We start from the raw sequence: 72,089 nt of genomic DNA, 5'->3' as shown, positions 1-72,089 counted from the left end.
ATAAAAGGTTTCCTTGCGTACAGGAAACTATTTGGCTTGTCACTCAGTGTAGAGTCAACCACAGGCAGAAGGAAGAGGAAAGATGGAAGGAACGAAAGACAGAAGAGGGAGTGTAAAGTCACCTGAAGGCAGAAGGACGAGGAAAGAGAGACAGAAGAGGATGGAAGGAAAGAAGGATGGAGGAAAGAAAAGGGCAGATATTCGAGAGCAGCACTACATCAAGTGAGTGGATGGTGAACGCCCACACCTACCATTATATATATATATATATATATATATATATATATATATATATATATATATATATATATATATATATATATATATATATATATATATACACACACTAGCAGGGATACCTGACCTTGTCAGGCCAAAAAGGCGAACACTTTAAACCTATTTGTTCTATTTCAATCTTTCCTTCTGAATTTATATATATATATATATATATATATATATATATAAATATATATATATATATATATATATATATATATATATATATATTTATACCTAGGCTGCTTCCCCCAAGGAAAGGGAGGTAGCCGAGACAGGACGACACACTCCCCATTTACTCATCCATTCAAACACATTCATTTGCAACTGGGACTGAAAAGAGAAGGAAGGAAATACCTGTACGAGATAGAAATGGTAATTTGATGACTAAAGATTTGGATATAAAAGGAAGATGGAAAGAGCACTTTGAATCTGTTCTAAATAGACCAATCCCACCTGAAGAGGACATTTTGCCAGCCGAGAGAGATTTGCAGATAGAAACAGGGGATATAACTTTGGAAGAGGTAGCAAAATCTATAAAGGAGTTAAAGAATTTTAAGGCTCCGGGTGAGGATGGAATATTCCCTGAAATGCTTAAGGTGGAAAATGACGAGTTGATGAATGCGCTTTTGAAACTTTTTAATGTGGCTTGGGATAATGGTGGAATTCCAGAAGAGTGGAAAAATGGAGTGATTATAAAAATACCAAAAAAGAGAGATTTAAGTGTGTGTGGCAATTGGAGGGGGATAACTTTGACACCTGTAGTTGCAAAAGTCTTTTCCAAAATCTTGTTGAACAGAATAGAGCCAGTAATTGATAAAATTTTAAGAGAAGAACAAGCGGGATTTAGAAAGGGTTGAGGTTGTAATGATCAGATTTTTATTGTAAGGCATCTAATGCAACAAGCTAATGAGATGAAAATGCCACTTAACATGTGTTTTGTGGATTTTGAAAAGGCGTTTAATAGTGTTTCACGTGGAGCTATGTTGAAAATTATGAGATTCTATGGTATACCAGAAAAGTTTGTAAATATTATTAGAAGCCTGCATGAAGGTACTTTTTGTAAGGTAATGGTGGGTGGTTCTTTGAGTGATTCATTTCAAGTTAGGTCAGGAGTGATTCAAGGAGGAGTTCTTTCGCCATTGTTGTTTGTTTTGGTTATGGATTATGTTATGAAAAAGGTTGTAAGGAGAACAGGTGCAGGAATTAACTGGAAAGAAAATAAGAAGCTGATGGATTTGGACTATGCTGATGATATTGTACTGATTTGCGGAAGTATTTACGAGATGCAGAGGGTGCTCGATTGTCTGGTGGAGGAAGGAGAAAAAGTGGGATTGGTAATAAATTGTGGAAAGACTGAAATTATTAATATGAACGTGGAGAACCAAATCGATTGTGTAATTGGGAATAATGTGGTGAAGAATGTAGAAAACTTTAAATATCTGGGAACGATTGTATCATCTAATGGATCATTAAACAATGAAATTGAGGAGAGGATTAGACAGGCTTGGCGAGCTGTTGGAATGTTGAAATCTGTTTGGAATAATAATATGCTTTCGGTACATACTAAAGTGAAAATTTACAAGTCCATGGTTAGACCAATTTTAATTTACGGGCATGAGTCATGGTACAGTACAATTGCAACAGATCAGAAAGTATTAGGATTTGAGAATAAAATACTGAGAAGGATTCTTGGGGTAAAGTGGCAAGACAGAGTTACAAATGAAAGAGTAAGGGATATTACGAGAGTGGAACCAGTTAATGAATATGTGAGACTGTCTCGCTGGAAGTGGCTGGGGCACATATACAGAAAAGAAGGTTGTTTAATACAGGATGTGCCAGAGTGGATTGCTAGAGGAAGAAGAGGAGGTAGGCCGAGGGAAACCTGGTTGAGGACAATGAAAAAAGAAGCAGGAGAGGAGTGTTGGTGGGACCTGAAGGAGATGGCAAGAGACAAATATTGGTGGAAAGAGTTCATTGAGGCCCTGTGCATCCCGTGGGGTGCCACAGGAAATGATTGATTGATTGATATATATATAAATATATATATATATATATATATATATATATATATATATATATATATATATATATATATATATATATATATATATATATATATATATATATATATATACCTAGTGGCGGACCTCTGGGGGGAGGCGTGGCTGGGGTTCCACCGGCATAGATTGAGGGTCCGGGGTGAGATGGGGCTCGGGCCTGTGCTAGAGGGTACAGGGCATTGCGGTTCCCAGGCTGCCGCTTCCGCCCAATAGAGAGGGGCCCGAACCTGGGAGTAGTGCCCCAGGAGGCTGCCCTATCAGTAGGTGTATAATGGCGGGATAGTTGCAGTGCCAAGGCGCATTTGGAGGGTGTCCCTGCAGCTGTCCTGGCAGGGTGCCCTGAGGCCACTACCACAGCCACTGGTAAGCTGGTGGGCTATTGGTCCCAGATCCATTGCCTGGACCTGGGACTGTGCAGTGAGTGGGACCTGTGCTATGTCTGTCCCCTTTATTAATACTGAAGATGACAAAATAAGTTTCAAAGCAAGCCTGAGGACCACAAATCACCCATGGGGATGATGGTGGGTTCATGGAATGTGGGAAGTTTGAGGGGAAGAGCGGGGGAAGTCGTTGAGGCATTCAGTAGGAGGTGGGTGGATGTGACGTGTTTGCAGGAAGTCCGGTACAGGGGTGGATCAGCCAGAAAGATTGTTGGGAAGGACTGTTGCTATAAGTTGTTTTGGCAAGGGGGGACAGACGGATATGGAGGTGTTGGTGTGATGGTTGCGGAGAATGGGTGGAATATGTTATGAATGTTTTGAGAGTAAGCGATAGGATATTGGTAGTGAAAATTCTGTTGGGTAGAAAGATAGCTGCGATTATATCGGCATATGCTCCACAGGCAGGATTGGATGAAGCAGAGAAAGATAGATTTTGGGATGATTTAATACGTGTAGTGGGTGGTATGCGGGATGATGAGATAGTGATTTTGGGAGGGGACTTAAATGGTCATGTAGGTGAAGCAGCACAAGGTTATGAAGGAGTGCATGGGGGATGTGCGTATAGTCTAAGGAATGCAGAAGGGGAAAAGATACTCGAGCTTGGGGAGGCAACGGACATGATTGTGTGCAACACATATTTTAGGAAAAGAGACAGTAGGTTAATTACGTATGAGTCTGGGGGAATTAGCAGTCAGATAGATTATTTTCTGGTTAGGAGGGCCGATAGGAGGTTAGTGAGGGATGTTAAAGTTATAGGAAGTGAGGAGTGTGTGCAGCAGCACAAACTATTAATTTGTGATATGGTGTTTAAAGAACAAGTGATGAAAAAGAGGACTTATGTACCTAGGAGGAAAATATGGAAGCTGAAAAACCAAGAAGTAAGGGATGCCTTCTATAGCGAGTTGAGGAGAGTGGTGGCTGAACAGGGAGCTGTAGACAGAAGCGTTAATGAACAGTACAGAGCCCTCAATAACAATTTCTTGAGAGTTACTGATGTAACATGCGGTTGGACAAGAGGACCACCAAGACATAAAGTAACTTGGTGCTGGGATGAGGGTGTAGAAGCTGCAGTTAAGGAGAAAAGAAGGCTTTTCCGGGAATGGAAGAAGGGTGGTAGCAAAGAGGAATATTTGGCTGCCGAGCATAGGGCTAGAAGAGAGGTATACAGGGCAAAGTCTGAGTCACAGAGACTATTACTTAATAACCTAAATCATGGGGAAAGGAAAAATATGATATTTAGGGTGGCAGGTCAAGTGAAGAGGGATAATCGGGATATTATAGGTGAGCAGTGTGTGAAGAATGATGCAGGAAGGGTAGTGGTGAACAGTGAGGATATTAAAGATGCATGGAGAGAGCATTATAACCGGTTGTTGAATGAGGAGTTTGACTGAGACAGGGAAGGTTTGGAACCAGCAGATCCAGTGTCTGGCCCTTGGCCTTTGATTGATGCTGCCACTGTGAGTGAGGCAATAGGCAGGATGAGGGTGGGGAAGGCAGCAGGTGTGTCTGGGTTGACTGCCGAAATGTTGAAGGCCTCAGGCGATATAGGGGTGAGTTTAGTCACTGACCTGATAAATAGGATTATTTATGAGTGTGTTGTCCCAGATGATTGGGTGAAGAGTGTAATTGTAAATGTGTATAAAGGGAAGGGTGATGCCTGGAAAGAGGAAATTATAGAGGTATAAACCTTTTAGATCAGATAATGAAGGTAAGAGAGAGAGTTTTAGAAGGTATGATTAAAGAAAGAGTGAATATTGATGATATGCAGTTTGGGTTTATGCCAGGTAGGGGGACCACTGATGCTATATTCATTGTTCGACAGCTTCAGGAAAAATATATTGGTAGGAGAAGGGATCTTTTTTTGTTTTTGTAGATTTGGAAATGGCCTTTGACAGAGTCTGTAGAGAGGTGGTGAAGTGGGCAATGAGAAAGCTTGGCTTGGAGGAGTGGCTGCTTAGGGTGGTTATGGCTATGTATGTGGGTGCTCACACCCAGGTAAGAGTGAATGGAGATTTGAGTGATGAGTTTTCCGTGAGTGTTGGTGTGCATCAGGGGTCAGTCTTGAGTCCCATGTTGTTTATCATGGTACTTGAAGCCCTTTTCCGTGACTTTAGAAACGGACTCCCATGGGAGTTGTTGTATGCTGATAATTTGGTGTTGATTGCAGAGAACGAAAGGGAGGTGGAGGAAAGATTTAGGAAGTGGAGAGATAGTATGGGGCACAAGGGTTTAAGGGTAAATGCAGATAAAACAAAAGTGATGATATCTAGGGTTGGTGGCGGTACTGTCAAAGACGAGGGAGAGTGGCCATGTGCAATTTGCCACAAGGGCGTGGGAAGTAATTCCATCTTGTGCGGTGTGTGTGATAAATGGGTGCATAAGAGATGTAGTGGTATCAGAGGTAGACTGAGAGATAATGCTGATTTTATGTGTACGGCGTGTCGAGGTGAGCAGGTGGAGATTGTCAGGCGTGAAAGGATTGAACTTGTTGGTGAATCTCTTGAGTGTGTGGAAGAGTTTTGTTATTTGGGAGACATGTTGTGTGCTGGAGGTGTGTGTGTGTGTGTGTGTGTGTGTGTGTGTGTGTGTGTGTGTGTGTGTGTGTGTGTGTGTGTGTGTGTGTGACCGGATAAAATGGACAGGTGTTAGTTAATATGACATGAAAGCCGTCTCCAGGATAACGATGAATATAATGATGATGGAGTTGATGATATATATATATATATATATATATATATATATATATATATATATATATATATATATATATATATATATATATATATGTATATATATATATTTTTTTAAGGTGGAGAAAATGTCGGTTCGTGATGTGATGATTGGTCGGAGTATATGCTTTTACCTCGGCTAACTCCTTTTCTTGATCTATTTTTCCAGTTTTTGTTGTTGTCTAAGTTTTGTTTGGTTTCTAGTTTGCTTGCAATTCTCTTATACTTTTCTCCCTTCTTCTCCACATACTATATAAGATTTCCTTCTTCTCTACCAAGTTCTCTTCACTGAACAAGATTTTCCTATTACTGCTGTCGCTTCTCCGTTGTTATATTGATGTTGTTCACGAGCTCTTCTTCTTCCATTATCAGTCAGGAAATATTACCATAAAGTGCTTTAGGTCTTCATTTCCATATCCCACAACTGACAGGCCACTTCTCCATTTGTATGTATTTTCACATCGTTTAGTGGTAGAGTTCCACTTCTGGCTTTGTACAGTATACTTGATGATGGGCGATTGTCTTATATGTTCGCTTCTTTAATATACACCTTCCACCTTTTATATATATCCAAACTGGACTTACTATTAACTTCTCTCCAAGTATCTGCATCCCATTTCCTTGTCTTTTCTCTAATTTCCTTTTTGTTTAGTCTGAGGAAGTCCATTTTTCTCAAGCCTGTCTTACACATGTATGCTTTTGCTATTTTCATCCAATTATTCTTATCATCCTCGTATGTTACATTTGTTATTTCCTTTAGTAATTCATCCTTACCTTTTTCTATTGCTTTCATATAATGTAATCTTCCATTCATAATTCTTGTTTTCATTAATGAAGCTCCTATTTCACCTCTAAGTGTGCATATTGGTGCTTTCTTTGATGCTCCAAGTATCTGTGTATAAACTCTATTCTCTACTCTCTGTGAGGCATTTATATCTGTTTCTGTCATATTAATTATATTACTTCCGTACAATATTGATGGCAACACTACAATTTTCCAATTTATTTTCTAGATAAAGACCCAGATATTTTTCTTATCAGTCACTTTTATTCCTTCTATCTCTTCAGGCTGTTGTTTCATGTTCCATATTATGGTGTTACTTTTTCCTTTGTTGATTTCCAAACCACATCTCCCACCATTATCCATTAATATTTTTATATTCTTTTTTAGCGTATTCTATATTTTCAACCAACAATAATCCATCATCAGCATAGAAGGGCACCCTCAAATTAAACTTATCGTTATTGAATCCATTTCCTTTTTCTTCAGTCTCTTTGATTATTACATATGTAATAAGTTTAAAAAGTGTACTTGATCCAGTGCACCCTTGCCGTATTCCACCTGTTACCTCAATGTCTTCCTCAACATCTTCACTTAGTTGTATGGTTGTCTTATCTCCATCATAAATATTAGCCACAGTGTCTATTATCTTCGGATGAACTTCAGATCTTTGAAGGTATTGAATAATATGTCTCTCCTTACAGAGTCGTAAGCCTTACTAAAGTCGATGGATGTCACTATTAGTGTTTTTTTTTTTTCCTCTTAAAACAATCTTCATTCCAATATTGTAGGATGAATAAATTATCTTCTACTCTAATTACATCGTTTCTCCACAGGTGGTTCTCTATTTCTCCTTTCATTAGACTCATAAATAATTTATAAGAAATATTTGTTAATGCAATGGGCCTGAAATCCTTCGCTGTTGGATTTTTTGTTTTCGGTACCATTTTTGTTTCTGAGACTTTCCATTCTTCTGGCTTATCCTCTTTATCTAACACTGTCCTAAAGCATTCAGTTATCCTTTCAACACAGACATCGCTCTGTGCCATTGCTTTATACAGCTCAGGTTTTATTTTATCAGGGCCAGCTGCTTTTCCATTCTTTAATTTTTTCATACATTCTTTGACCTTTCCTGATTTTATTATTGGATATTCTTTCAGTGTACATTACCATGTCAAAATGTTTTTGGACCGTTACTTGACATCAGAGTTCTTCGTTTCCTACTAAATTAGCATTCGTCATTTTGTTTATTATATAAACTTCTTTCTCATTAGTGTTCCGGACTTCATGAATGCCATTTGGGTGCCTCTGATAAATCTTCTCCCAAAAGTTTATCAAATACTTTCTGGACTCATTTTCATTTAATACCTTTCCTTCATTATCATACAGCCTAACTGTGACTATTTTCTTTATCTCTCTTCCTCTCAACTTGTCTAGATTTTCCCAAAGATGTTTGCTTTTATTTTTGCTGCTCCTAATGTCTATAGGTATTTTAGTTTCAAGTTTTAGCATATCCTCTCTTATCTTAGCTTGAAATTTTTCTTTTTGTTCTCTGTAGCATACATTCAGCCTTTCTCTTTCCCTCTCATTTTTCTCATTTCTTTTCTTTCTATTAAAACCTTTCATTTTCTTTATTTCCTTTCTAATTTCATCATTCATCCATAAAGGTTCTTTCTGTTTATTTCCATTATTAATTACTTTTCTTTTGTATTTCCTTTTTAATGTTAACTCTGCAATCTTACTTATTTCCTTGTTTAATTCTTCTTTAGTTCCCACCTCTTCTGTTCTCAGTTTCTCCTCCATCCTTTCTATAAACATCTTTAATGATTCTTGATTTAACAATACATATGATTTTTTTTTTTTTTCATGCGCAGATAATATCGAGTGATTCTTGTTTGTTGGTGACGATATGATTTTTTTTTTTTTTTTTTTTTTCAGTGAAGGTAATGCCGAGTGGATATGGTATGCTGGTGATGAAGAGATTTCATTTAGGTGGAGATGATGTCCAGTGGTTATGGTGTGTTGGTGATATATTTATTTTTAGATACAGATAGTGGTGGATGGGGGCTCCCATCATCCAGTCACTCAATGTAGGGCTACTCCAGGGTGACTCTTTATTGAATGACAAGCCAAATGATTTCCTATAAGCCTGGAAATCATTTAATACGCTGGGTGCTGAGTGAGTGGATGGCGGCGCTCATCATCTACTCACTCAGTGTAGGGATGCCTTATGGTTTCTACACTGAGTGACAAGTCAAATGGTTTTCTGTACCCAGGAAACCATTTTCTGCGCTGGGTGGTAACCATATAACCGGGGCCTTTGACCGGGTTGTCTCCCAGATTCCTCTATCAAAAATCACTTAATCATAGTAAACGTTTCGGAGAGCCTCGGAGGGCCGAGTACCTGCCCAGGGCCCCAACAGAATGGGCAGATTAGCATGGCTATGTGGAATGTGAATGGTGTGAATGAGGAAAGCAAGAGGGTGGATATGGTAAATGTGTTCAAGAGTGCGAGATATGCCGTGATGACATTGTGTGAAACAAAGATGAAAGGGTGTGAAGTGGAGGAGTGGGAGGGTGTGAAATGTGTAAGATCGGGCATGATTGGGCGGGGAAGATGCAAGGAAGGAGTTGCTTTATTGATGAATGAGGTGTGGCAGAGTGAAATGAGTGATTTCAAATGTGTATGTATGTCGAGTTCAAGTTTGATTAGGTGAAAGTGGCTGTGATTGTAGCATATGCACTAGGTGATAACAGGAGTGAGGGAGAGAGAGAGAAAGACAAGTTTTGGGATCAGCTGGATGAAGCAGTGGGAGAAATGTCCAGGAGCTATAAAGTGATCGTAATGGGCGATATGAATGGAAGAGTCGGCACTGGTCCTGAGGATAACATAATGGGTTGTAATGGAGTAGCAAGAGGAAAATTATAATGGGAAGCGACTGGAGGATATGTGTCAGGAAAGGAAGTTGTGCATTTGTAATCGTATCTAAACATGGAGATGCTCATAAATATACATGGTAAAGAGGGAACGGGGATCGTGTTGAAAGATGCCTGATTGATTACGTGCTCGTAGAGAGGTCAATGCTGGGAATGGTTACTGATACGATGGCCGTGAGAGTACGATGTGGAGGTCTGTCAGATCATATGACTGTGGTATGCAAGATCAAGCTGAGAGGAATGATGTGGACCAAAAGAAACAGGAGCAGTCAGGGAGAAAGACTGAAAGTCGAGAAGCTGAGGATCAAAGAAATGGCAGTTGAATACAGGACCAAAGTAGGGGAGGACTTAGAATCAGTGAATTGAAATTAAATGGATCTGGACAGCCTGTGGAATGTATATAGGTATTGCATAGTTAGGAATGCTAAAGCGGTGTGTGGTGTGGCAAGAGTAACAACAAAGAAGAAAGGTACAGCATCGTGGGACGTAGAGGTTAAGAGAGCAGTGGAGGAAAAGAGGAAGAAGAGGCTAGAGTGGTTACAGGACAGGGGTTCACTTGAAAAAAGAACTAATTACACTGAGAGCAAGAAGCACGTAAAGAGACTAGTGGAGAAGAAAAAGGAGGTAAATGATGATCTGGGAAGAAAAATGAATGCAAACTACTCTGAAAATAGGAAGTTATTCTGGAAAGAGGTGCGGAAATGAAGAAGTCACTCCTCAAAGAAATGTAATGGTGTGAAGGATGTAGGTGGTAGAATATTAATGCATGGATATGAAGTAAGGACCATATGGAATAATATTTTGAAAGCCTGATGAATGGGAACAGAGAAAGCAGAGCCGCTGTAAACGTGATTGGTTTTGCGGGTGTGCAGGGAAGGAATGCAGTGCCAGGAAACGTGACACTAGCACAGATGAAGAACGCTGTGAAACGGCTGAAAAATTGGAAAGCAGTTGGGGTTGATGAGGTGTATGGAGAGATGAATAAATGTGGTGGAAAGAGTGGAATGAAGTGCTTGTTGGAGACATGTAAGAAGTCATGGACAAGTGAAACTGTGCCAGCAGACTGGATAAAGGCTGTGATTGTATCCTCGTACAAAAATAAAGGTGAGCAACGTGAGTGCAAGAGTTATCGTGGCATAAGTTTATTGAGTATGGTAGGGAAGGTATATGGAAGATTTACTACAGAGAAAGTAAGAGAGATATCAGAAGTCCTAATGAGTGATGAACAGGGAGGATATAGGAGTGGCAGAGGATGTGTGGATCAGATATTTGCGGTAAAACAGATAGTGGAGAAGGCTTGTGAGAAGAACTATAAGGTGTTTATGGTATTCATGGATCTAGGAAAAGCATGCGAGAAAGAAGACAGAGAAGGACTGTGAAAGGTTTTGCGCATGTACGGTGTAGACGGTAAGCTGCTAGGTGCCGTCAAGAGTTTTTATGATGGTTGTGAAGCACGTGTATGGATAAATGGTTATAAAAGAGAATGGTTCACGATCAGTGTGGGCGTGAGATAAGGTTGTGTGATGTCCGCATGGTTGTTCAATACATATATGGACGGGGTGATGTGAGAAGTAAAAACACGAGTACCGGTACTGGAGAGGGGGATGGCGTTGGTAATGAATAGTGATGGATGGAATATCTCAAATTTGTTGTATGCTGATGAGCAGTACTACTTGCATATACCGGACAAGAACCTGTCAGGCTAGTTCAGAGTTTTGCAGATGTCTGTGAGCGTCCTGCTTTGAGAGTAAATGTAGAAAAGAGTGAAGTGATGGTTATTGAGAGAGAAGGTGACTCCCAACGTGATGTTACAGTGAATGAAGAGAGACTGGAATTGGTGAGAGAGTTCATATACCTGGATACGGTGATAGAAAAGAGAGGAAAATGTGCAAAAGAAGTGACACAAGGAAGGAAATTAGCTGGTGCAATGAAGGCCTTGATAAGAAACACAGGCTTGAGTGTTGCAACTGCACGAGTTTTACGTGAAGAAGTGTTAAGCCAACTTTAACATATGGGTATGAGACTTTGGTGTGGTATGAATATGAAAAGTCAGGAGTGAGATCAGTGGAGATGGGGATGCTGAGGAATATACGTGCAGTACAGAGAGTGGATAGGATACGAAATAATGTGATTCGCGAAAGGTGTGGAGTGGGAAAGTTTGTTGACACCAGAATCGAAGACAGTGTACTGAGGTGGTATGGTCATCTGGAGAGAATGAATAACAATAGAGTGGTGCAAAAGGTATATATGAGCAAATTTGAAGGAGCAAGGAGGCGAGGTTGGCCAAGAAGAAGGTGGAGGGATATGGTGGATTAGTGTTTGAGGAAGATAGGTTTGGAAGTTGGTGAGGCTAGGGGACTGACAAGAGATTGAGCTGGCTCGATGAATAATGTGAGAAGAGCATGATCAGGGATTTGACACCAGTTTTTAACGTGACAGTTTCAGGATTGACTCTATCGGGTATGTTTTTGTGAAGCTACGGAACGTGGTGAATGTTTTTGGCGTATCAGATAGAGTCAGGATTCCGGAGGTTTGAATGGTGAATGAATGGAGGCATGGCCTATTGGACTGGGCAAATTTGGGCTGTATGGACGGTGCTACTCCTCACCCTCGGGTGGGAAAGGAGGTCCGGATGATGATGATGATGATGATGATGGTAGCCATATAACCAACCCATACGTGTTCACTACGTGTCAACAAGTGGGATGACGGAGGATTAGTACTCCTTTCCCGAAAACAACCTACTAAAATGACAAAACGCCTCGGACCCGGACGGACCTACAGGTGACGACCAAGTACCGGACAAAGGACACGATAAGGATGACAACATGGAATGTGAAGGCCACATATGATGAGGTGAGAGAGATTATCCAGGTGCTTGAGGATGCAAAAGTGGAAATATGTGAATTGAGACAAAACTGTGAAGTGAGAGTATGAAAGAATGGAATTATGATTTGGGTATAAGCTCGGGTGTAGGTGAGAAAGAGAGGGCAAAGGAGGTTGTATGTATTGTTGTGTACAAGTAATGGCAAGAGAATAATTATAAGAGAGTATGGATAAGTTTGTTCACGAATTGTGTGGGTAAGACTGAAAGTAGGAATACAAGAATATGCGACTGTGTGTGTATTTGCGCCGACAGAAGACCGAACAAGCAGAAAAGACGAGTTCTGTGCAAATGTGGAAGCATACATGGAAAAGTTTGTGAGGAGTGAGAGTTTTTGGCGGGAGTTCTGAATGGAAAAGTAGGGAATGTGAAGGTGGATGGAGTAGATGGTGAGTGGGGTGAGCCTGCAAGTGGATGTGAACGGTAGTGCTCTGGTGGACATTTGTATGGGGAGGGGATTGGTGATACCCAGTACCCTCTATAGGCACAATACAATCCGCGGGTTTACTGGCGAGTGATGAGAAGGGTGGGTGGTGAACTGAGTGATCGGAAAGCAATGATTGTGTGTGAATGAGAGAATGAGATGTGGGCTGGATACAAGAGCATACAGAAATTGTGGATGTGGACACTATGACCATCACTTGGTGGTGCTGAGAGTCAAGGTAACAATTTGCTGGATGAATAAGAGGAGAGATGGACAGAAGGAAGAAGTCCATACAACGAGGTTAGAAAGGATGAAGGAAGATGAAAAAAAAGCCAGAATACAAGAGAAAAAGGGAGGAGCGATTGGATAGATATGATTTGCAGCAAATGGGTGAGGTGGAAGGTGTGTACAAGGTATTCGCAGAAAAAAAAAAAAAAAAACTGTGTGTGCAGCATGTGAGGTGGTGTATGGGGTGAAGCAAAAAAGAAAGGGGGTGCAAGGATCAGCGTGGTGGAATTAGGACGTGAGACAAGCTGTGGCACAAAAGAATGCATATAGTGGGATGGGAAGCAGAGGCATGGAGGAAGTTGAGAAATTTAATAGAGACTGATAGGAAGAGAAGAGGAGAGTTAGAAGAGAGTGGATGAGAAGTTTGGAAGAAATCGAGTGTAAAGTGGAGGGAATGTAAGAAAATTTTCTGGGAGGAATGTGTGGTGAAATGCTGAAGTATGCGGGAGAGATAGTAGTAGAATGGATATGGAAGATGTGCAGATCGGCCTGGGAAGAAGGTAGAGTCCCGGAGGATTGGAAGTCAGATATAATTATTCCCCTGTACAGAGGGAAAGGGGGAAAAGAACTGTGTGGTAATCATAGGGGCACTTGTCTTTTTAGTGTAATAGGATGAGGTACGATACTTATTGGCAGAGTTAGAGAAATAACAAAGGAATTAGTATGAGAAGAACAGGGAGGTTTTAGGAAAGGAAGAGGTTGTGTAGATCAAATATTCATTCTTAAGTATACAGTGAAAAAATTTCTAGAGACGGAAAAGAAGTTGAATGGAGCCTTCATGGACTTGGAGAAAGCATATGAAAGGGTAGATAGACAAGGAATGTAGAAAATATTAAGAATATATGGAGGAAATGGGAAGTTGTTGAATGCCGTGAAGAGTATGTATGAGGGGGCTAAGGCAGCAGTTCATGTGGAAAGTAAATTAAGTGAATTTCTCTCTTGGAATGTTGGACTGAAACAGGGATATGTTATGTCTCCATGGTTGTTCAGTCTGTATATGGATGAGGTTATAAAGGAGATACAAGGTAGGGGAGTGGATGTTGGAGTGGCCCGAGTGAGAGAGGGCAGTGTTTGGAAACTCACTGTACTGTTGTTTGCAGATGATACTGTATTGTTTGGTGAAGACGAAGGTGAACTTCAAGTCTTGATGAATGGGTTTGGGAGAGTGTTTAAGAAACGGAATGTAAAGGTGAATGTACAGTAAGGAAAAGTAAAGTTATGGTCTTCGAGAGATATGAAGTCACTTGATGTACAGTGATGTTGGATAATGAGGAAATGGAAAATGTGAGTGCATGTAAATACTTGGGTGGTGTGATGAGTAAGGATGGAAGATTGGGGGTGAAATGCTTGAAATGGTACAACAGGGAAGAAAGGTTGCTGGTTCTTTGATAGCAGTGATAAGAAACAAGTCGCTGCATGACAGATTTGTGATACGTTCTCTGACGTATGAGAGCAAAGCTTGGACCTTGTTGGAAAGGGACAAGTCAAGAGTTAGAGCAGTGGAAATGGGTTATTTAAGTGGAGCATGTGGAGTTACGTGGAGAAACAGACTGACTAATAAGGAATTGAAGGAGCATTGTGGTGTGGATGTGGATGTGATAAAATGCTTTAGGAGAAATACAGTGAGGTGGTTTGGCCATGTGGAGGGGATGGAGAAAGAGAGAGAGACTGACGAGACGAGTGTATGCTAGTAAGATGGAGTGGGGGAGAGGGAGGAGGACGCCAAGGATAAGATGGAGAGATGGAGTGGAGAGGAATATGAGAGGGGTGTGTGAGCTGGAAGCAGGGCAGTGGAATGGCGGGGGACCAGATGACGTGCAGGCGATTTATTTGTGGCCACCCCTTACGGGATTAAGTTGTCTGGCAATAGATAGATAGAACAGAGGTTAAAAGAGTAAGAGAGAGTTTTAAAAGAGGTAGAAAGGGAATGAAAGATAAATATGGCAGATTGTCTGTGGAAAAGAGAGAAAAAGTGAGCAGAGGGGTGAGAAAGGAGAAAGAGATCAATAGGATGGAAATAGTGGAAGGAATGGAGAAAGTCGAAATGGGGAAAGCCTCAGGATTGATGGAGTGTGTTGTGAAACAGTAGTAGAATGGAAATGGAAGATGTTAAAACTGGCCTGGGATGAAGGTAGAGTCCCGGAGTATTGGACTAGGTATAACTGTTCCCCTGTACAAGGGAAAAGTGGAAAAATAAGTGTTTGGTATTTATAAGGGCATTTGTCTTCTTGGTGTAATACGAATTAAATGTGGGAGGATACTTACTGAGTTAGAGAAATAACAGAGGAATTGGTTGGAGAAGACCCAAGGAGGTTTCAGGAAGGGAGGAGGTTCTGTCAATCAGATACTCATCCTAAGGTGTTTAGTGGAAAAGTTTCCTGAGAAGGGAGAGACGTTCAATGCTGCCTTCATGGATATGCAGAAAGCATATGACAGAGTGGGTGACAAAGATTGTGCAAAGTATTAAAAATATCTGGAGCAAATGTGAAGCCGCTGAATGCCGTGAAGTGTATGTATGAGGGCGCTTGGCCTGCAGTGCGTGTGGATGGGGAATTGAATTAATTTTTCTATGTGAATGTTGGATTGAAACAATTTTGTGTCATGTCTCCATGATAGTTCAGTTTGTATATGGATGGTGTTATAAAGGAGATACAAGATAGGGCAGTGGATGTTGGAGCAGCCCTAATGAGAGAGGGCAATGTTTGGAAACTTCATGTTCTGTCGTTTGCAGATGATACTGTATTGTTAAGTAAAGAGAAAGGGGAGCTTCGAGGCTTAGTGAATGAGTTTGGGAGAATATGAAACAAAATCTAAAAGTGAATGTTAGGAGGAGTAAAGTTATGGTCCTCGAGAGGAATTCACAGTGAGGCTGGATAATGAGGAAATGGAAAATGTGATCACATTTAAGCAGGTGAGTAGTGTTATAACTATGGATGGAAGTTCAAAGGATGAAATGCTTGAAAGGGTACAGGAATGATAAAAGGTTTGTGGCTCATTGAAAGCCGTGAAAAGAAATATGGAATTGAGAATGGAAGTAAAGAGTCTCTTCATGACAGTACTGTGATGCACTCTAACATAAGGAAGCGAAGCTTTGACTTCACTGAATGGACACCAGTCAATAGTGAGAGCAATGGAAATGAGTTATCTGAAAGGAGCTTATGGAGTTACTTGATGATACAGAACGACAAATGAGGAAGTGAAGGAGTTTTGTGATGTGAATGTCACAGAAAGCGTTGGGATGCGGTGAAGTGGTTTGGCCACTTGGATAGAATGTAGAGTGAGAGACTAACAAGAAGAGTGCATGTGAGTGAGGTGGAAGGGGGGAGAGGGAGGGGGAGACCGAGGATGAGATGGAGGGTGGAGTGGAGAGATACCGTATATGAGAGAGGAGGTATAAGGTGGGGGAAGGGCAGCGAAATGGTAGGGAACAGGGCGATATGGAGGCGATTTGTATATGGCCACCCCTTATGGGGTTAAGGAGTCCGGTTATAGATAGATATATAATGCTGAGTGGTTATGGTGTGTTGGTGATCATATTTTTTTTTTTTCTTATTTCAGGTGAAGCTAGTGCCTAGTGGCTATTGTATGTTGGTGGTGATATGACTGTATTTTTCAGGGTGCAAATGCTGTTGAATGGCGATGGTATGTTGGTATTGATATGATTTTTTTCCAGGTGCAAATACTGTCGAGTACCTGTGGTATGTTGGCGGTGATATGCTCTTTGTTCCAGGTGCAGCTAATGTTAAGTGGCTGTGTTATGCTGGTGGAGACATGATATTTTTTTTTTATTCCTCAGATGCATGTAGTGTCGACTAGTTTGGGTGAATGCACTGCCGAGCTACGAGTGGGTCTGGAGCACACTAACCCCACAGGGACGCTGCATGGCGGCCTGGCTAGTACACTGATGGACACGGTTAGCATTCTTTCCTACATGACCACCAGCAACGGGACCATAGGCCAGACCATCGACTTGAAGCTATCGTACGTATTCTAACCCTTTTTAAAAACCAAGAAGGATCTTTAATTCAGTCTGCTTCTACTTAATCGATGATCTCCCAGGAGTGTAACTGATGGTCTGGATGTAAGTCGACTGACGTGAATAGTATTCTATTGGAATACTAGGACTAAATATAAATTATGTGTCTCCCTTAATAATAGTCGTGTAACTGAAAGGGCTTTATGTAAGCATTTTTACCATAAGTAGTGATTTGGTAAGCTAAAAAAATAAAATAAATATGCTGAGGATGCCTATGCTCTTGTTAATTTAAAGTGGCCCAAATCTGCCATCTCTCCGTCTCGAATGCAGACAATAAGCATAGTTTAAGGTGCAATGCTCTGTTTTCATTAACTATTCCTATTACTGCTATCTCTCCACACTGAATGCTGAACTGTAGCAAAATATTAATGATAGGGTATGAAGCAAATTTCTGTCTACTACAACGTGGTCTACAAGAGGTACATGTAATTACAAAACAAACTTATCCCAGGGTAATGTTAGAATAACCTACATTAACGACTGATGTAAAGTTAAAGTATGCTAAAAATATCTACTAGTAGATGGTGAAAATAGGTCAAAATAATGCTACAAACATAAAGCCACGTCAAATTTCACGGCACCATACATTGTTCAGACGTGAGGTTCATTCTACAGCCTAAGATCAGATAAAATGTGTGATGCTTCATGCTAATAGTAAAAATTTTCCTTACTACTTGCTTCAGGAACGTTTACTTTGCCCACTTGTTGATTAATTATCCTTTCATGAACAGACTGAAGTCGCATTATCACGCGACACGTTAAACACGTACGAAAAACAATTTCAAGGCTGAGTAAAATTCTGAGCAAAAATTTTTAGAGCGACTCATTACCTCGAGGCCTCAGAATAACGTCAAGATAGCCGTTATTAATGAGCGAATTCAAATATAACTCCAAGTACAAACTTGCATCAGTTCATTAATAACAAAATATTGATAATACTTCAGGGCATCAGAGCAGTGTATTACTTGTATTTCCATTTATTTTTAAAGAAGGCAGCTGTAGCTGCTATTCCCAGGGGTGATAGCATGTTACTGTTAGGGAGAGTTGTAGCTCTTTTTTTCATTAACCCTCAGGACTTAGCTCCTTGGCATCTCTCCTTGATGATCTTTTTCTGTTTTAGTATTACGTACATCATACTAGAATAATCCCAGAGCCAGTTTTAGTTTGTCTATACCAAACTCCATGCAGTTGCACAACATGCTTTCTATTTCATGATTTTAAAAAGATTGCTTATGAGTAACCGTTGGGGGGGAGGGATAAATACCCCATTTTCAGCCCCTCTCCTGTTGGTGGCTGAATAATACAACCTTGGCTTTTGTTTGACAATATTTATATTCATCTCTACAATGTTGGCGGACTTTTCCCTTATTTCCTTTCTTTTGAACATCACTTCTCCTCTGAACCTCATGGTTTCCTCACTGAGATACGTAATAGCAATCCATTCTTTCTCTAATTTATAATGATTTCAGAGTTGAAGATGTCTGCTGGATTTACAGTCTGTCAAATAAGTACTGGTGAACAATAATCAACATACAATATGATGTTATACACGATAGATACTGAAAAGTGCCCATTGGTCATACCCCTCACTGGCAACCTGCTTTTGTAGGGTGTCAGATATTGCTTGTGAATAGCATTTCTTGTCTTGTGCATATGAGTACAGTACTTAGTGTATATATAAGTATTTTGCATATAGAATTATTTATTAAGACAAACCAGATAATTTTACTTCCAGATCATCCTGCAAAACAAGTACCAAATAACATAATAATTATGTTTGGCTGAAATAAGGCAGCATACCACTACCATATAGCATTATTTTTTGTCTTTTTTGACACGCAAGCATACCAACCTTCACGAGACATCAGCAAATATAACTATTGAAGAGTGTAGGACATAACTGTCACTGTCCTTCTATTTTTTATCAACTATGCATATGCAACAGGAACTTGCATTCGCGTTCCGGGACTTGAATTGTGTAATGCCTGTCTTTGACGCTCCTGTCATTCCCTGACTAAATACATCTGTGCTATTCACTTATTACCAAATAATACTTCCTATGCATTGACCTCTGACTATATTGCTTCTAAAGTGAAATACATTCTTTGAATATTTCCCCTTTCAGAAATTTCAATTTTAAATGTATTTAGTGTTCACTGTTACCTTTAATTCTCCTCTCCATTTACTGATCCAGATGGTGAATTGTCTACATCATAACAATGCAGCTTGCACAGCGCTTTGAAAATATCCCCTGGCCACCAAAGAGAGAATTCCATCATAGCTGGCTTTCTTCTCAAACGTAATTATTCGGCTTAGTCTGTTAGTCATGACGGTCCACTGGGCGCCTCTGGCCACACTTTCATCTAAGTAACCTGTTCACCACAATCTTATTTCACTGTACTATCATTCCAATCAGACTTGTAGGCCCTCCCAAGAAGTGGCACATGTGTCATGTCTGCAATGCAGACTGAGGAACTGTCTGGCAGTATATTTTTTTCCCAGGAATGACCAATACTTCCATATCTGAGACCCATAAGAGTGTGTGCACATTACAGAGGTTATTACCTCGGTCAAGAATACTTGCTCTTTAGCAATGTGGAAAAAAAAAAAAAAAAAAAAAAAGACTTTGCCTAATTGCGGGTTTTGATGTTCTTCATAACCAGTAGGTGGCCCACAAGAGTACCGGCTACATTTTTTTTTTCCCCTAAATCTCATTTATTGAGTATTTCTGCTTGGACTCGTGCCAAATCTACATTTCAGCTTCCTAAAAATCATTTCATTTATCAAAAATGATTAAAACTATCTAGTATTCTTCCCATTCCATTCAAATTGCCAAAAATTTTCTAGTAACTTCATCGTCCTTCTCTTCTCTTCTCTTTCCGTTTGGTATGGTACTGTTTTTCCCTGCTAATAAGGCAGACGTCTTTGTCCAGGCTTTCACCGTAATTCCATTCTGGGCGATTTGGTGCTATCGCTCAATCATCCCCTTCTTATGCCTGTAATTAAAATGTATTCAAAATGATACATTTTCGGCTGTTACTGACCTCTTCTCAGTTACAGCATACACTCATGATGAGTTTCCTCCTGTTGTTCTCAAGAACTCTTCTTCTATGCTAATACTGTTAGTATGTAAATTATTTAGCTTTTGTCTATTCTTGCCAGGAACATTTAGAAGCACCATTCTTCTCATTATCCTTCTAACTGCTAGTAATGGTTCTGTCAGGGACACTCCACTGACCTTTTGTTCCATCATCCTTTCTGGCCACTGGTCATCGTGGTAGTGTAAGGTGCTGCGTTGTAAAGTGTCGTAGTGTTAAGTGTGGTAATGTCAAGTGATGCATTGTAAGGTGTAACTTTGTAGGTGTGGTAGTGAAGGTTGTGGTAGTGTATTTGTGGTAGTGACAGATGTGGTAGTGTGAGGGGTAATAGTGTAAGGTGTGGTACTATAGGGTATGCTATTATAAGATTCGGTAGTGTAAGGTGTGGTAACGTTAAGATGTGCTATTGTATGATGTAGTGTTGTAACGTGTGGTAGTGTAAAGTGTGGTGGTGTAGGCTAAGGTGTACTATTGATAGTTGTAGTCTTGTAAGGTGCAGTAGTGCAATGTGTGCTATTGTCAGGTGTAGTTTGGAAAGGTATGGTAGTGTAAGGTGTGCTAGAGTATGCTGTGGTAGTGTAAGGTGTATTTTTGTAAGGTGTGGTAATGTAAAGTGTAGTAGAGTAAGCTGTGGTAGTGTATTGTGTAGCACTGTAGTGTGGTAGTGTAAGGTGTGGTAGTGTATAGTATAATGTACTAAAGCTGCTGATTGACCTCCTCAAGCGCAGTCTGTTCCTTATTCGTGCGTGACCATTTTATGAGTCCATTATTTCTTTAAACGGATATATGTATAGTTACCTATACCGAAAAAAGAATAGCCGTGTTTCTTCTAGATGCTGATGGCTGCAGTCACTTGTTATCCACAGTTGTGACATAAACCAGTATGTTAAGGGACTTTGACCTTCGAAGGAAACATTGGCAGGGAAAAAATGTGACTCCACTGTGGTACTTCGTAGTACTGCTAACCCTGGAACACAAGGAAAGATTTCCTACGTAGAAAAAAATAATGTTGGTCAAACAAGCAAGAAATGCATGGGTTAAAGGTAAATATTATGTCTGTTTCTAAGACCTACAACACGAAAGAATCTTTCCTAGGCAAGGTATATAAGCTATTAACAAGAAATGGTAGGATTTTACTGCGTAAAGAAATTAATATCCGTACATAGTAAGAATTTCCGTAAGTTTTCACACAGTGGGGTCTATGAAAGGAGTCAGGTATATTTGTGCACGTGTGTGCGCACGTTTACATGTGAACGTGTGCCTGTGCTTGGGTGGTGGGTTCACTGATTTAAGTACGGTTGATGGAAGCGTGTCAAAAAGGCAACGTTAAGCTCACCCTGAACTACCTCTTTGTCCTTTTCTCCCCTTACCCATTCTATATGATTATCTTTCGGTCTCGTACCAACTGCAGTTGAAGAATTTGCTACATGACAGAGCAGAGTTCGTATATATATATATATATATATATATATATATATATATATATATTACTTTGAATCCGTCCTTCCTCACAGTTGTGCTTTCCCATTCAAGAAGCTCCACTGACACTAGATAGGGCCCATGGACTGAACTGGCATTGTACTATAACTAGGATTTTCAAAATTATTTCAGGAGTGACTAATACCACCCTGGCTGTCCCTTGGGATACGACACTGGACTGATTTCGTAAATTGCTTATTTACCCAAAAAATTGTTTATATTTTTCTCTTACACAATACCACAAGGAGCATTCAGAGAATGCAATATCCGCGCAGTACAGTATATATGATCTAAGAATCATGTATGTGACGTTGACCAATGACCGGGTGTTCGATGAACCAGGTTCCTTTATGTTTGCCACTATTACGCTTGGCTGAAATCGGATCAAATATGTTTGAACAGTTATTGCCATGTGACCTTAAACTTTGGCCAATTAACCTCAAAAACGAATTTCTTCGTCTTTGGCTACCAGTAGATCCATGCATCAAGCTGCCATGATTAGTTCAAAGCAAATGAAAACCGAATTATAGAGTTGAACAGTAATTTTTACCATGCTCTATGTCTTTGACCGCTAACCAGTTTTTCTCAAAATCGGATCCCTTCATAGTTGTTTTACTCTGAGCCATTCCATACAGTAGAATTTGGTCAAAATCAGATAAAAACTATTTTGGCTGACCATGTCATATGGCCTTGCTATTGGTCTTGTAATTGATTATATAGTAGTCATAGTCGAGCTGTACGTAATAGTGAGTGGATATGTGAGGAAACAACTTCAGTTCACTTGTAGTCGATGACAGAAGTTAAAGATGGATTTTTTTTTTTTAATGCGAGGAAGAAGGAACCAAAGGCTGAGCCCGCATTAATGTTCCTTCCAAGAAAGAGAAAACACAATACAAAAGAGAGCCAAATTCAAGATCCGTTCATTTCGAGATGCCTGGACACACTGCTTTTGAAGGACGGGAGATCATAGGAAGTAGGAAATACAGACAGAGGGAGACAGTTCCAGAGTTGACCTGTTGCATAAATGAAGGACTGAGAGTAACGGTTAACTCTTGCTTTAGAGAGTTGGACAGCAAAAGGATGAGAGTTTGTTGCTAGACGGGTGCTACGCGCCCGCTGTAGAGGTGGAGGGATGCAAGCAGACAGTTCAGAGAAGCAGTGACCATTGAAGTTTTTTTTATTTTTTTTTAATATGTCCGACTCTGGGCATAGGCTTCACAGCCGGCTTTCAAGGCCCAGTAGCCCTCCTACGTACCGCACACCTCTACATGTCACCACTTCGGCGCTAACACCCACCGTCCATATTGAATACATGCTAGGGCTGTCTCATACAGGACTGGTGTACTGGTATTAGCGGGGGTATTTTTACATGTCGGCGGGTCTTCTGGTAGATCAGCGATAGAAAAGAGACAAAGAGGCAACAGCACAGCGAAGGGAGCCAGTAAGAGGAGGAGAGTTGATGAGACGAATAGCCTTTGACTCCACCCAATTTAGAAGAGCTGTATGTGGGGAGCCTCCCCACACATGAGAGTTGTACTCTAAACAGGGGCGAATAAAATCCCTGTATAAAGTCAAAAATTGGGTCTTGACTGTAGTTTTATTGTCCTCAAAGGGAAAGCTCAAGTTGAACACTGTTTTTATTACACAAGGGCGTTTATATGCTAGCTAACTTCTCTCTAGACTGCTTTTCTCGCTCTCTCTCCTGACAACCTCTCGCCCCTGTCGCTCGCTTCCTTCTACCTGTCTAATTCCTCCTTTCTTGTATAGGAGAGCTTGTGTCACTTGTACTGTACACGTGGGGATTGTTCTAGAAGCCTATGTGTGTGTATTTCTCCGGGTCAGTCAGGACCACTTGATGGTCGTGATCGTCAGCTTTTACCCTCCCGGAAGGGAGCTGAGAGCTCATATAGTCTGATCTAAGGGCAAGGCTGTGACCTTCACACACGCACACACCCGTCCCCTTGCCCAAGGGGGACAGTAACTACCCACTTCGTCAGTGAAACTTTTCGCAACCTGAGCAAGGCACGAACTCCCATTTACCAGATGGCAAGCGAGAACACTACCACTGAGCCAGCGGTGTGTGTGTGTGTGTGTGTGTGTGTGTGTGTGTGTGTGTGTGTGTGTGTGTGTGTGTGTGTGTGTGGTCACAAGGCCCTGCTTGTGGGCCCGTTGTGCCATGTGAGACATCCCAGAGAGGTGTTACGTCATATCCTTTCCCACAGATAGCTTGCCTTTCATTACATTCACACTTTAAACTACCTATCTATTATGCACTGTATTATGATAATGTAGATTCCTAACATCGCTCGGTCACGCCAAATGGCGAATCTACGACAGCATGTATCAGTGACAAACTTTAATCTATTAATGCATAATATTGAGTATAATATTCTATAGACCTAATATTCATGATAATATTGTCTATCTATCTATCTATTGCCAGACGCCATAATCCCGTAAGGGGTGGCCATTTGACTTTGAGATATTTGTTTTACGGGGAGGGGCACTAACCCTCCACCAACCCACTTGCTGACATGTAGGGAGCACGTAGGGTTTGGTTATATGGTTACCACCCAGCGTTGTAAATGGTTTCTTGGCTTACAGGAAACCATTTGGCTTGTCACTCAATGTAAAGCCACCTGTAAAGGAAAAAAAAAGCATTAAGAAGTGACAGGAAAGATGGGAGAAATAGGAAGAGAGGAGGGCAGGCACAGAAAAAGAACAATAAAGGCTACGCAAGAAGTAGGCAGCACTACATCAAGTGAGTGGATGATGGTCGTCACCACCTATCAATATTGTACTGACCTAATAATACATTGTAAACATATTGTATACATAATGGAGCAAATATACTATGGTAAAATTGATTATAGAATACTGTATAACATATTGTTAATGTGTATGTTTAACAGACACACACATATATCCAAAGGCAGTACAATGCCAAGATTAAAGTAAGAGTTTTTAATATATTTGTAATTCATCTATATGAGATATAATGATGTTGTTATAAGTAGTGGATACTTGTATATCATGTAATATTAATTCATGTGTCGTCCCATAATTTTTTGCATATATATATATATATATATATATATATATATATATATATATATATATATATATATATATATATATATATATATATATCATCATCATCATCGGTTGAGGTCCACTGCAGGACCGGCCTATCCTTACCGAGGCAGGGACGATACAGCCAAAGTATCTCTACCCAGTGGCTTAGGCTGTCTGGCAGAGACTGTATGTAGGGTGAGAAGTGATTGTGAGTGATTGTAGTGTTGTAGTGGCTTTGGATGTGTGTGTAGTCTGTGAACCAAGTGTAATCGGCCCACCTTAAGCCGATTGGGTGCAAGCATACTAGTATGAGACACTAGCTCAACCACAGCACCCCTTGTGTCCGCCAAAATAGCAAGTGGCTTGGTGAACGCTTCCCAAAGTTTTTACAACTCTGGCGGGAGGCAAACCCGCGTTCACCAGCGTGCGAAACGCACATTCTACCACCGTACCACAGAGGCTCCATATACTGTATATATATATATATATATATATATATATATATATATATATATATATATATATATATATATATATATATATATATAATTTACATTATTTACATAGTATATACCCTTCATTTAGGGGTTCTCACTTGAATGTTAGTCTTCCTCCAGTTAATACTGACTTTAAGTTTGCAATAATATTCTTGCTCACATTCTGTGCATTGCCAACAGCACTATTGGAATACAATAGAGAAGATGATAAAGACAGTAGGTGCTGGGCTATACACATAATATGGGTTGAACATACTCATACTCAGTTCTTCCCAATGGCTTCATTGTTTCATTGATTAGTTGCATAGTTTGAAACTTAGGTGAAGTCAACTTAATATTTGTGCTCATGTTTAAATCCATCTTGGGCAGTGGGTGGCAATATTTGTGTGTTTGACTGAAGATGGCATAGTGATTGCTGGTAGATAAAGTGGACATGGATGGTGTAAGTTCAGCACAGTATGTAGTGCCATAATTTTAAGTATAGCATAAGTTAGTATTGTAAGTGTAATCTTAAGCTTAGGTAATGTTATAAATATAATCTGTACAGTTCATTTAGCTGTTAAGCCCTATATTTAAGTATAGTCTTAGTTGATATTCATAATGTGAGCATGATTCTGATATTGATAGTACAAAGGCGAGTAATGGTGTGAATGTGATTAACTTTTATTGCATATGAACCAGCCGTTATTAACAAAGACGTATAACCGCGGAAATTTTAGTAGGGATTAATAATCGTGAATATCTTTCTTCATATTCTGATCTAGAGATTTATATGTCAGTGTTAATAGTGCTCCCCTTTTTTAACTATGCAGTGGTGGATTGAGAGTTGTCTGAAATAAGGTTGTTGATGATAATCATTAGTGCAGGGCGAACTTCATGTTACTGGAGTCGTGTTTACGGTCACGTAGGCACATGAACCTTGTATGGTAATAAAACTGTTCGGATTCCTAATTGATTTGGCTTCATCATGATTAAAGTTCCTTTATGCCTATAACAAAAATTTTAAACATCGTAAGTCACTTTTCTACGTATGTTGAGTGCAAACGTACCTTTCATATTCTTTGGAGAACTTAGAAGAGTCAATAATGTTACAAGGTAATCAGTTAAAGTTCTAGCCGATTCATGAATACTGTAATGATGAGTATAAAAAGTTAGGGAGCAGCGTCAAACAACACACACACACCACAAAACCAGCCAGGAGACGGAGTGTGTGTGCTGGGCAATCCCCAGGCCCTGTCTCCCCGCTTACTAATTTCTAATCAGCCCATACCCCACTGACCGGGCTAATGTATGGCCCGGCCTGCACTATAGGTGCAGGAAATCTGTAAACAAAACAACGTCAAACAATGAGACCGCCGCTCCTCTCCCCATCGTTCACAGGTTAGTGCCGAACTCTCATCCTCCACCCACCCCTCTCTTCCTCTTGTAATGGAAGTTATGCGTTCGTCAGTTACACTGGTGATATTTCCTCTGATCTTACTTGTACTGAATAATGAGACCACCGTTCCTCTCTCCATCGTTCACAGATCGTGCGTTCAAGCCACTGCCTAGTATCTCACACTAAATCACAGCCCCCTTCCTTTTTCTTAGTTCATGCAATCAAAGTGCTTATTGGCTGGTCCATTTGATTACTGTCCATTTGAATATTGTATTCAGTTGTATATGATTCTTTAGTTGTATCTATTTAGTCTTAAGAGATTATTCTTTGGTGGCAAACTTTACGTTCCTTCCCGAAGAGTCCAACTGAGACCACGGGATTAATATATCCAGGTGTATCAGTATTCTTTAAATATTAATTTAGGTTGTAAAGACTCATAATTCTGGAGTTACAGACCGTGATTATATTTCATCTGCTTATGTTCATGAATGCAAAATTTTAATATGAGTTGTGGGTGTTTGTGAGTGCATATGGGCCTGGTAGTGAAGGGGATGAAGAGAGGGAGTCTTCCTGGAATGATATTGATGAGTGTCTGCAGAGTTTTGGAGCGAAAGTGAATGTGGAAATGATGGGAGATCTGAATGCTAGAGTGGTAAATACAGAAGTTGGTGTAGTTGGTATGCATGGTGTGCCTGGAAGAAATGGAAATGGGGAACGAATGATAGGGATGTGCATTGAGCGATAGATGGTGATTGGAAATACCCTGTTTGAGAAGAAAGATATTTGTAGGTATACATGGGTGAGACAGAAGGGTGGAAGGGTTGTTGATAGAGCATTGATGGACTATGTGGTTGTGTCCAGGAATGTAATAGGAAGATTGTTGGATGTGAGAGTTCTCAGAGGGGAGGGTGGAGGACAGGAGGTACGTCTGACCACTACCTGGTGGAGGGAAAGCTAAGAGTAGGTAAGAGATGGGTGAGAGCTAGGAGAGTTAGGTGTGGCAGGGAGGTTTTGAAAGTAAGTTGGATAAAAGAGAGAAAATGATAGAGTATCAGGAGAAATTGAAAGATGAGTGGAACGCAGTGAAAGATCTGGAAAATGGCAGTGTGGAGGAGGAATGGCAGTTGTTTAAGAGTGCTGTAGTGGGGCATGCGGAAGAGGTGTGTGATGTGAGATGAGTGGGTGGTGGTGTAAGAAAAAGAAGTGAATGATGGTGCGAGGAAGTAAGTATGGCTGTGGCTGAAAAGAGACGTGCATATGAACTGTGGCTGCAGAGGAAGGATGAGGTGTGATATGAGAGGTATGAGGAATAGGGTGAGAACGGCTGTGCGTGATGCTGAAGTGGTAGCAGATGAGAGGTGGGGTAGGTGGTTGACTGAGAGTTTGCAACAGAATAAGAAAATGTTTTGGAAGGAGGTGAAAAGGGTTCAAAAGGGAGAGTCTTGGAAGGAAGAGCGAGGAAAAGCAGAAGATGGAAGGATGTTAATTGAGATGGATGCAGTAAGGAAGAGATGGGCAGAGTATTTTGAAAGATTGTTAAATGTAGAGGAGGAAAGGGAGGCTGAGATTGTGGCAGATGGAAGGGTGCAAGGAATAAATGTGTTGTGAGAGTTGAATGATTCTTTGATCACGAAGGAGAAAGTGCAGGAGGCAGTAAAGAAGATGAAAACAGGGAAAGCTGCAGGTATGGATGGGTGTGCTGCAGAATGCCTGAAGGGTGGTGGAGCGACTACTGTTGACTGGTTAGTAAGATTGTTGAATGTGTGCTTTGTGAAAGGTATGGTGCCAGTTGACTGAGCAAGTGCTTCTGTGGTCAATTGTATAAAGGCAAAGATGATAAGTATGAATGTACTAGTTTTAGGGGATAAGTATGAATGTACTAGCTTTAGGGGTATAAGTCTGTTGAGTGTTGTAGGTAAGGTGTATCGTAGAGTGTAAACAGAGTTAGAGAGGGTAGAGAGGGAGTGATTAGTGATGAGCAGTGTGGCTTTAGGAGAGGGAGGGGATGCATGGATCAGGTGTTTGCTGTGAGACAAGTGTGTGAAAAGTATTTAGCAAAAGGCAAGAATGTATTTTGGGCGTTCATGGATTTAAAGAAAGCATATGATAGAACTGATAGGAAGGCTTTGTGGACTGTTTTAAGATTCTATGAACTTTATGGTAGGTTACTAAAAGGTGTGAACAGTTTTTATGTATATAGTAGAGTGTGTGTAAGAGTGGGAATTACTGTGAGTGATTGGTTTCCCGTGAGAGTTGGGCTGCGGCAAGGATGTGTGATGTCGTCTTGGTTGCTTAATATTTATATGGGTGGTGTTGTAATGGAGGTGAATGGAAGAGTTTTAGGTCGAGGTCTGAGTCTGGTGAATGTTGACGGTAGAGAGTGGAATCTGAAGCAGCTGCTGTTTGCAGATGATACTGCATTGGTGGCTGATTCAGAGGAGAGATTGAGACAGTTCGTAGAGGAGTCTGGAAGGGTGCGTGAAAGGAGTAAACAGAAATAAATGAGAATAAGAGTAAAGTGATGAAGTGTGCGAGGTCGGTAGATGGTAGGATGATGAATATAGTTTTGAACAGTGAGTTGCTTGAGGAGGTAGAGTATTTAGGGTCACATGTTGCTGTGGATGGAAAAATAGATGCAGAAGTGAAGTTTAGAATGAATGAAGTAGGAGAGGTGCTGGGAGGAATGAAAAAAGTGTTTAGATGTTGTTTGCTTAGAATGGATGTTAAGAGAAGGGTGTATGAGGGTGTTGTGATACCGACTGCGTTATATGGGGCTGAAGCATGGAATATACTGTAGGTGTAGCAGAGAGGAAAAGTTTGAATGTAATTGAGATGAGGTGTCTGAGGAGTATGTGTGGAGTGACGCTTATGGATCGAGTGAGAAATGATGAAGTGCGAAGGAGAACTGGAGTTGTTCGGGAGATGGCTGATCGAGTTGAGCAGAGGGTGTTGCGATGGTTTGGGCATAGTGAGAGAATTGGTAATGAGCGATTGGTGAAAAAGATAAGTAGATCTGATGTGAGAGGTGTAAGGCTGAGAGGAAGACCATGAATAGGATGGATGGACAGTTTGAAGAGAACGCTGGATGCGAGAGGGATGTCTGTCGAGCAAGGAAGAGTGGCTGTGAGTGACAGAAATAAATGGAGAGAAATTGCGAATGAGTAAATGATGACGCAGCCCTGAGAGGATAGTCTCCCGCATTTGGTCTGATCAGCTGATCAGGTCAGGTGCGGGTAAGGGGATGGGTCTGTTATGATGTGGCAGGGGTAAACCAGCTCTGCTGTCGGGCCCTGCTGCGGATGTCACTGATTGCACTGTGGAGTTGACCCTCGTCCAGTGTGGTGGGTGAGGATTTGTCCCTTCTCAGAAGCTCTTTGGGGATAAGATGCGAATGAATGTATTTTGTGCTGATGGGCAAATTGGGAGTGTGTCATCCTGTCTCGGCTACCTCCTTTTCTTTGGGGGAAGCTGCCTAGGTATGTAGATAGATGTTCATTCACACTTTGAAGAGAATCTGTCTTTCGTTCTTAATACTTAGTAAATCTTAGGTTAAATTATTTCGAGTTTCAATCTTGCTAGTCTAAGGAGTGGTACAAACGAGATTGAGTGGCCAGCAAGGGGTACTAATATCTATTCTGCTCACACACCCTCAAGTAAGATCACGCTACCCTGTTTCCCATAATCCCTAAATCTGTCAAAGAAGATCACGCCACCCCATTTCCCATAATCAAAAAAGATGACGTTACCCCATTTCTCAAAATCTCTAAAATTCTCATCATTACAAGGTGGCATTAGAGGTATCAAAACTTTCCTGCATTACAAATAGTCTGGTGCTATGTATATTCCTGATGCTGAAGTATGAGATGGTGGTTATCTGGACAAATTATGTAAACTGATGTGTTGTGAGTGAAGTAAAAAAAAAAAAACGTGAATATCCAATGCGTCGATGGTGTATAGGTTTATCTGGAGCAAATGTGAAGTTGCAATGGTAATGAATGTCATGATTTCTTATGATAGCCATTTCAAAAGGGACTGTTCCAGTACGCTCAAACGTGAAAATGTACATAGGACAAAGGTGAACGGCACGTAAGGATGTACGGCACTTTCGTTCAATCGTTGATTCATTAGCAAAACTGACAGTGTCCTGTCTCTAGGAGACCATGATGAGTTCAGTGTCTGTGTTGATGTTGATGATGACCAAAGTGTCATTATTCTTAGAAGGAAATGGGTATATTTGATAGACTGAACAGATCATCGGTTATGAATGGTACATGAACTATTACTGATGTTGGTGTTAAGGTTGCATCTACATATGGATAATAAAACATGAAATTCCTACCCCGGAACAAAGGCTTCAGACTATGTTTATGTATGCCTTGACTAATTATCTGACGTAGATCGTGAACTGGAAGTAGGTCAATAGTGATCGTGCCATTACCAGCATTTGCAATATCTTGCATAAGTGCCCTGTAACGAACTCAAGTGTTATCTGACTGGAGTATTATTGTGTCAACATGTTCCGAGATTACTGAGAAGTGTTGGAAAAGTGTCATGTTTCCTTCCATGGCATTTATTTTGTTCACACACTGGTGAGTTATACTTTCTGCCTTTTTAAGATTTTTCACGATTGTCTTCATTGCTTAGTTTTGGCAGGCAATGAACTTGTTGTGATATGTTAGTGCCTGAGCTAATTTATTAAATTTGTTGTTTATTTCTTCAAGGTCTTTCTCTGTAGCCAATCCAAAGATGTTCCCTAGAATTGCACCACCCAGGTCAAACAAACCGCGCCTTTTGCGAGTACGTGTGATGTTGTTTGTGTCCGTTAATGCCTCCGTTCCAACAGATGGGAGATCTTGGATCATGATGAGCATGATTGATTTAGCCTGTTCTATCTTCCATTTCGCTAACTTTATGATTTCAGTCACTTCCCTTGTGTTATGAGATTCTGAAACATAGCCTTCTACGAGTATCATAAAGTCCAGGGTCCTCAGTGGTTTGGTTTGGCAATATTTTCCAAATAAGTAGGTAATTCGTATAAGAAGTCCAAGCTGATTTCAGTACTCATGACATCTTTCATGATTGATGTTGAGGCCGTTGGAGCTGTGAGGCATCCTTGCCGTACTGTATACTGAGGGTCTAAGTGAGCATATCCTCTTGCTATGAAGAGGAGAATCCATGGTATGTCTCTTCATTGTTACCTACGAAAAAAAAAAAAATCTATCAATTAGCTAATCCAGTCATGCTGTGGTCGATGGTAGTGAAGATGTGCATTACAGCTGGCTAATGAAGAACAATAACTTGCTTGTTGTTTCACTTATGGAAAGAGTTTAAATCGATATCTAGATCGTGTAAATGCTGTATTGTAGCATTTTTAGCAACAGTTGCACCTGTGTGTTTGTTATGCGACCTTAATTTATTTTTATAATTATTGTTGTCGTTTTGATTGGTTTCATGAGTATTGTTTGTTTTTTTTGGTGGTGTCCGAGGTTGTATAATTGCTGGCTAATTCCCTTGGGATCCGTTTTTAATGATCAACATGAATTTGTTTTTCTTCGCCACTTGACAGTGACCTAATTACTACTTTGTTTGCTGTCTTTTGAATTACTCTGTACGGGCCCTCAAATTTTGGGGATAATTATTTTATTGTCTCTGATGCGAATGATACCATAGACAATGTCTCCTAAGCTGACAGGTGATTCTTTTTCCATTATATTGAATGCCTCCGTCATTTCTTCCTTGAACATCTATAATTGTTTTTTCACCCTCTTGTATATATCCTGGAATTCACGCAAACGGAATTTAGGATAAGCAGCGTAGTTGTATATGGGCAGATTTTCAACTTCGAGAATTTTTTATCTGTCCCATAGATAATGAAATGTGGTGTGTCTCCTGTAGACTTATTCATAGATCCATTGATCCATTGCTGCTTCAACTCTGGGAAGCCAGTCATACCAGCTTGCATAATTTTTATTGAGAATGTGTCGTAGTACATCCAATACTTTTTTGTTTTGACTCTCTACTAACCCATTGGATGCTGGGTGATAGGCTAAAACATTAACCTTTTTGATATTGTATTGTTTACAAATTTCTTGCAAGATTTCAGAATTAAATTCACCTCCATTATCGCTTATTAGCACCTTTGGGATCGTGAAGCGACATATGATATTATCTATTATTGCTTTTGCTACTGTTTCTGGTGTCTTATTCTTAACTGTGGCTAAAATTACATATTGTGAGAAATGATTTGTTGCTATAAATAGGTATTGGTTATTGTCGTATGATAATGGAAACTTGAGTAAGTCAACCGCTACACCGTCTAACGGTTTGTGTGGTACAGGGTACTTACCTATAGGTGCAAGTGTTATCGTGTAGCCTTTGTGTTTCGCACCGCACATGACTCGCATGTGTCTGTATGATTGTTTATAACTTTTCGTAACGATGGCCAGTAGTATAACAACTGGGTATGTTTAAATGTTCTATCTTTTCCAGGATGTCCTGCATGTGGACTACGGTGTATTGTTCTTAATACTTGAGGTATCATATCAAGTCTCTGTGCTTTCGAGATTTCATCGTGGTTTGGGATGTTTCCTTTGAGACATGAATTGTTGTCAGGTTCCTAGATAATGCATCAGCTACTAAATTCATTTTGCCTTGTAAGTAGTGAATATGTGTATTGTAGTTTTCAACTGTACATTTCCATCTTGCTCTCCTCCCCGAGGAGTTTTTCTTGGAACATACCCACGAGTGGTTTATGGTCGGTGAATAAGTAAATTTCGTAACCATATACCAAATCTCGAAACTTCTGTAATGCAAAGACCACTGCAATTGCCTCTAAGTCTGTAGTGCAATAATTTTTCTCTGCACCTTTTATTTGTCTGCTGGCGAATGCAATTGGTTGATTTTTTCTTCACTTCTTGCATCAATACAGCCCCTAATCCTTCAACAGATGCATCTGTGCAAATTATAAATGGTTTTGTGAAATCAGGATAAGCCAAGCATGGTGCACCTGTATGATTTTCTTTTAATTCATTAAATGTGAGTTTTTGTTCTTCACCCCATTGGAATATATCATCTTTTTTTTAGTAGTTGGAATAGAGGAAAAGCTATATGAGAGAATTGTTGGATAAAAGATCTATAATATCCTGCCAGACCTAAAGACTGTCTGACTTCCTTTATATTTTTGGGCTCAGGGAAATCCCTTACTGCCTGTATTTTGTCCTCAGATGTATGAATTCCCTCTGTGTTTAATTTGTGGCCTAAGAAGTTTATTTCCTTAAAGCAAAATTTTTATTTAGACAGCTTAATTTTTAAACCAGCATCACCAAGCTTTTGTAGGAGTTGGTCTAATTTCTGGAGACGTTCTTTTTCATTTTTAGTGCAATAATTATATTGTCAAGATATACGGATATTCCTTTTCCTAGGATTCTGGACAGTACATAATTCATTAGGTGCTGAAACGTGCCTGGTGCTGTCCTCATTTCCACTGGCATGCATTTGTATTGGAAATGGCCTGCATTTGTGGAGAAGGCAGTGTATTTACGTGACTCCTCATCTAATGTTATTTGATAAAAGCCATTAAGCAAATCTGGTACAATATTTTGCAGGACGTCACTTAGCAATGGCCTGGGAAACCGGTCTCGGATTGTGTGATTATTTAGTCTGTGGTAATATACTACCGCATGCATTTCTTTGTTTCTTTGGGCACGAAAAATAATGGGGCATTCCACGGGGAACTGATGGCTCAGTAATACTAAGTTTTAGCATTTGATCAACATACTGGTTTGCAAGTGTACAGCTCCGTTCAGAAGTTCGTACTACACCCAAAGTGGAAGGCTCAAGCCTCGGTCTGCTCTTTCTGGACGACATGTTAATACCCTGAACCTCTCGCCACCAGAGACAGAGCAGCAAGTACCGGAACAGGTTCAGTCACACGACGAATGCGAAATATGAGATGAAACGGATATTTATATAGATATTGGAAAGTATTATTACCTATTAAGGAAGGAAATACGTGGACACTTTGCGGTTGTGATAAAAATATGTATACAAATAACAAGTTACAATACACAAATAGAGGGAAAGAAAGAACTCTGATTTGAATCAGTAAGTGATTTGTGAGCTGACTATTCTCCCACTGAAACACACACACGCACACACACACACACACACACACACACACGCACGCACGCACACACACACACACACACACACACACACACACACACACACACACACACAAGAACAATAATACCAACAGCCACCATCACGGCCGTCTCCGCCACCTACCACCACCCACCACCACCACCGTCACCCGCCAACACCCACAATCCACCACCACCGCCGCCGCCGCGACCACCGACCACCGCCACCGACGCATTAACAAGTCGCATATGGAGGCAAAGACACTGAAATAGTTTACTTCATCCGTCCTGTTTGTGTGGGAAGGCCAAGGAACACATTATATTTATTACGTGTGAGTGATCTTGCCTCGCATAGGCGGTGGAAAATATATAAGGATAATTATAGATGTTTCAAACAAAAATAGACAATTTCATTTTTATTTCTGTTTTTTTAGTCTATATATATATATATATATATATATATATATATATATATATATATATATATATATATATATGAGCCTCAGTGGTAAAGTGTGCGTTTTCGTACACTGAAGAACTAGGGTTCGCGCCCCGCCAGGGTAATAAACTTTGGTAGCGTTCTTCTGGCCACGTACTGCATTGGCGGACACAAGGGGTGCTGTGGTTGAACCAATGTCACATACTCAAGTATGCTTGCACCCAGACGGCTTGCGAGGGCCGATTACACTTGGTTTACAGACTACACACACATCCAAAGCCACTCCAACACAACAATTACACTTACAAGCACTTCTCACCCCACATACAATCTCTATTAGACAGCCTAAGCCACATTTTAGAGATACATTGGCTGTATCGTCCCCACTTTCGTAGGGATAGGCCGGTCCTGCAGTGGACACTCAAACGGCTGATGAGATAAGATGTAAATATATATATATATATATATATATATATATATATATATATATATATATATATATATATATATATATATATCTTGTATCTACTGTATATCTGTCTATCTATATTATATCTATATCTATCTATACTATATCCATAGCTATCTATGTATACCGTATCTAACTATCTGCAGTCTATCATATCTATATCTTTATTATATCTATCTATGTATGTTATACCTATCTATCTACATCTATGTCTATTATATCTATCTGTACTATATCTATTTTTCTAATATCTATCTCTCTATCTCTATCTATATTATTTCTATCTCTTATATCTATCTAGCTATCTATTATATCTATCTATTGGATCTCTGTTATATCGATCTTTCTATTGTATCTCTATTATATCGAACTTTCTATTGTATATCTATTATATCTATCTATCTATATATACATATCCTTAATATAATGATAACTGTTGCCTAACTTTTCACATCAATATCGGGTCCAGCTTCCCTCTTTCTCAATCACTGCTTTGCAACCTGTCAGGCATGGAGCTTACAAGGCCACGGATGAAGTCACGTTGCGCCGGCAAAGTTCCCACTGGTCGTTTACGTGGTTGAGGAGTTCATTTCTTGTCGTCTCGTCTCCTGGCTGCCAGGTATTAACCATTTCAGCCCAAACGTGTTCTATTACATTTAGATCAGCCCCTTTGGCGAGCCAGTCTAAGAGCTGAAGTGTGTCTTATCTCTGAAACCACTGCTGTACTACACGTGCTGTGTGGATGGGGCACCGGTCATGCATGAAAATAATAGGTCCATCTGGGAACGGAAAACCCTTTGCGCGTAAAGATGGCAGGAAACGTTCCTCCAGGATATGGACATACTGGTCAGCAGTATAACGCCCCTCGTTGCTGTACAAGTCACCCATGCCATGTAGAGTCAGGTATCCCCAGATGTTACAGGTAACGTGACCCGATCGTGCCTCATCACAAATGTTGACCCTCTTGTATCTGCATGTTAAATATATATTTACTTTTTTTTTTTTAATTACTGCAGCCATGAGACAGAATACTAGGTGATGACATGTCCCCCTAACCTTATATTATTTAGCACTGATCACATTTTTTTCTCGGCACTAATGTCTTTATACAAAGAAAACAGAGGCAAAGAGTAGAAGGAATCATATCTTTTTCCAGGACAATATGAACAGAATAAGACCAAAAATGAGGGATCCTGATTATTTTAGATGCCTGTTCATATTGCCTTTAAAAGACTGGAAATCAAGGATGGAGGGGTATGCAGACTGCGGAAGACAGCTTCAGTATTGACCTATTCCATACGTAAAAGTCTGAATATCAGTTAATCACTGTAACAGAGTGATAGAAAACAGATGACTGCAACGAAGACAGAGCCTTGAGGGGGGCAATAGGAGTACGGAATTTTATCAGCAATAAAAATGGTAATATCATATACCTGGTGTTGTTTCTCCTCCAGCAGTGAACCCTACCATGCGAGGTGGAGGAGCAACACTTCTCATCCGTGGACATGACTCGCGACCAAAAGTCTAGGTTCTCCTGAAGTAGCGTTGAACAAAGGCTAACCTCCCCTCTCTGTGTTGTTGTGCCAGGCGTTCCTTCATTGCTGGAATTCTATGGTGTACACCAGCGTTATGCAGCCTTCGCCTGACAGTCAGCGCAGACACATCTAACTGAAGACTGTCCCTTATGGGCACCGCGTTCGTAATGGGAGTTGGCTCTGCTGCCGTGACAATAACAGAATCTTCAGCCTGGGTGGTTCTTCGAGGGGCTCCCGTCCTTTCTAACATGCATGTAATCTATTCTATCTATCTATTGCCAGAAGCCTCAATCCCTTTCGGGGTGGCCACAACAAATCGCCTCCACGTCACCCTGTCCCTCGCCATTTCACTGCCCTGCTCCCAACTCACACCCCCCTCTCTCATATACCTCTCCACCCCATCCCTCCATCTCATCCTCGGCCTCCCCCTCCTTCTCCCCCTTTCCACCTCACTCACATACACTCTCTTCGTCAGTCTTTCACCCTCCATCCTCTCCACATGACCAAACCACCTCAGTGTATGAAAGTATTCGCTATTAGTAAATATGGCGCTAATAAAAATCAATGCCGAAAATCTAGTTTGGAATAACATTACGAGTACCCAAACTTGTGTTTAAATAAATTATATATGAAAATATTGTTACAAGGGCAACTGTTGTACTAAACAAACTGCTGCCTATAAAGCTAGTGCCTTAGCGAGACTAAATACAGCTCAAGGCCAGATATCCTGGTTTCACCCCATCACTGCACGGGACAGCCCTGCAGAGGCGATTGCTTGACTGTGTTTAATGGCTCTGCTTGGCCAGACAGACCAGGGTTACACAACAACAACAACAACAACAGCTATACGTCAAGAGATGGGAACTGAAGTCTCGTTCTTAGAATAACTAGGACTGATCTGTATGTGACCGTCATAAATCAAAACCCTGTCAGTTCCTTCCAATGAAACGTAAACACACAAATATCTATTCCACTGAGATGCCTGGACACACTGTGTTTGAAATAATGAGGCACTGTGCATTGGAAGAAGACATGCTAAGACATTCCACAAAATAAAGTCGTATACAAGAAAGACAGATTACTAGTTAACAGTTGCATTGCAGAGTGGGTGGGAGGATGGGGCAAGGCTGGTGCCTCGTTTCAGTCATAATGGGGGAGAGATGCAAGCAGAGAATTCAGATGAACAGTGGTGTGTGTGTGTGTGTGGAGAGAGAGAGAGAGAGAGCGAGAGAGACCGACGGTCATGTAATTATGTAGGGGAAACATCATGTAGGTTACTTCATCATAAAACATATGATTTCCATTATTCCTTAGACTCCACCAATCGTCTTCATCTGGTTTTGAATATGAATATGAGTTTTAACTGTTCTGATATTTCTTAAATGTTTGAATATCTTGACTGCATACAAATTATTTTTAGCTGCTTGGATTTTCTTTGAAGCGGTAGAACAGATCATAGATACTGAGCAAAGATGGTTAGCTGAAATAATGCCCGTGTCTAGGGATTAAGACATGTGATAACTCACTAGCTCGCCTAATCACACTGATTCATAGCCGAACTTCTTATATTCTGTTATGTGCATTTCTGCTATTAGTACTGTGTTATATTTTTTAAGGCACGCGAATATAAACATAACTTCATCATTTAATCAGCAGTAAGATTGACTGATACCTACGAGTATGAAAATAAAATTCTCATTTCATTTAGCAGTCGGTGAGCGAATGACACTGCTTTGATACTAGCTAAATTCTGGTTGCTCGTGGGAGGTTCGAAACTGTAACCTGTCGTCTGGGAAGGAGGGGCCGAGACTAGCGCCTTCCACATTGGGTGTAGTACGAATTTCTGAACGGAGCTGTACATTGTGATTGTGAAACTTTACAGGCAGGTACAAAAGTAGGTTGTGTGTCTGGGTGCACGTTTATCTTGTGATTAATCAGGTTAGTACACCCTAATTGTCCTTCAGGTAATGCTACCATTTGTCAATGTTTTTCCAATAAATTTAACAGATCGGTTTCTTCATTAAATTGTCCTGAGTGAATCAAATTTTCTATTATGCTTTCTCTATCCGTAGATTTTATCTTACTTGTCATTCCAGCTGTAACTATTTCCATTACAGGGGTGGGACATTTTTCTATATTAACTATACAAGCCCCCTTTCATCTGTACTTCTCCATTCATGTGATTAATTAGGAACACATAATGCGTTTTCTACTGACACTCCTTTCACTTTACATAATTCCTCTAAGACAAGAACAGTACTATTCTTCAATTTGCTCTTTATGGTAACTTTCATGTATGAGTTAGGCCAGTGGTTTCCAACCTTTTCTAATTCTCGACCCCCCCCCCTCAATGAATGACACGTTCCCTGCGCCCCCCCTTCCCCAAATACAGTATTTTACTGGCATAGTTGGCACATGTCAATAATTATCATAGATTCTTAATCTTTGAAATTGTTTATATATTCGGATAATTAGATTTCTTATTCATAGCTGAAATATTTTCTCCATATTTAGAAATTACTGAATTCCATCAAAATTCATAGTTTTCAAATATAATTACCCTCTTTAGCAAGCTTTCGCATCCCCCCAGGCAGGCCTTCGTGCCCCTATAGAGGGGCACGCCCCACAGGTTGGAAACCACTGAGTTAGGCGGAATAACTATATCACTGGTGAGATGGGCGGGAAAAACTGATGAGTCGGTACTGTTACCTTGGTCTCTAGTCCGGGAGACATTGGGGGGTCGTGTGAGTGGATCTATACCCTCGTCTGTTTGTGTATTTCTGTTTAGGGATTTAATATTTCCGATTCTTTTTGGTTCTCTACTACTGATGGGTGACAAATCTGATGATAATTCTTCTATGAATTCATCATTAAAGTCTATCCCATTCATTTGTTGGAGTAAAATTATTTTCTCTGTTCTCATTGTTCTTAAACCTACCAACATATTAGCTTTTATTGCTAAGTTTTCAACAATATAGAAAAATGCAGAAAATGGTGTAGTCTCTGTGAAACTGATGTTTAACCGTATCATGCCTTTTACTGTAATTTGTTTGCCACCTACCGCATATAAGGCTAAATCAGATTCTTCCAGAAAAGTTACTTTCTTCTTATTTCTAAAAATCCTATCTAATTCTTCTTGTGTTATTAAATTCACTGGAAAGCCTGTATCCAAGAGTAAAGAAATGTTTTGATCTTCACATACAGCTGATATCAAGATACACTCACTTCCCAAAATGCCTCCTATGTGAATTTTAGACTTGTTTTCTCTATGAGTGGTTGTTTTTTTCTCGTGGCTTGCCCTTCCCCTGACTTGTAATTGGAATAAGTTTTTCTACTGTCATACACTTGGAGGTCCAGTGACCCTGGGATTTGTGATGTCTACAGTATGTGCAACACCCTTGCACCTTTTGTTTATCTTTTGTTTTGATAAAGCATTCATTCTTAGTGTGTCCTGGGTTTGCACAATAGTAACCATAGAGTGGACCTATCTCCCGAATGTGATCCTTGAGATGACTTCCCATAGTTAGATGATTCTGTGGAGCGGTTTCTGCTTGGACTGTACGCGGACTTCTGTGACTGCCTGTGGCCTTGTATTTGAGATCGCTGCCTCGACCTTTGTGGTTGTTTGTCCTGTATGTTTTCAGATCGTGACTGATTTTGTTCTTTGTTTGGGGTAGCTGTAGCTGTTTTCACGGCTGATACTGTGTCTGTCATTCTCATTCTAGTATAATTTGACTGTGTTTCGGTCACCCCTGTTTTGCTACAATTCATCTCTACCTCATTCATAAAATCTAGGAAGTACTTGTCGTACGAGGCGACTAAAAGGGTTGGTGGTGGGTTAGTGCCCCACCCCGTAAAAAGAACTAACTAAAAAAGCAAATAAAGCGTCTCGGACCCGGACGGACAATACGTTGACGACTAAGGAACGGACAAAGGACATTCTGAGGGTAGGAACGTGGAATGTGAGAGGAGTGAATGATGAAGTAAAAGAGAGAGAGATTGTCCAGGTGCTTGAGGATGCAAAAGTGGATATATGTGGATTGACTGAAACTAAATGGAGAGGTGAAAGGATGAGAGAATGGGAATACGGTGTAGGTATATGTGCGGGAGTCAGTGAGAATGAGAGGGCAAGAGAGGGAGTATGTCTGATGATAAGCAAGAAGTGGAAGGAGAATATAAGAGAGTATGGAACAGTGGGTGCAAGGATTGTATGGGTGAGGATGAAAGTAGGTATACAAGCTTGGGCGGTTGTATGTGTGTATGCTCCAATAGAGGATCGAGTGGCAAGAGTGAAAGATGAGTTTTGGGCGAGAGTAGAAGCATGTATGGACAAGTATGAGAGGAGCGAGAGAGTGCTGTTGATTGGAGACATGAATGGCAAAGTTGGGAATGTATGAGTGGATGGAGTGGTTGGTCAGTGGGGTGTGCCAGCTGAAGTAGATGGGAATGGTAGTGCTTTGGTGGACATCTGTGCTGGTAAGGGGTTGGCAATAGCCAACTCCTACTTTCGTCATAAGATGATCCACCGGTATACATGGAGAGTAATGAGGAGGATGGATGGTGAACTTGTTGAACGAAAGGCAATGATAGACTACGTGTGTGTGGATGAGCGAATGAGAAGACAAGTGTTGGATGCAAGGGTGTGGAGAGGGTGGGGGAATGGAGTCTCGGACCATCACTTAGTGATGGCCAAGGTAGAGCTGCAAAGAAAGTGATTGAGGAGACGAAGGGGAAGACAGGAGGAAGCAGCTCCTGTGAGAAGAGTGGAGAAATTGCAAGATAGTGAGAAAAGGACAGAGTATAAGAGCATTGTGGAAGAAAGATTGGGAAGGTATGAGCTAGAGCAGATGGAAGGGGTGGAAGACGTATGTAAGATATTCACGGAAGAGATAAGCGCAGCGTGTGAGGCGGTTTGTGGAGTGAGGAGGAGATGCAAGGGTGTGCAAGGGACAGCATGGTGGAATGAAGAGGTGAAACGAGCTGTGGAACAAAAGAAGAAGGCATATGGTGAATGGTTGGCGAGTAGAGGTAGGGGAGAAGATGAGAGAGAGAAGAGAGAGGTATATGTGAGCAGGAGAAGGGAGGTTAAGAGACTGGTGAAGGAGAGTAAGAAGAAAGTGGATGAAGAGTTTGGGAGGAATCTGAGTGTGAAATGGAGGGAGAGTAAGAAATTGTTTTGGAAGGAGGTAAAGAAAGTAAGGCAGTGTGAAAGGGGAAATAGTAGGGGAGTGAAAGATAGGAATAATAGATTGTTGGTGGAGAAGAGAGAGAAATTGAGGAGATGGAAGGAGCACTTTGAGGATTTGTTGAATGTAGAGAGTGAGAGCAGTGTGAGTATAAGTGGTTGGGGAATGGCTGGGAGAAGAAGAGATGAGAGGAGGGAGGAAGAGATCAGTAGGTCGGAAGTAGTGGAAGCGATGAAGAAGATTAAGCTGGGAAAGGCCCCAGGAATTGATGGAGTGTGTGGTGAAATGCTTAGGTATGGGGGTGAGATTGTTGTGGAGTGGATATGGAAGTTGTGTAGATTGGCTTGGGAAGAGGGAAGGGTTCCAGAGGACTGGAAATCAGGTATAATTGTTCCTCTGTACAAAGGAAAAGGGGAGAGAGAAGTATGTGGTAACCATAGGGGTATTTGCCTTCTTAGTGTGACTGGTAAAATATATGGTAGAATACTCATTGATAGGGTTAGGCATATGACAGAGGAGCTAGTGGGAGAAAAACAAGGGGGATTTAGGAAAGGAAAAGGGTGTGTAGATCAGATATTTGTTCTAAGATGTTTAGTGGAGAAGTATCTAGAGAAGGGAAGGAACGTGTATGCTGCCTTCATGGACTTGGAGAAAGCTTATGACAGAATAGATAGGCAAGGTATGTGGAAGGTATTAAGAATATATGGAGTGGAGGGGAAATTGTTGAGTGCTGAAGAGTATGTACAAGGGAGCTAGGGCTATGGTGCGAGTGGATGGTGAGCTGAGTGAGTTCTTTGATCTCAATGTGGGACTGAAACAGGGGTGTGTGATGTCTCCATGGCTGTTTAATATATATATATGGATGGGGTTGTAAAGGAGGTGCAAGGTAGGGCAGTGGATGTGGGGGTGGCCCTAATGAATGAGGGTGAGATTTGGAAGCTTCTGGTGTTGCTGTTTGCTGATGATACAGTATTGTTGAGTGAAGATGAATGGGAGTTGCAAGGTTTGGTGAATGAATTTGGGACAGTGTGTAGGAGGAGGAATCTGAAAGTTAATGTAAACAAAAGTAAAGTTATGGTGTTTGAGAGGAATGGAGTCACAGAGTGTGCAGTGAGGTTGGATGGTGAGGATATGGAGAATGTGAGTGCATTCAAGTACTTGGGTAGTGTGATGAGTAAGGATGGAACTTTGGGGGATGAAGTACGTGAAAGGGTACAGCAGGGAAGAAAGGTTGTTGGTACACTGAAAGCAGTGATGAGAAATAGGGAGGTGAGTATGGAAGTTAAGAAGTCACTGCATGATGGTATTGTGATCCCTACCCTGACGTATGGAAGCGAGGCGTGGACCTTGCAAGAGGGGAACAAGTCAAGAGTGAGAGCAGTGGAAATGAGTTACTTGAGAGGAGCATGTGGAGTGACGTGGAGGGACAGGTTGACGAATGTAGAAGTGAAGGAACGTTGTGGGGTAGATGTGGATGTGGTTGAAAAGATTAGGAGAAATACACTGAGGTGGTTTGGACATGTGGAGAGAATGGAGGATGAAAGACTGACTAAGAGGGTGTATGTAGGTGAGGTGGAGGGAGGGAGAGGGAGGGGTAGACCGAGGATGAGGTGGAGGGATGGAGTTGAGAGATATATGAGGGAGGGGGGGTGAGTTGGGGGGAGGGGAGTCAAATGGTGGGTGACAGAGTGACTTGGAGGCGTTTTGTCTGTGGCCACCCTTTGCGGAATTAGGGCGTCGGGCTATAGATAGATAGATAGATAGACTTTCCTGGGGTGTAAGGAATTGTTTAGTGCCGGCTGGGCACTAAGCGTACTGTCCTCCGCCTATCGGCTCATAGTCGCAAAGCTCATAGGTCCCCACCCGGGGGTTGCAATCTTTATTAACGTTTGAAAATACCCAGTTCTGTCCGATATAGAGGACACTGGGCTCCAGTGGGATATATATGTGCCTCTGTGGTACAGTGGTAAAGTGTGCGTTTTCGTACACTGGAGAACGAGGGTTCGCGCCCCGCCAGGGTAATAAACTTTGGGAGCGTTCTTCAAGCCACCTACTGCATTGGCGGACACAAGGGGTGCTGTGGTTGAACCAGTGTCGCATACTATAAAGTATGCTTGCACCCAGTCGGCTTCTGCGGGCTGATTACACTTGATTCACAGACTACACACAGATCCAAAGCCACTCCAACACTACAATTACACTTACAAGCACTTCACACCCAACATACAATCTCTACTAGACAGCCTAAGCCACTTGGTAGAGATAGATTGGCTGTATCGTCCCCACTTCGATCGGGATAGGCCCGTCCTGCAGTGGGCACACAAACGCCTGGTAAGATATATATATATATATACATATATATATATATATATATATATATATATATATATATATATATATATATATATATATATATATATATATATATATATATATATATATATATATATATATATATATATATATATATATGAGAGAGATGCTGTTTTATTTGCACAAGTTTGTCTACGTCGTTTTTTTGCTTGAGTCATTTGCTGAAATATTTGTTTGTTAAAACAGAGGTATGGGAAGTATGGATCTATAAGTGTCTCCATGTGTTTTATTTTTGCCACCCAGCCGTTGAATATAATTTGTTTACTTCAGTGTTAAGGGTGTGCAGTAGGTAATTACATCTTTTATTTCAACGACTGTCTCTTTGGTACTCTATTTTAGTAGAAGAAAATAATTGCTTTTCTGATGCCTTATAATTCACCACTTTAATAATATTTCATTGTTAACATTTCACGCACAGTCAAACGCTAAAGTCCGTTCACTTAACTTGCCTCTACTTCACTGCAGCGTTCATGATACTTGAATGTGACGTAGGTGATTCAAGTGCATAATTATCATTCATCTATGGGTGACAATATGTCCACTACGTCTTAGTGAAGTAACTTCCAATCTTGCCGTGAAAAAGAGGCATGGAGGGCGAACGACATTAACATTTGACTAAACTGTACAATAATATTAAGTACCGGGTTACACACAATGTCCGAGCTGTTTAACTATCAAGTATAGGCTAATTGCTCATGATCTGTGCATATTGGCCTTTAATATATCTTTCCTGAGAAAAATTTCTCTCTCTCTCTCTCTCTCTCTCTCTCTCTCTCTCTCTCTCTCTCACACACACACACACACACACACACACACACACACACACACACACACACACACACACACACACACACACACAGATTCCTTAACTGCAAATTAGAAAATCTGATATCTATGGCAGTCATAATCAAGTTACAATGACTCTACAAGAGAAGCCAGAGTGCCAAGAATATTCTGCTGCAACCATCTGAGTCTGAGAAAATGAACATTACCTACGTATCACGAAAGACCACATTCTGGAAATAATGTTCCATTCTTAATACTGCTCTTTCATGAAAGCAGGGAGTGTTTCATGAAGGAAATATAGCAAGTCTTCTGACATTGTCTGATGCATCTGATGAATGTTTCTGATAATTAAGTGTTTGAAGCTTATGTAAGTCAACTCATAATGTATCTCGTCACTTACAAGTTTCCACGAACACCTGTGTACCTAATGTAACTGACTTAGGCCTGTATGCTTAAACCTTAAACCGGAAAGAAAATTCAAAGGTCTTTACTGTCATTTTTGGAATGCCTATGGTTATTACGTATGGTTCGCCTGCATCCCACATTACAGAGTGCAGTTAGCAACAGTATTGGAATGACAAGCACGCTCATTCAGACCCACTTGCTTAAGACTGAAAGGAATATGGAGTTTGCATTATATTTTGCAGTTTAATGTTTAAGTATACGATCATTAGTTTCAATAAATCTAAATATATACTATGGTTTCTTTTGTGACGTCACTAACACGCTAACCACATGAACGTGACTGCCATGGACACTCGATTAATTTGACTAAGAGGAGGTCATTCGAAAATCAAATATTTTTCACTATATTTTAGTTTTAACCTTTGGTTATTTTTCTCAAAGAAGGTAGATAACTGTTCGGTTACGGTTTTATAAGCACTCGCTTTAAGGCCTCCTTCGGCGGCCACTGCTTGTTCTCAAAAGGCCAGAAATTAGTCATAACTTGGGAACTGGTGGCCCGATTGGACTGAAAATTGTGTTAATCTTCAAGTTAAAGCATTTTAACGGTACATGCTCTAACAAAAATTGTGCTACCTAGTGCCGCTTTTGCTATGTTACGGTAACAAACCAACAAACATACTGAAAGTGGACCATTAAAATAATTATGAATCCACACAGACAACCTGTGATTACTTTGGATTGAGTTACCATAATTCATTTTAATTTTGTTAGGGCTATTCCCATGTGCAAGACTTAGCACACACTAATCTTTGATGTACAATAGTAAGGTGCAATCCGGCATCTTCCAGTTTGAAATCCATAACACATTTCAAACACTAACTGCGATCTTTTATTTTTCAGGTTTTTGAAGGCTGCCAAAGTTGATGATGATATTCTCATTATTGGGCGGACAGTAAAAACTACCAAGACTCTGGCTTTCTTGGAGGCAGATATTGTGAACAAGAACACTGGCGATGTGTTGGTCAGAGGCAGCGAGATTCTACACATTGTTAAGCAATATCATGTTGTTTAACCGGACGACCAGTAACATGCACATAGCCTACTTTGAAGGAGGCATTAGCGCAAACTAAATTTTACTGCAAATTATAAACACATATTTATTGTGATATTCTCCTCTGTAGGTACAGGTTGTTATTAGTCACATTAAATTATGTTTTTTAGACTAGTATGACAGGAGCGAAAGGTCAACCGTAAGAGCAGCGGAAATGAGAGAGATGTGGCGAGGGGGTATGAAATAAAATATAAAATCATATTCAAATTATGTACAGTAAGAAAATCTGCTGATCAATGGGTATCAAAACCAGTGTGCATAAATGATGTAGTCAGAGTCCATTTATTATAAAAGAACCTCATTGTTTGTTTGTCCTTCAATCACTCCCAAACCAAGGACCAGAGACTCCCAGACTGAATCAGGGTGACCAAAGTATGGTTTTAGAGGGGCCAAAATTCAGATCTGGGTCATCTGAGGTCACCATTTTGGCTCCGGCAACATCGAGTTCCCCTGCAGCCCAATTTTTGGCATCAAGACTCGCATGACCTCCAGTTCGGACACAAGCTATGTGAAGTTGACCTCCTGGGTAATATGAGGTAACTGGTCTGAGGTCATTAATGAGGTCACCAGTAATACATGCTGAAACGACTAGACCCAGCAGCCCAATTTTGGGCATGGAGACTCGCATGACCTCCAGTTCGGGCATAGGCTATGTGAGGTTGACCTCCAAGGTCATGAGGTCACCAGTTGGAGGTCACTTGAGGTCACCGGTAATAGTAAACAAGTGCACACAAGCACTGTGCGTTAGTCTGTGAAATCTGAAATAGAAAGTTCCTGGAGCTCTTATAATTCCTCATCAAAAACATAAGAGGTACTTGGTTTCTCTGGAGTAGAAGGAAAGACTGAACTAGAACAAATAGGATTAGAGTGTTTGCTTTTTTTTTTTTTTTGGCCCGGGCAACGCCGGGTACCCATGCTAGTATGAAAATAATGTGGAGGAAAAGTTTTATATAATTTAGGTGAGTGAGTCTGAACTTGAGAGGGGGTTTGACAGACAAAGGAGATGGATGAATATTATAAATAAGCATGTAAGAAGGTGAGATAATGGTACCCTTATATGCCGTTACCCCTTGTTCGCTGGTTACCTCACTACATCCATAGATGGTAAAGTTCATGATGATGATGGTGATGGTCATGATGACGGACTGATCATCTTTTATCTTCTGATCCACACATATCACATCAATTATCCCCAGCACCCCCAGACAAATAGAAATCGATTTTCTGACATTAGGATAATAAAACTATGATGTGAATGCTCTTGAACAGATTGAAACAACTTTCAGCATCTCTGTGTGATACTTTCCAGAATAAAGTTATGTCTTAAAGCAACAATAGTTTTCTGTGGCGTCATGATGTGTGTTTTATAACCTAGTTGTGGTTCACAGAGGGGCATTATGAAAAGGTCAAAGGGATTATGATTTGAAATTGACTTTCTGTATTAGGCTACTGTTGTTCCTCGAAGGTCCTCAGTCAATGAAGGTATGACGAATTAATTAAAGTATGGTACAGAAATGTCGATCTCTATGTTCTGATGATTACTCCTGCTTCATAAGGGCGTTTCTTTCAAACTGGGCAATTCCGCAGTTGCCCAGACGTTAGTTGGGGTCATCTGTGCACATGCCTGCCGTGGATTGTGGCATTTAAAGATCCTATTCAGAGAAACTGGACAGCCAATATTTTCAGCTGCTCACTGATTGGTCAGCCGACATGGCACCGTTTTTGTGCACACACCTTACAGCCCGGGTTCTATCTGACTGCATATTCATCTAAAAATACATTTCGTCGCCTGCTGTGATACATGATAGTTTGTTGAATGGAATGTCACTATAACTGTTGCACTTTCTGTGAATTTAAGTTACTGAACAGTTTCGTTGTAATCTTTATCTCTGCATTCGGATTATACTGCAAAATATGCGTAAACACCGAGATATTTGGAGAATAATTATGTATAAAAACCAGATTGTTGGTAGCCACTAAATGGGGATTGCTGAGTTCTTTTTCTGGTGCTTTTTTGCCCTTATTAATGGTTTAATTGTCCTGCATTTGGGTGCAGCAACAATCAAGGACCTTCTTTGTAACTTATCTGACTCCCTTGTGATCCACCAAGAAGAAAAGTATGAGATATTAAGGTGAAGAGAGCAAGGTAGACTGCAAATGACTGTTGTCTGCATTGCCAGGCAAGTTTTATGTATTTTACATGTATTTGGCCCACATCCACATGGGCAGGTAAGTCTAGGTAACATCTCGATGGAAACCACTTATCACATTTATGCACATAAGGAAGAACAACAATCGTTAAATTCAACCAAAACTCCAATCAAACTTAAACACCGTAGAAAAAATAAGTAAACACTGCTGATGCTAATCGATCTAGCATCGTCATATGACCTTTCCTTTTTTTTTATGCATGCAAGAAGAAACCAAAGGCCACAAGCCCATTTGAGTGTTCCCTCAAAAAAAAAATAAAATAAAAAATAAAAAAGAATAACAGTGCCAAATTCAAAATTTGTTCATTTCGATATGCCTGGACAAACTGGAGGTCACAGACAGTAGGAAAAACAGATATAGGAAGACAGTTACAGAGTTGACCTATTGCATACATGAAGGACTGTCAGTAATGGTTAACTCTTGCTTCAGAGAGCTGGACAGAAAAGGGATGAGAGATTGCTGCTAGATGGGTGCTGTGTGCCCGCCGTTGAGCAGGAGGGATGCAAGCAGACAGTTCAGGGCAGCAGTGACCATTGAAGTCGCAGTAGAAAAGAAATAGACATGCAGCAGTGCAGCGAAGAGACAGATGTTGAAGTGAGCCAGGAAGAGGAGAATTAATGAGACAAAAAGACCTTTGACTCCACCTTGTTGAGGAGAGCTGTATGTGGAGAGCCTCCCCACACATGAGAGTAAAGGGGTAAAGAAAACATGGACCCGGCTTAGCACACCTAATCTCTCGGAAGCAGATTTTCAAGGGTTGTAATATGATGTTTCCGAGATAAATCCCGAGAGAATGAAACCTCATGTATGTTTAAAGATGATGGAGGACTGAAATGAATATTGTTCAAATTTAGAGAATATTCCTGCAAAAGATTTTGGCAAACTGAAAGATGTAAGAACTGAGTTTTGGAAGCATGGAAACAAGATTTTTTTTTTTTTTTTTTTTTTTTTTTACCTCAGTCAGAGATGTAAGCCAAGTCAGACATTAGGTGTGCCATAGCCTCATCCATTGTTTGTTGAAGTAACTGCTGAGATGGCTGCTGCGGGAAGCTAATGGAAAGGTGAAGGGTGGATGAATCAACTTTAGAGTGGATAGGGTTAGATATTCAGCTTAGAAGGTCATGTTGAATAGAAGGAACGGCGAGTTGGTGACAGGACAAAACCCTGAGGAACGCCACTATTGGTAGCGGCTATAACACGACCAAGAATGAAATTAGAGATGATAGCACAGATAGAAGGAGATAAACCGTTTGAGGACAGTTTGGAAATTAAAGATTAATTTTCCGAATCAATCAAATACTTTTGAGATGTCAAGTGCAAGGGTAAAGTCCCGAAAGGAGTATGACCAGGAATCTGTAATGTAGGTGAAATAGAGTGTTCATGGTCGAAACCATACTGATTATCAGAAAGAAGTTTGTGGTAGAAACGATGCTTTGAAATGTTAATGTTAAGAATACCTCCAAAACCTTTCGAAATACAGGATGTTTAGACATTGGGCAATAGTAAGAGGGCTGGGAATGGTCACCTCTCTCTGGGAAAGGCTAACTTGGAGCAAGAAAGAAAGGTTCCAGTTCACAGACAAAGGCAAAAACATAGGGTGTAAGCACAAAAGCACAGCTCTTGAGGACAACAGGAGAGACTCCATCCGGCTCATGTGCCTTTTTAGTACTGACGCCAGTGATGACAGAAAATACGTCACTTGAAGAAATTTTCATGTCACCCATGAGGGAGTCAGGGGGTGGAAGTGATGGAGGAACAGCACCGGAATTGTCTAGCGCTGAGTTGGAGGAGAAAGTCTGAGTGAAGAGTTCTGCTTTGTCAGTAGAAGAAACAGACACAGAACCATCAGAGTGAAAAGGAGGGAAAGATGATGAGGTAAAGTTGTTAGGAAAGTTGTTGGCAAGGTGCCAGTAGAAGCAGAAAGAATTTGAGTTTGGGAGTTCAGAGCATTTAGTACAAATGAAATTATTAATAGCAGAGCAAAGAATAGACTTAGCATGATTCCGTGCAGAAACATAAAAGAAATGAGATTCAGGGATGGATTGATTCCTGTTCCTATTGTAGGCCCCCTCCTTGTTTTGGACAGCATTAGAATAAGTGTGATGAAACCATTTTTTTGTTTTTTGCATTAGGTATAGGATAAGAGAAGAGAATGTATGACCCCATGCCTGTGAGAATAGCCTCCCTAATGCACAAGGCACACTCAGATGGCTCTCGGCCATGGAAGCAATAATTTTTCCAGGGAAAATCGAAGAATATTTCCCTAGGGCCTCCTAAGCAGCAGCCCCAAAGTGCCACAGTTGCCACATGGAGGTTCCACAGGAGCAATAGGACAGGTTAAGATGATAAGGTTATGATTGGAGAAGCCGAACAGGGAGAAAAGATTAACATCATAAACAGAACGATTATCACTGGTCAACAGCCAAAATGGTTCTCATACGTGAGTATGTGTCCCTGACTAATTTCACGGCACTGATTTAAAATCGGATATTCATTTAGCGCTATCAGACCAGGTTTCTTAAATATCAGACTGAAAACATATTCAATGCAACATAACTCATCTCAACCTTGTAACATATACTGAGGCACACACAAAAAATATTGTGATGATTTATGGTACAAAAATATGGAAATCCAATGCGCATTTTATTAGCGAGCGATGAAGTTCTAAAAATACTTCTGCATTTTGTGTTTCCACTTGTTCAGCTGACTCTCTTCACGTTGTAGTATCCAGCAGTAGTCGCCCATCATGTTGGAACTGAATTGGCCTTGATACCTGCTCTCCATTATAGTAATGTCTTGGTGAAACCTTCCACCTTACTCGTCACTGATGTCTGTGAGGTTATCTGGGAAGAAATCAAGGTGGGAGTGAAAGAAATGAATCTTCAAGGACATCCGTGAGCCCAGAGCTCGATAACTCCATAACATGCCTGCCACAATTTCTCCGTAGTTGTCTGCATGATGGTTTCCAAGGAAGTTCTGTGAGACATTCATGAATGATTCCTATGCGTCCCTCTCCAGCAGGTTTAATGCCTTGATGAAGTCACCATCATTAACCAGCATGCGGATCTGAGGACTATTCAAGACCCCTGCTTTCAACTTGGCTTCGGATACCACACCACCGAGCTTCATAGACAAGTATTGAAACCCAGTACCCGTTTGATCCATGGCTTTTACGAATTTTTTTTGCCAAGCTCAACTTCAGATGCAGTGGAGGCAAGAATATGTTGTCTGGATCCACAAGGGGTTTGTAAAGATAGTTGAACCTTCCAGGTACACGTTTTGGTCTTGCCTTCCATTCTTTTCTTACATAGTGCTTGGAATTAGCTCTACTGTTCCACAAGCAGAGAAATCATGTGTCTTGTGTAACCGCTCTGAAGGCCCAGAAGTAGACTGATCACTTTGAGGTCCCCACATATTTTCCACTGATGCTTCTCATACTCGATAGCAGAAAGCATAATCTTCATAGTTTCATAGCTCTCGGTCATCTTATCCGTGTGTGCCATTGGCACGGATGGAAGCTGATTCCTGTTGCACAGGAGGACTGCTTTCAGAGTGTCTTTTCCTGAATCTCAAAACACCCTCAAATCATCTGGCTTGTATGGATCAGAGTTGCAGAGTTGTTGCATGAGAGATACCGCATCATCACAATAGCAAAGGTTGTTTGCCATTTTGAAAAATGCAGACAGTTGAAAATGCCGGTGACACGCCGTAGTGAGGTCCACTCCATCTTCCAGCAGATTACACTGCTTCAGTCGTGATCCCAGGAGCACTGCCTTTTCTTTAGACAAATCAAGGTCCCTTATGAGATCATGCAGGGCTCCCTAGTTGAATGGTTTGGGCCCACTGTTTCCTGAGTTGTCCTGGTAGTCATCTCCAAGGGGCTATGACTGGAATCATATTTGCTGCTTAGAGTGTGTTCAGCAAGTGGGTTAGGAACCTTTAGTTCTGCACTGTGTGGCCTCGGTCGAATTGCAGAAGCAATATTGGGGTACTGTATTGTGGCTGGTGTCTTGACAGTTATTCCTTTGATGTTCATGAAACAGAAGTAGCAGTCGTTGTTGCAGTCTTTGAGCTCTCGCCACATCATTGGTACAGCAGTGGCAAACCTGAACCTCGTTTTCCATGTGTCCATTCACTCAGGTGATTGACACATGACCTACATGCTATGTGAGGTGCCCATTTCTTGTCTTGGTTGCCCAACGGACATTTGAAGTACCTTTTGTAGTTCAATCAAACAGCCTTCATGATGGCTTTCTTGAAGCATTCCGGGGAAAATGCTCCACAAATGTAATAAAAATGGTCAGGATCATTGACATATTTGCAGTGTTCAATCTTTCACCACTGTCAAAATGATTGATAATTTCTGCAAGAACAGAAGTGGAAACACTATATGTAACCTGCAACAAAAACACAAATTTAATCGATAGAACTAAACAAAGAAATGTATGAGTCGCATCCTGTGAGCAAGATACACCGACATACTGGTTTTCAAGAACTGGACCTGATACGTCCTTACTGATGCCGTACTGGAGTTCAGCACCTTCGGTTACCCTAGAATCAGACCATTTCAATTCAAAATCATGAAGTTATTTTTTTGCAGTTGTTGTTGACCAGTGGTTGTAAGGAAGATGTCAAATATGTTAGAACTCTCTCCAGCGTGGTCAGGGATACTGGTAGGATGCTGTACAAGCTGCTCTACATCATTAAGGATAGAAACGATGTAGGCTTGTTCGCCAGGTGAATCTGGGACAGTAGAGGAGAGCCAAAGGTGGTAAGTGAACATTGAAATCACCTAGATTGGAGATTTCAGTGAAAGGAGATATTGAAACGATGTGTTCAGTCATCAAAGTACAATAGTTGAAGAATTTTTCATAGTCAGTAGAACTAGAGGATAAGTAAACACTGCAGATATATTTAGTCTGAGAATGACACGATAGTTGAAGCCAGAGAGGAGAGAATTCAGAAGATTCATGTTCAGGAACTCATGAGCAAGAGATGTTGTTTTTTTACCTATACGAGGTCTGTTCAGAATATATCCGACCATAAGCTCTAAAAAATAAATAGCAATCCTGTTGAGATAGGACAGTAATCCCCCTCCTTGTAGGTCTCTTTTGACTCAACACACTTACAGTACCTCAGCATTCATTTTACTGCCTGAAACATTCTTCAAAGCTGGTGTTTGGTGTCTCCTGCAGGTGCTTCGTCACATTCGTCATGATCTCTTCTCTTGTCTCAAATCAGGAGCCTTTCAGCGGAGTTTTGAGGTTGCAGAATAATCAAACATCGCACAGAGCCAAGGGTGGTGATTTGGGAGCCTGCTGGGCCTGTGGGTTGCTGTGCTTGGCTAAAAATTCCTGAATCAGTTGAGAAGAATGGGCAGGTATATTGTCGTGGTGCAGCTTCCAATCATCTGGTTTCCAAAAGTCTGGTCTCTTCTGCCAAACTGCGTCACAAAAACGATGGATAACACTGAAGTAGTAATGTCTTTTGACAGTCTGACCTGCTGCATATTCGTGATGTGCATCACCACCGTGCTAGTGCATTTCACCTTGCTGGGGACCTGTTGTCCTTTTTTTTTTGTCCAAGGCGACCCCTTTTGCTTCCACTGGGACGAATGTGCCCTGATTCTGGGTAATACCCGTACACCCAAGTCTTTGTTAAGAATAGATTCAAATTTTTCGAAATACAGGATGTTTATTGGCCAATAGGTTAGAGGGCTGGGAATGGCCACCTTTCTTTGGGAAAGGCTGAATAAGAGCATACTTGGAGCAAGAAGGAAAGGTACCAGTTGGCAAAGGCAAAAGAGTTGGCCTAGGCAAGGTGTAAACATAGAAGCACAGTTCTTGAGGACAACAGGAGGGACTCCATCTGGCCCATATGCCTTTTGTACTGAAGCCAGTGATGACGGAAAATACATCTGTTGAAGAAATTTTCATGTCAGCCAGGAGGAAGTCAGGAGGTGGAAGTGATGGAGGAACAGCACCGGAATTGTCTAGGGTTGAGCTGGAGGAGAAAGTCTGAGTGAAGAGTTCTGTTTTGTCAGTAGAAGAAACAGCTACAGAACCATCAGAGTGGAAAAGAGGAGGGAAAGATGATGAGGTAAAGTTGTTAGAAGGGTTGCTGGCAAGGTACCAGTAGAAACAGGAAGAATTTGAGTTTAGGAGTTCAGAGCATTTAGGACAAATGAAATTATTAATAGCAGAGCAAAGGACAAACTTAACATCATTCCGGGCAGAAACATAAAAGAGATGAGATTCAGGGATGGGTTGGTTCCGGTTCCTTTTATAGGCCTGTCTCCTTGTTTTGGACAGCATTAGAATAAGTGTAATTATACCAAGTTTATATTTATTAGATATAGGATAAGAGAGAGGAATGTATGCTTCCATGCCTGTGAGAATAACCTCCATAATGCACAAGGAATAATCAGATGGCTCTTGGCCATGGAAGCAATAATTTTTCCAGGGAAAATCAAAGAATTCTTCTCTAGGGCCTCCCAATCAGCAGCCCCAAAGTGCCACAGCTGCCACTTCTTGGGAGAGTCCACAGGCCTTACTGGAGAGATAGGACATGTTAAGGTGATGAGGTTATGACTGGAGGAGCAAGAGGGAGAGAAGATTAACAGCATAAGCAGAGCGATTAGTTGTAAGGAAGAGGTCAAATATGTTGGAACTCTCTCTACGTCATTAACCCTCCGAGTGCCGGAGCCGTACTGATGTGATGGTACCTACGTCTGCGGACAGTGCCTGGAGCTGTACCGCGTCAACACGTGAAATTTCATATTTGGCAGATGACTGGCATAGACATGCACGCACCCTTCCCGCATCTGTACCCACTTCCTACATGATCTTTATACCCAACAAGAGTGTCCTTGGCTCGAATAGCATAGTTACGGATGAAGATAACGAAGATCTGCCTCAACTCAGTGGGTGTCGGTGGTAGCCGATAAAGTCTATGGGCGTTACTCCAAAGTTTTCAGCTGCCTGCTCAGGGAGAATCGACCTCAAAATCGAACTAAATGGTTTCTGTGAGTAATTTTATGGTTGTTCTCCATGTTTTCTCATCATTCCTAACCTGTCTGGCAAAAAAAAAAAAGTCGAAAATTGGCCAGCACCACGGCTCCATGAGGATGTAAAGTCTGCTGGCATATGGTGGGTTAAGGATAGAAATTATGTAAGCTTGTTCGCCAGGTGAAGTGGGGACTGTAGAGGAAAGCCAAGGTGGTAGTGAACACTGAAATCACCTAGATTGGAGATTTTAGCGAAAGGAGATACTGAAAAGATGTTCAGTCCTAGAAGTATGATAAATGAAGAATTTTTTATAGTCAGTAGAATTAGGGGAGAAGTAAACAGCACACATATATTTAGTCTGAGAATGACACGATAATTGAAGCCAGAGAGGAGAGAATTCAGAAGATTCAGATTCAGGGACAAAAGAGCAAAACATGTTTTTTACCTATACGAGATCTGTTCAGAATGTATCCGACCGTGAGCCCTATAAAATAAATAGCAAACCTGCTAAGATAGGACGCTAATCCCTCTAATTGTAGGCCTCTTACGATTGACACACGTACAGTACCCCAGCATTCATTTTACTGCCTGAAACATTTTTCAAAACTGGTTTTCGGTGTCTCCTGCAGGTGCTTCATCACATTCGTCATGATCTCTTCTCTTGTCTCAAATTGGGAGCCTTTCAGCGGAGTTTTGAGGTTAGGGAATAATCAAACATCGCACAGAGCCATGGGTTGTGAATAGGGAGCCTGCTGGACCTGTGGGATGCTGTGCTTGGCTAAAAATTCCTGAATCAGCTGAGAAGAATGGGCAGGGGTGTTGTCGTGGTGCAGCTTCCAATTTGCTGCATTCCAAAAGTCTGGTCTCTTCCGTCAAACTGCATCACTAAAACAATGGATAACATTGAGGTAGTAATGTCTTTGACAGTCTGACTTTCTGCTGCATATTCGTGATGCACAACAGCACGATGCTAGTGCATTTCATCTTGCTACGGACCTGTTGTCCTTTTTGTTGGCCTAGGAGACCCTGCTTGCTTCCACAGGGATGAATGTGCTCTGATTTCTGGGCAATACCCATACACCCAAGTCTCATCACTGGTGATAACAGTTTCCAGAAAGTCTGGATCCGATATGCACACCCCAACATGTCTTGAGCGATATTCATCCAAGAGAAGAGATCATGACGAAGACGATGAAGCACCTGCAGGAGATACCGAAAACCAACTCTGAAAGCTCTTTCATGCAATGGAAAGACCACTGAGCTACATAAGTGTCAAGTCAGAAGGAGCCTACTTTGAGGGATTACTGCTCTACCTCAACAGGTTAGCTATTGATTTTTATTTAGCCTAAGGTCGAATTCTTTCTGAACAGACCTTGTACACATCTTTGGCTATACTGTAAATGATTTTAGAGAAAGCAGGACGATAAAGAAGGTTTGGTATCAGTTGGTTCAGACAGTTGAATCTCTGTGAGGATGAGAAGATGAGGTTTATAGGAGGATAGGTAGTGCTCAACAGCAAGTTAGAGGAAAGGACACGAATGTTGCACAAATGAAGAAGTTAGTCAGACGGTGGTTCTACACATCCTGCTCGGTCGTCACCGGAAGAGGGGTGGATGGTGGGGGATTTTATGGTCCCCACTTCCCCCTCCAGGGACTCCGAGGCTTTGTGTTGTGATGCCATTTTTAACAAAATTTTGAAACGGATGTGTAGTGAGTATTGTGCATGTAGTTTGGTGTTGACAGTCAGAGGAACTTGTGGTAGAGAGCATGCTTGCCTACTCTCTTTTACTGAAACACTGAAAAGGTTCAGCAATGGGGGATCGTCAGAAGCTAGTTTCTAGGGCTGATGAAACGAGAGCCCCTGCTCTCCCTGATCTGTATATGCTTCGAAAATAGCCTAGCAGATACATAGAGGAAAATCTCGTTGTTATACAGCTTTACTATTTAAGAAAGGACCATTTGTGTTAACAGATGTTCAAAATTGTGCCATAAAATATGAAAAACAGTTAAGTAGTCTGGTGGTATCTAGCAGTACTGATCTTTATACTGACACGAGTGATGCCCAGCAAATACCCATTTGCTGCACCAACACACCAGCTGTCCAGTCTCTTTGTAGGGTTTCTAGTGGCAGTGACGTTCAGGCTCTGGTGTGGTAATATCGCCAAAACAGCAACCACTGCAAAAGGATTTGGACCTCACATCATCATCCTGGAAATGGTATGATACAGTACATCTGGCCATGAAATATTTTTACTCAAATCACCTTACTTACAGAGTTATTCAGAATGGAAATTTCCCAGTTGACGGGAAACAGGCAACAATACACAGGACTCACTCCTGTCAAAGCGTCGATAAATTGTCAGTCTGATAAGCCATTACTTGCGCTTGGCAAGGTACTCTCAAAAATTTATTTAATCTTTCCTTCTTTTCCATTAGCCACTATCAGTCTTGCATTCAGTTTTATCAGCAAAACTTTTTTTCATTTTAAGAGGGGTTTGAGCCTTCCATGGGCATTAATGCCATGGGCATTAATGCCATGGGAAATGGATCAAGAAGTGCATGAACTTTGTTCATAGTAGCCAGTCACCTTGCTTCTAGACTTAACCTGAAGGTGGCATCCCACTGGACCATTTCTCGCTCGTGGCTTGCAAAGCGCCGAGGTTTTGCTGGCCAGAGGGGCATTCTCACAAGCAACAGCTGATGGCTGGTGCTCCTCGGATGGATGGAGATCACCAGGCACCCTCCGTTGCTAGCGAGAATGCCATTCAGGCCAGTCAAAGCTCGGCGCTTGGCAAGTCACGAACAAAAAATGGTCCAGTGTGATGCCACCTTAAGGACTGAGAATGAAAGATGATGGAAAGACTAATCTCCCATAAATCTGGGGGTTGCTGCTCTACTGAGAAACTTTGTGGTGAGTTGTTAAAAATCCCACTCATACAAGGTATGTCACATGCCCTCTTCTCATGTGGACTAATCTGAATGCCACAGGTTATCAGGCAGAACATTTTAATTGATCATTTCCGAGTTATGAGATAAAAGAAAGTGGAAATTATCAGCACTGACAGTTTCCTTAGTGCCAGCATAAATCAAGTTTTTAAAACTAAATATCACCAGAAAATACCTTTGACATTATATCATTCCTTGTATGTTATGATTCAGTTTAGTAGACTGTAGCACCAGTCGAGCAGGGCAGTACTGCCGAGGTGGATGGAAAGCTGATGACAGGGAGTGCTGGAGCTCCCGTTTCATCAACCCTCAGGACTAGTTCCTGACCATCCCCCTTTGCTGAACTTTTTCAGTGTCTCAGTTACACAGAGAGTAGGCCAGCATGCTCTCCAATACAAATTTCTCTAACTATCTACACCAAACTACATGCACAGTACACACTACACTTCCTTTTCCAAAAATCAAAAAACAAACCATGTCGTCTCATCACCCAGCCTCGGAGTCCCCGGGGGGGGGGGACCACAGATGCCCCCACCTTCCGCCCCTCTCCCGGTGATGACACGAGGTGCCTGGAACCACTGTCTGATTCTCTTCTTCTTCATTTCTGCAACATTCGCGGCCTTTCCTCTAACTTTCGCTCTGTTGAGGACCACCTCTCCTCCTCTAAACCTCACCTTCTTTTTCTAACTGAGAATCAGCTGTCTGAGGCAACTGACAGCAAACCCTTTTCTGTATCCTCCTACTTTCTCTATACTCATTTCAAAGCCAAAGGTGGCTGTTGTGTATATGTATGCAATGACTTATCTTCCTCTCGTGTTCCTGAACTCGATTCTTCTGAATTCTCTACACTCTGGCTTCGGCTTTCCTGTCATTCTCTGACTAAATATATCTGTGCTGTTTACTTATCCCCTAATTCTACTGACTATCAAAAATTCTTCGACTATCTTACTTCTACGATGGAACACATTCTATCCATTTCTCCTTTCTCTGAAATCTCTGTTCTAGGAGATTTCAAGTATTCACCACCACCTTTGGCTCTCCTCTCCTTTCAGTGATCCACCTGGTGAACAAGCCTACATCTTTTCTATCCTTAATGACCTAGAGCAGCTTGTACAGCACCCTACCCGTATCCCAGACCGCCTTGGAGAGAGCTACAACATACTTGACCTCTTCCTTACAACTAATTTTTCTGCTTACACTGTTAATCTTTTCTCTCCGTTGGGCTCCTCCGATCACAACCTTATCACCTTAACCTGTCCTATCACTCTGGTACGGCCTGTGGACCCTCCAGGGAAACGTCGCCTGTGGCATTTTGGAGCCACGGATTTTCCCTGGAATGATTATTGCTTCAATGGCCGGGAGCCATCTGAGTGTGCCTTACGCATTACGGAGGTTATTCTCTCAGGCATGGAAGCATACATTCCTTTCTCATATCCTTTGACTAACACAAGAAAGCCTTGGTTTAATCACTCTTGATCCAATGCTGTCCACGACAAGGAGAGGGCCTACAAAAGGTACCGGAGCCAACCCACCCCTGAATCACATCATCTTTACGTTTCTGCCCGGAATCATGCTAAGTCTGTTCTTCGCTCTGCTAAAAATAATTTCATCCGTACTAAATGCTCTCAACTCTCCAATTCGAATTCTTCCCGCTCCTTCTGGCACCTTGCCAAAAACCTTTCTAACAACTTTACCTCATCATCCTTCCCTCCTCTTTTCTACTCTGATGGTTCTGTAGCTATTTCTTCTACTGATAAAGCAGATCTCTTCACACAGACTTTCTCCTCCAATTCTACCTTAGACGATTCCGGTGCTGTTCCTCCATCACTTCCCGCCTCTGACTTCCTCATGGCTGAGATTAGAATTTCTTCAGCTGATGTATTTTCTCCCATCACTGGCCTCAATACTAACAAGGCATATGGGCCTGATGGAGTCCCTCCTGTTGTTCTCAAGAACTGTGCTTCTGTGCTTACACCCTGCAAAGGCAAACTCTTTCGCCTTTGTCTGTCAACTTGTACCTTTCATTCTTGCTGGAAGTTTGCTCTCATTCAGTCAGTCCCAAAGAAGGGTGACCACTCCCAACCCTCCAACTATCGTCCAATTGCTTTAACGTCCTGTATTTCAAAAGTTTTCGAGTCAATTCTCAATAGAATAATTTTAAGGCATCTTTCCTATCACAACCTTCTTTCTGATCGTCAGTACGGGTTCCGTCAGGGACGCTCCACTGGTGATCTTCTCACCTACCTTTCAGACTCCTGGTCATCCTCCTTTCGGGACTTTGGCGAAAGCTTTGCCATTGCACTTGACATCCCAAAGGCTTTCAATTGAGTCTGGCATAAATCTTTAATTTCCAAACTGCCCTCTTACGGTTTCTATCCCTCTATCTGTGTCTTCATCGCTAGCTTCCTTTCTGGTCGTTCTATTGCCGCTGTTGTAGACGGCTATCGTTCTTCTCCTAGATCTATCAACAGTGGTGTTCATCAGGGCTCTGTCCTATCACCAACTCTCTTCTTTCTATTCATCAATGACCTTCTAAGCTGTACATCTAACTCTATCCACTCGTACGCTGATGACTCCACCCTTCACCTTTCCATTCGGTTCCCGCAACGCCCATCTCAGCAGTTACTTCAACAAACAAGGGATGAGGCTATGGCACACCTAATGTCTGACTTGGCTCATATCTCTGACTGGGGTAAAAATAATCTTGTTGTTTTTAATGCATCGAAGACTCAGTTCTTACACCTATCAACCCGACAAAATCTTCCACAGGTATACCCACTAATGTTTAATAATATCCAGCTTAATCCTGCATCATCCTTGAACATGCTTGGGGTTTCATTTACTCGGGACTTATCTTGGAAAGATCACATTACATCTCTTGTAAAATCTGCTTCCAAGAGATTGGGTGTGCTGAGCCGACTGCATTCTTTCTTTACCCCTGCACAATTGTTGACTCTATACAGGGGTTTTATCCGCCCTTGTGTGGAGTACAACTCTCATGTGTGGGAAGGCTCCCCACATACAGCTCTTCTCAATAAGGTGGAGTCAAAGGCTTTTCGTTTCATTAACTCTCCTCCTCTTACTGACTCCCTTCAACCTCTGTCGCTTCGCCGCACTGTTGCATCTTTATCTCTTTTCATTCGCTACTTTAATGGTCACTGCTCCTCTGAACTGTCTGCATGCATTCCTCCACCTCTACGACGGGTGCGTAACACCCGTCTAGCAGCAAACTCTCATCCCTTTTCTGTCCAACTCTCTAATGCAAGAGTTAACCATTACTCCCAGTCCTTCATTTATGCAACAGGTCAACTCTGGAACTGTCTCCCTCTGTCTGTATTTCCTGCTGCCTATGATCTCCAGTCTTTGAAACGCAGTGTGTCCAGGCATCTCGAAATGAATGGATCTTGAATTTGGCTCTCTCTTGTATTTTGTTTTTCTCTTGGAGGGAACTCTTATTGCGGGCTCATGGCCTTTGGTTCCTTCTTCCTCACATAAAAAAAAAAAAGAACAATAAGTAACTTCTCAAACTCCATGAAAAGTAGAACGGTGTTCGGTTTTTTACTTATTTGTGGGTTTGTTGATACATATCAGTCAGCAAGTACCTGATATTATGCAAAAATATTTTCACATAATATTTATCTACTTTAGCTGCGATTTGTGGTCATACTGGAAGCATTGCCAGTATCGATATGTTCAACTTCCTTGTAGCCTAGTACTCGTACGTGTCAAATCTCTCTCTCAATAGCCTATATAATGCTATGTCAAGTTCTCTTGCCAACAGACTGTACAGATTAATCTGTCTGCTGTAGCATATTTTCTAACCTCAGTTACTAATGCTGCAAACATGAGAAAAATAGGGTGTTTTCACTAGCTGTTTTAACCCACTTACGCTTAACCAAACATATTTAAAATTTAGTCACGAAATCGTTAATCTTTCCACTAACATATGAAACAAACTGGAGTTAAGTAAGGTTTCCAGGGTCGGAGGAATAGGAAGTTAAATAGCATTTATTTATTCATTTATTTATTTATTTATTTTTTTCAGCTCATGAAAGTGAGTTGCCCAAGCAAGCAGGAAGCAGCATTACAAGTGGTTGCATAGTACCTGCAAGAAAAAGTTTTGAGGATATTCTTCTGTATTTTACAATACTAAAAATTAATTGTTCATTAATTTTCAATTATGAGGACACAGGTGCACTGAAGTGTGGAATCGACATAACCTACAAGAGCAAAATCATTAGTGCTACACGTATTAACATGCTACGGGATTGCAACAGAAGCTGATGTGACAACTCAGATTATTCCTTATATATATATATATATATATATATATATATATATATATATATATATGAGGAACCTCCTAGAAATTAAGTGCTGCGTCAGATGTAAGCTATGCATATCATCTGGAGATGTGAAGAACACTATGGAAATTTCGGCATGTTTCTTATTTCTGTCTAATCCAATGAATTAGTTGGTGTCATTATCATTATAGTGCACTTTTAATTTAGTACAGTATCGTGTCAGGAGATGTGAGTTCTCTCCTAAGGTCTTGAGTGTTCTGGGCTGCACTGGTAGGTGAAGTCCAGGAGATTATTTAACCCCTTAACCGCTGGTGTCATTCCAGAATGACATTGCAAAAACTGGCCCAAACCGCAGGTGTCATTCTGGAATGTTTGTGAATATTTTGAATACCACGCGTTTTTCCGCGCGCCAATTGTTTCAAGGGAGGGTAGCTATTAAGTTCTTTCACTCCAGCCGACCCCCACCTCCCTCCTCCCACCCCCCGGGCCCCCACCTCCCACCCCCCCAGGCCCCCCACCCCAACCCTGACCAAACACGCATCAGTATCTGTCCAGCTGTGTGAGTGACAACAGCATTGATGTGGCAGTGAAGGGCGGGCAATTACAGTGCCTTTTACCTGCCTCAGTGAACACAGAGTGAGTGTTTATCGTATGTGCAGTGTTCATATATGTTTATAGTATTATTATCAGAATGAGGTTGGCATTTGGTAATGGTGTATGAGCAAAAAATAGTGATTTTAGATCGCTCACTTCTAATGGCACTGCCCATCCAGTGATAGTCAACGAAATCATGAAACCTACATCATTGCAAAGCCGAAGGTTAGCACTTTCTAATGGTACCTTTTTTTTCGCTCTAGATTTATTCTATGCAGAGTTATAAAGGTTTAAAGTTTGTTTACATTTTGGCTGAAACCCCCGTGGGGAGGGCCAGTCGGGTCAAAACAATGCCCGCGGTTAAAGGATTAAGGATCATTTCACTTCTGAGAGAGTTAATTCAGTTTAACCCGTCACATCCCGAGGTTTTCCGCACCTCCGACATCCCCCATCCCGAGCCTTTTTAGAAAAAATTTTTTTTGGCTCAACTTCCGCTTAGGTTGAGAAACGAAGGAAAATCACCAAGAAAGGGCTTACCGTGGTCTATAAGTGGTCAGAACAGGTGAGGTCCCCCGCGCCAGGTATCGTATTCATTTATGCACGTGTCAGGCACTCACGTTTTCTATGGTAAGGAATACTGGGAGAAACAACACACAACACGTCTATATTTATTGAATTTGAACTAATAAACAATAACAGTAACAATATAATGGATTTCAGACACATATATATGAAAAATAAGCATTGTACCATCGCGCGAGCATAGCGAGTTAGGTCCGAGTTGTAACATGCTATATGCTAAGTTTCTTGTATCAGTCAACATATCATTTTTTCTACTTGAATACTTCTGTTTCAATGACATTTTACCAGATGTTTTCATTCATTATGATGACATGCAGCATAAGTTTAGCGCACATCAGCTTAGTAAGCGCACTCGCTATGACTCGTATTTCAACAAACCCAATTGTTTTATCACTTTCCTATTATTTTTCCCTTTACATAGAACCTTTCCTCCACCACTGTAAATGTTTTCAATTATTTACATCTATTACGAGGGTATTTAGCGATATGCTAGCACATATTCACGTAGCAACCACGATCTCAAACACTCGTGTTTCATCTTCTACTTTATTTATTCACTCCAATTATACTTTCCCACTTACATTACACACGTTTACACCTCTATACTGCACTGTACATACTTACTGGCATTATTTATTCAAGTGAGCGTGAAAATATCGCATGAAAATTCCCTCGCAATGAATGTTTCGACCAACATAACACTCACACACTTATATACTAATTCTTCACATATATTACACACTTTCCCACTTGTTGACTTCTATTTTCAATATTACGGGCCTTAGTCATTCAACTGAGCGTCAGGATATCGCATCTCTATACACACGCTATGAATATTTGACTTAGAATATATTTCAGCACTTACAATAATTTGAACTTATATTATACCCGTAAGCATTTCCAATAATAATAATTATATAATTACGGGGCGTATTTATTGCACTGAGCGACAGAATATCGTATCATAAAACCCTCGCTATGTATGTTTCCACTTACAGCATATTTATACACTTACATACAATTTTTGCAATTATGTTATACCCATATGCACTTTATATTAATATTTGGAGATCAGCATGACTGATAATTTCACTGAGCGTCTGTCTGTCGCATTTACTTCATAGTTTCAGCGTCCTGTCGCATTCACACCATATCAGAATTGCATCAACGTGTGATATTCGCTGAAACATGGGTGAATACAGAGACCCACGTCACACTCCACGCACTCATAGCTGGTGTCGTTCCTTTGTGTCGTGAGTCTCACCCGGGAATTGCTACACAGGTGACACCTGCGTTGGGGCCTAGGTCTGTTTGGCTGGGGAGGGATAGGAGTGGGGAAATGGCGGCCGGATATTCTCAGGGGAGTTTGGGCAATAGGGGCAGTGCGGGTGCGATGTTGGGGCCTTTCTACAGCATAACGTGCAAACATCTCTCTTGTGAGCTCCCTCACAAACCCTTCAAAGGTTTCCTGAACTCCTGTTGTCATGGCGTGAAGGTGGTGGCAATTCAGAGCAGTGATGTCTAGCAAGTGAAAGAACAGTTTCTTATACCATTTCATCGTGGTCCTGGCACAATCTACCGTCGATATCATGGAGTCTGACTGGTCCACGAGGCGCATGTTTATGTTATAGTCCATGACACACTCAGGTTTCCAAATATGACGCCTGTTCTCACTGCGGTAATCAACTGAATCAGTACGGTGCATTAAGGGACGGTGAACCGTTGACAAGAGGCTTACTTCTCTATTGTGGTTCCACACAGTTGCAAGGATGTTGTTGGCTTGGAAGAAGACAACCTCATTCCTTGCAAGTTTCCGCCCTACCTTGGCCATGTGACGCCAGTTCACCTTCACGGTTCCACAGACTCCCGTTTCATGCGTGTGAAGATAACGAGCGAGAAGAGGGCTAGTGTACCAGTTGTCCAGATAGAGGACGTGACCACGATGAAGGTAGTCTTCTATCATCGTCTTTACCACTGCTCCCGACAGTCCAATATTTCGATCTTCTATTATGTCTGTCTGTGCACCGGTGTACAAGACTATGTCTTGCACGTATCCAGTCCTACAGTCGCACATAACAAAGATCTTGAATCCAAAACGGTGCCTTTTGCTGGGTATATACTGCCTAAATGAAATATTGCCTCTCCACAACACGAGACTCTCGTCTATGACGAGGTCTCTATAGGGATAGAATGAGGAACGAAAGGTTTGCCTGAGGTGATCAAAGACCAACCGAATTCGCCTCAGTTTATCAGTGTCGTTCGCATTTGCAGGATCATGAGCATCATAGAAATGGAGGCGACTTAGAATTTGTTGAAACCGATTACGGCTCATCACTTGCCCAAATATTGGGGTAAACATAACAGGGTCCCTTGTCCAGTAAGCAGGAATTCTGTTCTTTCGTATAATACCCATCGAAAGGACCAGGGCAAAAAATAGGAACATTTCTGAAAGGGAGACAGGGTAATCATATATGATAGAATGCCTACTCCTTGTTCCCAATCTTTCACTCTCAAGGCGCTGGGTGCTTGCAAAAAGGTTGGTTTGGTATACAATCTGCTCCACAAATGCCTCACTAAAAAACAGGTGGAAAAAATCCAACCTGGTGGAATTACGGTGAATTCCGGGAGCAATGCAGCCAGAGCGCCCCTGCTCAGTGAAGGGGTGAATGAGGGAAGAAAAATCACTCCCATCCTCCCAATTCCATTCCACAAATCCCTCGTCCCCATCATCCCCATCACCGCCTTCGTCTGGGTGGGGAGGAGATCCTGGTGGGGGAGGTGGGGGAGAAGGAGTGCGGAGGGCTTCCCCACTGTCACTCCTCTTCCCTCTGCCTTTACCCTTTCCCTTTCCCTTACCCTTACGGCCTTGAGGAACATTAGGGGGCTGTGGGGATGAAGTAGTGGAATATTGGGGAGCAGAAGACGTGCTGCGGAGTGGTTCCTCCCCACCTTCCCCCTCCATGACAACACCACGTGCTTTCTCACGCACCCTAGCTCGACCACGTGTTAGGGGATATTGGGGAGCATAAGACGTGCTTGGGAGTGGTTCCTCCCCACCTTCCCCCTCCCTCACAACCCCACGTGATACTGAACGCACCCGCACTCACCCATGTGATACACTACGCCGCCTCACACTACCTAGGGAAAGCAATGATTCACTCACGTCACTCTCACTTTCCCTAATCCTCCCTGTACTTTCTCTTTCACTCCCCACTCCCTCCACGGCACTTCCTAACCCCCCAAACAAAATACTAGGCCCATACCTGCTCGTCCGACGTGGTGTGCGCTCTGGCCCACGATGAGTGATGACCTCACGTCCATACCACGTGGCAGCACGTCCCACGACTCCGTCCTCGTCCTCGTCCTCGTCATCATCATCGAAATCTGGTTCCAAATCACGTTGGGGATAGGCATAGGATGTTGCACGTGGCTTCTTGGCCTGCTGCCCCTCTCTAGCAGCATGGTAAGTCACATACTGCTGCTTCCTGGGAGACGGGACTTCTTCGTCACTGCTGGTGGTTTCTTCCTCCTCTGGCTGCACATAATCTTTATCCACAACCTCGTCGTCCAATGGGGAATCACTGTTGCCTGTAAAGGCGTCCAGGGCGGCTTGAATTTCTCCTTCTGAGAAACTTCTCTTAGCCATGTCTGAGCAGGACCATTGCTACCAGGTGAGTGGACAAGTGGCGGGTTAGCGTGGGTCGCACGGGGTCGCCGAGTGTCCCCGCCTGGTGGCAGGTAGGGGAAGGTCATGCGAGGATACGTACCGCAAATCAAGGTGAAATTTGAAAATTGTCGAAATTATGCACTTTGCAATTGCGCGATGTACCGGTACGTCGCCGGGACTGGCAAATGCAAATCGTTGCAATGTACCCATACGTCGACGGGATGGGGCGATTAAGCAGCTGAGCAGTTTTAGTCAAGGGCGAGGTGATTGTCAGTTGTCTGCCCAGATATTAATTTTTCATCAATGAACAGTCAGTGAATCCGTCACAAAACTAGTGAATCATACACCGAGAGTAACCAATGAAGAACGGAGTAGTCAATCAAAGTCAGTGAGAATTTGTCAACCAGTGAACGAGTGGTAGTATGTAGACAGAGTTAACACGGAGAGAGAAAAGTCAGTGTTTTGCAAGTGTGTTTCAGCTGTACCAAGAAAGAATAAAACCCGGAAGTGTTCAACTGCCTTTGATTAACCACCTGACCTGTCTACGTGTCATTCCCGAGGTACTTACAAACCGATAAGGAATACTAAGGTTGTAACAATTGGTGTCAGGAATGCGACACATTTTGAGAGATGGAGACACATGGACTGGCTGATAGATGAGAGAAGTGAGGGAAGAAAGTTAGTGTATAGTGGAGGATAAAGTGAGAAGTGAAATACAGGATATGAGTAAAGGGGTAAAAAATAATCCAAGAACAGTGTTTGGATGAGGGTCAGCACCTTGCACATCCCTTAGATGCCAATAACAGATGTGCAGAGGGCGAACGTGAGATTTAGGGGGCCTGTCTGTCATAGCCAGACGTCTGAGGCCCATAAGGAGTGGTGACAAAAAATAATCTCCATGTCGCTCTGTCCTCTGCCATTTCGATGCCCTCTCCCCAACTTACGCCCCTCTCTCTCATATACCTCTCCACTCCACCCCTTCATCTCATCCTCGGTCTTCTCCTTCCTCTTCCCCTCCCCCTCCAACTCACTCACATGCACTTTCCTTGTTAGACTCTCACTCTCCATCCCCTCCACATGGCCAAACTTCCTCAGTGTATTTCTCCTAATGCGTTCTATCACATCCACATCCACACCACAATGCTACATCACTTCCTTATTTGTTAGTCTGTCCCTCCATATAACTGCACATCCTCCTCTCAAATAACTCATTTCCACTGTGTTCACTCTTGACTTGTGTCTTTCCAGCAGGGTCCAGGCTTTGCTTCCATATGTTAGGGTGAGTTTCAGAATACTATCATGAAGTGACTTTTTAACTCCTATGCTTACTCAGACTTTCTCCTCCAACTCCACCTTGGACGATTCCGGTGCTGTTCCTCCCTCACTTCCCCCCTCTGACTTCCTCATGGCTAACATTAAAATTTCTTCAGCTGATGTATTTTCTGCCATTGCTGGCCTCAGTACTAATAAGGCATATGGGCCTGATGGAGTCCCTCCTGTTTTTCTCGAGAACTGTGCTTCTGTGCTTACTCCCTGTCTAGGCAAACTCTTTCGCCTTTGTCTGTCAACTTGTACCTTTCCTTCTTGCTGAAAGTTTGCTCTCATTCAGCCAGTCCCAAAGAAGGGTGACCATTCCCAACCCTCTAACTATCGTCCAATTGCTGTAACATCCTGTATCTCAAAAGTTTTCGAGTCAATTCCTAATAGAAAAATTTTAAAGCATCTTTCCTATCACAACCTTCTTTCTGATCGTCAGTACGGGTTCCGTCAGGGATGCTCCACGGGCGATCTTCTCACCTACCTTTCAGACTCCTGGTCATCCTCCTTTCGGGACTTTGGTGAAAGCTTTGCCATTGCACTTGACACCTCAAAGGCTTTCGATCGAGTCTGGCATAAATCTTTAATTTCCAAACTGCCCTCTTACGGTTTCTATCCTTCTATCTGTGCCTTCATCTCTAGCTTCCTTTCTGGTCGTTCTATAGCCGCTGTTGTAGACGGCTATCGTTCTTCTCCTAGATCTATTAACAGTGGTGTTCCTCAGGGCTCTGTCCTATCACCAACTCTCTTCCTTTTATTCATCAGCGACCTTCTAAGCTGTACATCTAACCCTATCCACTCATATGCTGATGACTCCACCCTTCACCTTTCCATTCGATTCCCACAACGTCCATCTCAGCAGTACTTCAACAGGCAAGGGATGAGGCTATGGCACACCTAATGTCTGACTTGGCTCGTATCTCTGACTGGGGTAAAAATAATCTTGTTGTTTTTAATGCATCAAAGACTCAGTTTTTGCACCTATCAACCTGACAAAATCTTCCACAGGTATACCCACTTATGTTTAATAATACTCAACTTAATCCCGCATAATCGTTGAACATGCTTGGGGTTTCATTTGCTCGGGACTTGTCTTGGAAAGATCACATTACATCTCTTGTAAAATCTGCTTCCAAGCGATTGGGTGTGCTAAGCCGACTCCGTTCCTTCTTTACCCCTGCACAATTGTTGACTCTATACAGGGGTTTTATCCGCCCCTGTGTAGAGTACAACTCTCATGTATGGGGAGGCTCCTCACATACAGTTCTTCTCAATAGGGTGGAGTCAAAGGCTTTTCGTCTCATTAACTCTCCCCTCTTTCTGACTCCCTTCAACCTCTGTCTTGTCGCCACAGTGTTGCATCTTTATCTCTTTTCTATCGCTACTTCAATGGTCACTGTTCCTCTGAACTGTCTGCATGCATTCCTCCACTTCTACGTCGGGCGCGTAGCACCCGTCTAGCAGCAAACTCTCACCCCTTTTCTGTCCAACTCTCTAATGCAAGAGTCAACCATTACTCCCAGTCCTTCATTTATGCAACAGGTCAACTCTGGAACTGTCTCCCTCTGTCTGTATTTCCTGCTTCCTATGATCTCCAGTCTTTCAAACGCAGTGTGTCCAGGCATCTCGAAATGAATGGATCTTGAATTTGGCTCTCTCTTGTATTTTGTTTTTCTCTCGGGGGGAACAGTATTGCGGGCTCATTGCCTTTGGTTCCTTCTTCCTCACATAAAAAGAAAAAAAAAAAAACTTCCGTACACTGCTTTCAGTGAACCAGCAACCTTTCTTCCCTGTTGCAGGGTCCCCTTTCATGCACTTCATCCTTTGATCTCTCATCCTTGCTCATCACACAAATCAAGCACTTAAATGTTCTTACATTATCCATTCCTTCACCATCCAGCCTGACTGTGCATTCAGTGATTTCATTTCTCTCGAAGATCACAATTTTACTCTTCCCTACGTTCACCTTTAGATTCCGTTTCTTACAAACTCTCCCAGATTCACCCACCAAGCCTTGCAGTTCCCGTAAGTCCTCCTTTAAGAGTACAGTATCATCTGCAAACAACAGTACAGGAAGCTTCCAAACGGTGCCCTCTCTCATTAGGGCTGCTCCAACATCCACTGCCTTACCCTGTATTTCTTTTATAACCCCACCCATATACAAATTGAACAAGCATGGAGATGTGGCACATTCCTGTTTGAATCTTATGTTCAGAGAAAAAATTCTCTCAGTTTACCATCCACATGTACTGTAGCCCTAGCACCCTCATACATACTCTTTGCGGCGTTCAGCAACTTCCAATTAACTTCAAATACTTTTTAATATTTCCACATTCCTTGTCTGTTCACTCAGTCATATGTTTTCTCTAAATCCATGAAGGCCGCATACAACTTCTTTCCCTTCTTTAGAAACTTTTCCACTAAACACCGTAGGATCCTATATCTGTTCTATGCAGTCTCTTCTTTTCCTGAGACTTCCCTGTTCTTCTCCAACTAATTCCTCTGTTATTTTCCTAATTCTGTCAATAAATATCCTACCATATACATTTCTTGTTAAACTAAGAAGACAAATACCTCTATGATTGCCACACACTTCGTTTTCCTCCCTTTTCCTTTGTGCATGGAAAT

At 41.6% G+C, this 72,089-nt stretch overlaps 1 protein-coding gene across 1 annotated transcript; it reads left to right on the top strand.

Moving 5' to 3' along the window:
* Window positions 1-15,706: 15,706 nt before the first annotated feature.
* Window positions 15,707-46,791, top strand: LOC145415390 (acyl-coenzyme A thioesterase 13-like). Its single transcript, XM_080284673.1, has 3 exons — window positions 15,707-15,733; window positions 16,619-16,803; window positions 46,620-46,791. Exons 1-3 carry the CDS (start codon window positions 15,707-15,709, stop codon window positions 46,789-46,791), a joined length of 384 nt encoding a protein of 127 aa, XP_080140799.1.
* The last annotated feature ends 25,298 nt before the right edge of the window (window positions 46,792-72,089 follow it).

This window comes from Coenobita brevimanus, chromosome 102, assembly GCF_032717465.1.
Source record: "Coenobita brevimanus isolate Jiangsu-jjx chromosome 102, ASM3271746v2, whole genome shotgun sequence".
NCBI classification, from domain to species: domain Eukaryota; kingdom Metazoa; phylum Arthropoda; class Malacostraca; order Decapoda; family Coenobitidae; genus Coenobita; species Coenobita brevimanus.
The sequence above is the reverse complement of the archived record's forward strand: the minus strand, read 5'-3'. Positions and strand labels throughout refer to the sequence as shown.

Bases quoted from the DNA above. Each gene is read 5' to 3' on its own strand.
- LOC145415390 (XM_080284673.1), top strand. From the start codon at position 15,707: ATGGAAAATGTGATCACATTTAAGCAG. The intron at 15,734-16,618 runs GTGAGTAGTGTT...TTTATTCCTCAG, and splicing joins ATGTGATCACATTTAAGCAG to ATGCATGTAGTGTCGACTAG. The intron at 16,804-46,619 runs GTACGTATTCTA...TTTATTTTTCAG, and splicing joins ACCATCGACTTGAAGCTATC to GTTTTTGAAGGCTGCCAAAG.